This window comes from Balaenoptera ricei, chromosome 19, assembly GCF_028023285.1.
Source record: "Balaenoptera ricei isolate mBalRic1 chromosome 19, mBalRic1.hap2, whole genome shotgun sequence".
Taxonomy (NCBI): Eukaryota; Metazoa; Chordata; class Mammalia; order Artiodactyla; family Balaenopteridae; genus Balaenoptera; species Balaenoptera ricei.
In genome coordinates, this window is record NC_082657.1 from 3,240,348 (window position 1) to 3,300,236 (window position 59,889).

General features: G+C 51.4%; 3 protein-coding genes across 13 annotated transcripts; 2 read left to right on the plus strand and 1 right to left on the minus strand.

The window, feature by feature from the left end:
* The first annotated feature begins 7,326 nt into the window (after positions 1 to 7,326).
* Positions 7,327 to 15,062, plus strand: TMEM150B (transmembrane protein 150B). Its single transcript, XM_059905788.1, has 7 exons — positions 7,327 to 7,380; positions 8,119 to 8,194; positions 8,584 to 8,643; positions 8,739 to 8,806; positions 9,002 to 9,129; positions 11,937 to 12,120; positions 14,627 to 15,062. Exons 2-7 carry the CDS (start codon positions 8,127 to 8,129, stop codon positions 14,824 to 14,826), a joined length of 708 nt encoding a protein of 235 aa, XP_059761771.1. The 5' UTR covers positions 7,327 to 7,380; positions 8,119 to 8,126; the 3' UTR covers positions 14,827 to 15,062.
* Positions 15,063 to 15,294: 232 nt separating this feature from the next.
* Positions 15,295 to 39,146, minus strand: BRSK1 (BR serine/threonine kinase 1). Of its 2 annotated transcripts, XM_059905688.1 has the most exons (19): positions 38,993 to 39,146; positions 37,380 to 37,474; positions 37,206 to 37,291; positions 35,069 to 35,209; positions 32,326 to 32,442; positions 32,210 to 32,243; positions 32,056 to 32,124; positions 30,202 to 30,348; positions 29,597 to 29,628; positions 29,090 to 29,260; positions 28,484 to 28,581; positions 28,111 to 28,270; positions 27,826 to 27,886; positions 27,018 to 27,384; positions 26,502 to 26,550; positions 26,289 to 26,412; positions 25,368 to 25,566; positions 17,099 to 17,188; positions 15,295 to 15,603 (listed from the first exon to the last, which is right to left on the minus strand). In XM_059905688.1, the coding sequence occupies exons 1-19, from the start codon at positions 39,126 to 39,128 to the stop codon at positions 15,446 to 15,448; spliced, it is 2,334 nt and encodes a 777-aa protein (XP_059761671.1). In that variant the 5' UTR covers positions 39,129 to 39,146; the 3' UTR covers positions 15,295 to 15,445. The 2 variants fall into 2 exon arrangements, with proteins under 2 accessions (XP_059761671.1, XP_059761670.1); XM_059905687.1 differs by lacking the exon at positions 38,993 to 39,146 and having other exon boundaries at positions 37,202 to 37,291; positions 37,380 to 37,463.
* Positions 39,147 to 44,092: 4,946 nt separating this feature from the next.
* Positions 44,093 to 58,347, plus strand: HSPBP1 (HSPA (Hsp70) binding protein 1). Of its 10 annotated transcripts, none has more exons than XM_059905759.1 (8): positions 44,093 to 44,186; positions 44,747 to 44,953; positions 47,003 to 47,207; positions 48,929 to 49,153; positions 53,009 to 53,164; positions 53,257 to 53,353; positions 53,803 to 53,914; positions 57,878 to 58,347. In XM_059905759.1, the coding sequence occupies exons 2-8, from the start codon at positions 44,750 to 44,752 to the stop codon at positions 57,950 to 57,952; spliced, it is 1,074 nt and encodes a 357-aa protein (XP_059761742.1). In that variant the 5' UTR covers positions 44,093 to 44,186; positions 44,747 to 44,749; the 3' UTR covers positions 57,953 to 58,347. The 10 variants fall into 10 exon arrangements, with proteins under 10 accessions (XP_059761742.1, XP_059761739.1, XP_059761741.1 ...); XM_059905756.1 differs by having other exon boundaries at positions 44,124 to 44,186; positions 44,656 to 44,953; XM_059905758.1 differs by having other exon boundaries at positions 44,133 to 44,234.
* Positions 58,348 to 59,889: the final 1,542 nt, after the last annotated feature.

Genomic DNA, 59,889 nt, shown 5'->3' on the forward strand with positions numbered 1-59,889 from the left:
CTGCTCTGTTGTTTTATGCCACCAGGTTTGAGGGAATTTGTTATAGCAGCCATAGGAAGCTAATAGATGGTTGATTAAGTGGACTGGATCAATGGGAAAGTGGATGATTGGATTGATGGATGGATGGTAGGATAAACAGGAACAGAGAACTGATAGAACGGATTAAAGAATGAAAGAACATATGGGTGGGTGAATGGATAGTTGAATGGATGGATGGAGCTTTGGAGAGCTTGAAGAATATCTGAAGAAATTATGGTTGGATAGATAGGCAAGTGAGTGGATGAGTGGGTAAATAGCTCATTGGATAAATGCATAAAGGCAAGAACATATGCACAGATGAATGGATGGGTTGGGTGGAAGTTTGGCTGGATATGGGTATTTGAGGAAGAAGCATGGCACACTGGAAAGAACTAGATTTTATTTTCTTATTTTGTTTTTTTTATTGGAGTATAATTGATTTACAATGTTGTGTTAGTTTCAGGTGTACAGCAAAGTGATTCAGTTATATATATATAATTTTTCAGATTATTTTCCCTTTTAGGTTATTACAAAATATTGAGTATAGTTTCCTGTGCTATACAGTAAGGTCCTTGTTTGTTATCGATTTTATAAATAGTAGTGTGTATATGTAACCAAAAGTTTGTTTTCTATTTCTGTGGGCCTATTTCTGTTGTATAAATAAGTTCATTTGTATCATTTTTTTTTAGATTCCACATATAAGTGATATCATATGATATTTGTCTTTCTCTCTCTGGCTTACTTAGTATGATAATCTCTAAGTCCATCCATCCATGTTGCTGCAAATGGCTTTATTTCATTCTTTTTTCTGGCTGAGTAATATTCCATTGTGTATATGTACCACATCTTCTTTATCCACTCATCTGTTGATGAACATCTTGGTTGCTTCCATGACCTGGCTATTGTAAATAGTGCTGCAATGAACATTGGGATGCATGTATCTTTTCAAATTATAATTTTCTCCAGATATATAGCCAGGAGTGGGATTGCAGGATCACATGATAGCTCTATTTTTAGTTTTTTAAGGAACCTCCATAGTGGCTGTACCAATTTACATTCCCACCAACTGTGTAGGAGGAAGAACCAGATTTTAGAACCAGACAAACCTGAGTTCTGACCCCAGCTCCCCAGTGACACTGGAAAGTACGGCAGCCGAAATGGATCTCCCTTCAATAAAGAACTTACCCAACTGTGAGGAGTGCATTTGGCTGACAGCCCCCAGCTGCAGTACCTGCAACTATTATTTTTTTTGGATCGACGTTCTTTTTGGGCAGCCCCCAACCAATGACTTAGCATTGGGGTGGGGGCCGTGCTGGGGCCTGACCACTTCCACCCAATGTGGGACTCATCTAATGGCAATCTTTTTTTTTTTTTTCTTTAAATTGAGATAAAATTCAAGTAACACAAAATTCATCACTTTAACCATTTTAAGGTGTATAATTCAGTGGCATTTGGTACCGTTGCACTCTTGTGCCACCATCACCCCTATCAAGTCCCAAAACGTTTTCGCCATCCAGAAAGTAAGTGATTAAGCAATCACTCCCCACCCGTCTGGCAACCACTAACCTACTTTCTGTTCCTATGGATTTGTCCGCAGTGAATCTCTGCTCTGCATCTGCCTGTTGGGCTGAGCTCTTTGAGTTGCATGGTCTCAAGCTCTTCCTAAATATACCTTCCTTCCCCCCTTTCCTTTTACAGGTGGCAGACCGACTCCCCCGCCTACTCCTCGTCTCCCTCCCCTCTATCTTTCACTGGTGTCACCCCCAATAAACCTCTTGCATTGCTAATGCCACAGCAGCATTTGCCTTCTGGAGGACCCAGGGACGAAGCAAGCCTCTTGCTCTGAGCTCGAGCTCCCTACCCTACAGAGCAGCACAACTTCTCAGGGTTGCAGGAGGCTCTGCAGAAGTTCTTTTTTTTAAAAAAATAAATTTATTTATTTATTTGTATTTTTATCTTATAAATTTATTTATATTTATTTATTTTTGGCTGCTTTGCATCTTCGTTGCTGCTCACGGGCTTTCTCTAGTTGCGGCGAGTGGGGGCTACGCTTCCATGCGGTGCACGGGCTTCTCATTGCGGTGGCTTCTCTTGTGGCCGAGCACGGGTTCTAGGTGCGTGGGCTTCATTAGTTGCAGCACGCGGGCTCAGTAGTTGTGGCTCACAGGCTTAGTTGCTCCGCGGCATGTGGGATCTTCCCGGGCCAGGGCTCGAACCCGTGTCGCCTGCATTGGCAGGCGGATTCTTAACCACTGCACCACCAGGGAAGTCCCGCTCTGCAGAAGTTCTGAACACAACCTGGAGGACCTCACAACGTGAATACCTACCTTTATGCAGCATTCACTATGTGCCAGGCACTGTTTTAAGTCCTTGCATGGACTCACTCCTGAACGCCATGACAGAGGCACCATTATGATCCTTGCTTTTACAGCTGAGAAAACAGAGATCCCTAGAGGCCTTCATCCCCTACCCGGGCAGGTTCCCTTTTCTGGGGAAAACGATTCCCACCACCAAGCAGAAGCAGTTTCCTAAAAGTGAAACTGTAATATCATCTCACCCAGAGGAAGACCACGGCCTCTTCCCCTCAGCCGAGCCAGGATAGCAGCCTGTTTCTGGAAGGATCCAGAAGATTCCAGGCCCCCAGCCTGCAACTGGACAGTGGGAGGAGCCTGATTCCCAAATTGAAAGTAGCCCACCAGGCTGGAGTCGCCCTTCCCCCAGTCCTCTCAGGGATGTCCTGAGGATATCAAACAGCCACCAGAGGGACACCAGTAAGCCTAGCCTTTGTACCAATGCAGGGAGGTGGGTACCAAGGCCCAGAGCAGGGCAGGGGGGAGTCTTGCCTAGGGTCACCTGGGAGTTGGCATCTTTACTTCCTTTTGAAAGAGGAGCAGGAATCAGACAGGCACAAGCACAGCTGGGGCAAGGTGGGGGGCACACTTTCCCTGGCAGGGAGAGCAGCTGGTAGCATCCAGCCCTCCCTCCCCTGGGCTCCTTCAGGGCCCTGTGTGATGTCCACTAGGGCACACATCCCCTGCACACAGGGACCCCCTCGAGGACAGGGGCTGGGTCAGATCAGGCCTGGGAGCCCAGGTACCTCAGGGAAATATTTACTGAACGAAGGAAGGAAGGATTCTGGAGGAAGACGCTGAGACATGGCTGAGACAGTGGTCTCTGAGAAACGAAAGGAGGGCACTGGTGGGGTCGGGGGAGAGGGGTGAGAACTTGCTAGAGCGCCACTCCACCAGCGCAGTTTTCATCTGCTTGTTCACGGCTGTATCTCCAGCGTCTAGAACAGTGCCTGGCACACAGTGGGTCCTCAGTCAATATCTGCTAAGTGGCAAACAAAACAAAACAAAATTCCAGGAACTCTGATTCCCCCTCCTGCCACTGGCAGCTAAACTAAGGAAGCATCCTGCATTGAACTATAGCCACGTGCCAGGCACCCATCAAAGGCAGACCACGCATTCTGTTTTCACTTGATTCTGAGCATGAACCGCCAGATAAAGGCAAAAGGAACAGCAGCTACCTCTTGGAAACACACAGGTGTCAGGGAATTTTCTGGCGGTCCAGTGATTAGGACTCTGTGTTCTCACTGCTGAGGGCCCGGGTTCAATCCTTGGTTGGGGAACTAAGATCCCACAAGCTGCACGGCGCGGCCAAAAAAAAAGAAACGCACACATGTCAGACATGCTCTGAGCGCGTTAGGCGGGTTGGCTCCGCAATTCCACACTGCAGCCCCCTGCTAGTTACTATTATCTCCATTTCACAGATGAGGAAGCAAAGGTTCAGGGAGAGGAAGCCCTTGGGGCAGGTTACACCGCCAGCAAGAGGCAGAGATGGAGACCCAAACCCAGGCAGTCAGACTCCCAAATGGTACGATGTGCCCCATTTTACAGACTGAGGAAACTGAGACACCCCCCCCACCCAAGGGTCCTGTGGGAGCAGAATAACACCGCCGCCCAAGATGTCTATATCTTCATCTCCAGGACGTGTGTTGGTGGTACCTTACATGGTGAAAGGGACTTTGCAGATTAAATTAAGGGTCTTGAGATGGGGAGATTCTCCTGGATTATCTGGGTGAGCCCAACGTAATCACACAGCTCTTACAAATGAAAGAGGGGTCACTATCAGAATCAGAGAAGGGGGTGTGATGACAGAAGCACCTCCCACCGTGCAAAGGGAGGTAGAGGCCATGAGCCAAGGGATGCAGGCACCTCTAGAAGCTGGAAAAGACGAGGAGGAAATGGATTCTCCCATGGAACCTCCAGAAGGACCACACCTTGATTTCAGCCCTGCCCACACCTTGATTTCAGCACATAAGACCCATTTTGGACTTCTAACCGCCAGAAACAGAAGCTAATACATTTGTGTTGTCTTAAGCCACTAAGTTTATAGTACTTTGTTACAGCAGCTGTAGGACACTCTACAGGCACCCAGCTCTTAAATGGCAGAGGTGGGATTCGAACTCAAGTCTTGCCAAGTTGAAAGCTCTGGATCTTCTGGGGTATCACTTAGATGTGTGAAGTTTGGAATTATTCCAGATGCTTTTTCCTCAGGATCGCTGGGCTCTGTGTGTGTGTGTGTGTGTGTGTGTGTTGGGGTGGGGGTGGGGGGGGAGCATGTAGGAGTGAGTCAAGAAGCCAGGAATTTGGGAATTCCCTGGTGGTCCAGTGGTTAGGACTCCGAGCTTCCACCACCAAGGGCCCGGGTTCGATCCCTGGTCGGGGAACTAAGACCCCACAAGCATGTGGTCAAAAAAAGAAAAGAAAAAGAAAGAAAGAAAGAAAACGAAACGAGGAATTCTACTTTCATGAGGATTAGAGAATCTGGTCCATAATTACGGCAACGACACCTTAGGGCTGTCATGAGAATTAGTGAGTTAACCCATGTGGAGCACATAGGGTAGTGCCCGACACGTAAGACGGGGTAACAGTTACTATCATTATATCTTTTTCATGTCTACACACCACCAGTATCAGCTCCTCTCAGTCTTCCCTGCTCAAGAACCTTCCATAGCTCCCCAGTGCCCTCAGGATAACATCCAAGCCCTTTATGGCAGTTGAGAGCTTTGGGTCCCGGCTCATTTCTCCTAGTGGACCCCACAGTCTGTAACCCAGCAGACTGCCTACTAAGGAATGTTGCTCTCCACTTGGCTCTACAAGGATTGAGTCATTAGCCACTGGAGTTACTCACTTTCGACACACCCTGAAGGGTGTTCAAGGCAGGGATCAGGAATGAGGCACTCTGTGCTCTGGGAAAACTGGCAGAGCAGGCCAAATATCTAACAGAGAGTTAGATATTTTCAGGAGAAGATTTTATGAACCCAATTTCTTGCATCTTCTCATACTTAGAAAAGCACTAAAGTCATTAACTAAGGTATCTATTCCTCGTGAGTAGCAGCAACTTTCTACAGAGATGTGTGCTTCACGGCATGTACCCCTTCTCCAAAATCACATAGATGCTGATATCAGAGCAGTTCCTCAGAGCTCTCTGAGAGGCTATCTCGTGGGCCACAGTCCTCAGTATGTCCCCAGATAAAACTGAAACTCACAGCTCTCAGGTCGTGCATTTCTATTTTAGTCGACAAAACAAAGGCACTCAACCCTCAGGTGCCTGGTTTCAGGAACCATCTGGACTCTACTGAGAAGGCCTTGCTGCAGCTTGCATGTATCCTAAGTGTGGCTCATCAGACTTTCCTAAACGTCCCCCACAACCAAACGCACACTGGCCACCATTGCTAGTTAGCCACTTCCTCTTCTGGGGACCCCCATGCGCTGTGCTACCTTCATTGTAACATCTTGTGTTCTCATTATGGATCCGTGTGTGTCTGCCCTCCAGGCTGGGAACCCACTGAAAGCAGAGATCTTACTCTTGATTGATCGCTGGGCCTCCTCCTTCAAGAAATATTCATAGTGTCTGTCTGTCTGTTTCTCTGCTTTTTTTTTTTTTTTAACTCACAAGGAACATGAGAGCTGAAGGTCCTAGTTGCTGGGGCACTGGAAATCCTGCAGCACAGAGGAGGAGAAAAGCAGGTCTCAGACCCTTGAGTCCCCAGATGGCTGGCATTGGTGGAATATTATTTAGCCACGAAAAGGCGGGAAGCACTGCATACTACAACGTGGATGAACCTCAGAAACATCATGCTCAGTGAGAGAAGCCAGACATGAAAAGGCACATATTATATGATTCCATTTATATGAAACGTCCAGAATAGGAAAATCCATATATGGAGAAAGCAGTTTGGTTGTGGCCAGGGGCTGGGGGAGGAGGGAATTGGGAGTGTCTGCTTAATAGGTACGAGGTTTCCTTCTGGGGTGATGAAAAAGCTCTGAAACTTAGATAGAGGTGGTGGTTGCACAACATTGTGAATATGTTAAATGCCCCGGAATTGTATAATTTTAAACGGTTAGGGACTTCCCTGGTGGTCCAGTGGTTAGGACTCGGCGCTCTCAGGGGCCTGGGGTTCGGTCCCTGGTTGGGGAACTAGGATCCCACAAGCCACGTGGCACAGCAAAAAATAAATAAAATAAAATAAAATAATAAAATAAAATGGTTAATCTTATGTTATGTGAATTGTACTTCAATTACAAAAAAAGAGGGGGCTTCCCTGGTGGCGCAGTGGTTAAGAATCCACCTGCCAATGCAGGGGACACGGGTTCGAGCCCTGGTCCAGGAAGATCCCACATGCTGTGGAGCAACTAAGCCCGTGCACCACAACTACTGAGCCTGCGCTCTAGAGCCCGCAAGCCACAACTACTGAGCCCGTGAGCCACAACTACTGAAGCCCACATGTCTAGAGCCTGCGCACCGCAGTGAAGGGTAGCCCCTGCTCGCCACAACTAGAGAAAGCCCGCACACAGCAACGAGGACCCAATGCAGCCAAATAAATAAATAGATAGATAGATAGATAAATAAATTTATAAAAAAAAAAGAGGTGGGGAGCTGAGGGAGGAGGGGCTGGAACTTCCGGGTCTGAGGGAGGAGGGGCTGGGGCCTGGACTCCTGGGTCCTGGGGCAGCAGGAAGGGGGCACGGGACACAAACACCTGAGTACCAAGAGGGGAGGAAGACAGGAAGTTAAGGCTTGTTCTGCCGGAGAGAGAAGAAAATGGTCCGGGTAGAGGAAGCAGTCGCTTTCTGGGAGGGAGGTTTTTCCGATGGAGATGTCATCACTAAGATTGCCCTTCCCACTCAGTCCCGGCCTGTGGGGAACTCCAGCTTGATAGAGAGGAAGGGAGAGGGGAAAGCCAGTGGGGGGAGGAGGCAGGGTCACCAGGGTCCCACGCCCAACTGCCTCAGGACAGAAACTGCACTCAGAGGGGCAGGCACCTGCAGGTCTGGATTCTCCGTCCCCAAGGAGGTAACAGCTGGGAGGATGGACCTCAGGGGCTAGAAACAACTGCATGTGTTCTGGAAGGGACTGGAGGCCTGGACTTCTGGGTCCCCAAGGGAGGAAGGGTGGAGAGAGCTAGAGGCTCAGATTTCTGGGTCTCGAGGAGGCCAAGGGCTGGGAGTTTGAACACTGAAGCTATAAAGTGGGAGGAAGGAAGCTAGGGGCCCCTGGAAGTTAAGGTGCTGCCTGCTCGGTTCTGAGACCGGAAGTGGCAGTTTTGGGGGGCAGGCCCTGAAGAAAGTGGAGGTCATACTCTTGGCCTGACAGTGTCTTTGGCTCTGCTGGAACGCCGACAGGCTCACCCCACAACCCAGCCCTGTTCCCCAAACCTCTCACGCAGCGCCAGTCCCAGGGCGGAGGGAGCCGGAGGGACCCCAGGCAGGCGAGCATCGGGGGGGAGCCCAGCAGCTGGCAGTGCAGGGAGGCGCTGGGAGGGTCTCAGAAGCCGGGTGGGAGCAGGACAGCTAAGAGGAACTAGGGGATCAGGACAAAGGACTACGCAAAAGATAGGGACTGTTTCCCGAGCAGACAGCTGGCCCATTAGACCCGACCTTTGCCCATTGCTTATGCCTGCGAGCCAATGGAGGCCTCAGGGGTGGTGGCCACGATACGACACACCTGTACCCTTAGGGCTGGTTGCTCACCTGAGAGAGACAGAGAGATTAAAGTCGTGACCTCAGTGCCTGCCCCTCTCCTTCCCTGCAGACCCCAGCATGTGGGGATACCTGTCCCTGCTGCCTGCCTTCCTGGCATTCTGGGCTACTGCTGGCATCTGGACCGTGTGAGTGTTAGAGGCAGGATGGACCCCTGGGTCTGAGGCGGGAGGGGCTGGGGGCCCGGACCCCTGGGTCTGAGGGGGTAGGGGCTGGGGACCCGGACCCCTGGGTCTGAGAGGGGAGGGGCTGGGGGCCCGGACCCCTGGGTCTGAGGGGGGAGGGGCTGGGGACCCGGACCCCTGGGTCTGAGGGGGGAGGGGCTGGGGGCCCGGACCCCTGGGTCTGAGGGGGGAGGGGCTGGGGCCCTGGACCCCTGGGACTGAGGGCGGAGGGGCTGGGGGCCCGGACCCCTGGGTCTGAGGGAGGGGGAGCTAGAAGTCCGGTTTCTGCGCGTAACAGAAAGAAAAGTTTCGTTGAACTCCCTCTACTCTCTTTGATGTCTCCCCGACTTCAGTTTTTCGCTTGCTGTGGCCAACAAGGCTGTGAACCTCACGGAAGGCTTCCCCTATATCAGGTAGTTACGGTGCTTGGGGTGGGGGGGGTCCGGAGGGAGGAAAGAAGGGGGTCCTGGTTCTGAGGAGCTTCAGGATGACCGTTTATCTCCCCCAGTCGATGTGGAAATAGCCCCCCTCAGAGCTGCATCTTCAGCCAGGTGCTCAACTTGGGAGCTGCTTTGGGTAAATACTCCCGCGCACACTTCGTTCGCTGCTAGCCCCACCCAGGCAAGAGGGCCCCGGCACCCAGCCTCCTCCTGCCCCACATCCAGGAGTTGGGCACTCACGCCAGGACCCACAGTCTCTTCCACCCCACCCCCCACCCCCTACCCAGGCGTCTGGGGCTCGGGCCTCCCGCCCACTTCCCTCTCCTCCCAGCCGCCTGGACCTGCATTCTCCGTTACCAGCAGCTTCGGGACTGGGGGGTCGGAAAGTGGCCTAACCAGCTGATCCTGTGGACGGGGCTCCTCTGCGCCCTGGGCACCTCCATAGTGGGCAATTTTCAGGTGAGACGGAGCAGGCCAGCCCAGGTTCTTGCCCGCCAGAGTCTGGGACTACAACTCCCAGCATCCCCGGGGCGCAGGCTTCTGGTTTGGGGGGGGCTGGTCCCCGCACGGCCTCCTGGGACTTGTATTTCTCTTGTGGCTCTCGGGCCGTGGAGGGAGGGCGTCTGGTCTCTGGATAGAGGCCGCGTGGGAGGCTCTTTGTAATCATTCCGTTAACCCCTAGGAGTTTGGGGGTAATTCACTGCCATACCCCCATTTAATGATAAAATTTCTCAGTTCACTCCGCCCCCCCGCACCGCGCTGCTTGGCGGGATCCTATTTCCCCGACTAGGGATCGAACCGGGGCCCTGGGGAGTGAAAGCGTGGAGTCCTAATTACTGGACCGCGGGGGAATTCCCCACTTATTCATTTTTTTTAATTAATTAATTAATTTATTTATTTATTTATGGCTGTGTTGGGTCTTCGTTTCTGTGCAAGGGCTTTCTCTAGTTGTGGCAAGCGGGGGCCACTCTTCATCGCGGTGCGCTGGGCCTCTCACTATCGCGGCCTCTTTTGTTGCGGAGCACAGGCTCCAGATGCGCAGGCTCAGTAATTGTGGCTCACGGGCCTAATCGCTCCGCGGCGGCATGTGGGATCTTCCCAGACCAGGGCTCGAACCCGTGTCCCCTGCATTGGCAGGCAGATTCTCAACCACTGCGCCACCAGGGAAGCCCCCCACTTATTCTTTTCTTTTTTTTTTTTTTTAAATTAATTAATTAATTAATTTAGTTTTGGCTTGTTGGGTCCTTGTTTCTGTGCGAGGGCTTTCTCTAGCTGTGGCAAGCGGGGGCCACTCTTCATCGCGGTGCGCGGGCCTCTCACTATCGCGGCCTCTCTTGTTGCGGAGCACAGGCTCCAGACGCGCAGGCTCAGTAACTGTGGCTCACGGGCCCAGTTGCTCCGCGGCATGTGGGATCTTCCCAGACCAGGGCTCGAACCCGTGTCCCCTGCATTAGCAGGCAGATTCTCAACCGCTGCGCCACCAGGGAAGCCCCCCCCCACTTATTCTTAATGTTTGCCACATCGATGGAGTGTTCTCTCTGTAGAAGGCACTAGCTTTTTACGTTGTACAGGGTTATTTTAACCCATCTCCACAAGAACTCCAGGGAGGTCCTTCTTGGTCAAATCCAACGGAGATATTTCTTTATCAGCCGGTTCGTGGTGGTCAGAGATGAACCCAGATTCGTAGACTCTAGAAGCCCACATTCTTAGCCACAAAGCTCAGTAGATATTTGTAGAATAAATAAATGGATGAGTAATAGGAGGAATCTTTGATTTATTTTATCATTTTATTTTTTATCTATTTGTTTTTCAATATGATGTCTCTGATTCCAAACCTCTCCCGCCAAAAGGCCATGAAAGCCGCAGGGTGTTTAGACAAGAGGCTGCCTCCAACTTAACAAAAATTCCCCATGACATTTGCATAACAAATCATTCACTTATCATGTATTCCTGTGTTCATTAACCTTTGTTTTCCTTTAATTATTATATCCCCCGCGCAGAAGCTTTTTTTTTTTTTTTGGCTGCTCCCTGCCTCATGTGGGATCTTAGTTCCCGATCAGGGATCCAACCCGAGCCCCGTGCGGTGGAAGCCCAGAGTCCTCACCAATGGACTGCCAGGGAAGTCCCCAAAAGACTTTTTTAGACATTTTCTCCTAATCATCCTTTCCCTCCATGAAGTTTTTATTTTTTTCCTAATATTTATTTATTTATTTGGTTGCGTGGGGTCTTAGTTGCGGCAGGCAGACTCCTTAGTTGCAGCATGCGGGCTCCTTAGTTGTGGCCTGTGGGTTCCTTAGTCGCGGCTTGCCGGCTCCTTAGCTGTGGCATGCAAACTCTTAGTTGCGGCATGCATGTGGGATCTAGTTCCCTGACCAGGAATCGAAGAACCCAGGCCCTTTGCATTGGGAGCGCAGAGTCTTATCCACTGCGCCACCAGGGAAGTTCCCCCCACCCCACCCCACCCCCGCCATGGAGTTTTTAGTATGAAAACATTTTAATATAATACATACTATATCTGTAAGCCAGAAACCATTGTAATATTTAATATTTTTTCACCCTCCAAGAACCAATTTTTACCCCCTTGGTGGCAACAATCTGCTCTCTTCCACCCAGGTTGAGAATGAAGGACTTATTCCACTAATATTTTACGAGGCTTGGGCTTCCCTGGTGGAGCAGTGGTTAAGAATCCGCCTGCCAATGCAGGGGACACAGGTTCAAGCCCTGGTCCGGGAAGATCCCACATGTAGCGGAGCAACTAAGCCCGTGCGCCACAACCCCTGAGCCTGCGCTCTAGAGCCCGTGAGCCACAATTACTGAGCCCGTGTGCCACAGCTACTGAAGCCCGCATGCCTAGAGCCTGTGCTCCGCAACAAGAGAAGCCACCGCAATGAGAAACCCGCGTGCCACAATGAAGAGTAGCCCCTGCTCACTGCAACTAGAGAAAGCCCGTGCGCAGCAACGAAAACCCAATGCAGCCAAAAATAATAAATAAAATAAATAAATTAAAAGAAAAAATTTTACTAGGCGCTACTATGTGCCAGGCCCTGTTTTAGGGATGGAGGCCCCAGCAGTGAACAGCAGTTTAAATAAATGCCTGGCCTCGTGGAGCTGACAATAGCCAATGCACCTAATCAATCAGCCAATCGCCGGGTATGGCAGTTTTCAAGCACAGTCCGTGGAGTTGGTCCTGGCGCCTCCCTGCATGGCATCGTGGCCCTCGCCCTCCCACAGGTCTGCCCCTCAACTCTGCTCCCTTCCTCTCCCAGGAAAAGAACCAGCGGGCCACGCACCTGACGGGGGCCTTCTTCGCCTTCTTCGTGGGAATATTCTACTTCTGGCTGCAGCTCCTTCTCTTCTGGAGGGTGAAGAGCCTGCCCCAGCCTGGGGCTCCCTGGATCGGGCCACTCCGTCTGGTCCTCTGCAGCATTTGCACCATCCTCACGGTGGCCAGTATCCTTCCTGGGGCCGGGGACCGGTGTTGGGGGCACGTCTTCATTGGGGTGGGTCGGCTGTGTGCTATTGAGGGTGTCCCTTCCTTTCTCAGCCTCGGTCTCCGTGCAGGATTATAGCGGTGTTGTCACCGAGTCCCAGCTCTGGGGTCACGCTGCCTCCACATACTAGCTGGGGGAGCAGGGGGAACTCCTTTGGTTTCTTAACTTCTCAGTGCCTCAGTTTCCTCATCTATCAAGTGTGGTTAGTAATAAGGAATGTGAGGAATGCAGGAGCTGACACATGTGAGGTGCTTAGGTCAGTGCCTTGGCACATAGTGAGTGACCAATACATGTTGGGAGATTGATAAACCGATGACAGCAGTCCGTTTGGGGTACCGCTCTGTGCTGGGTATCGTGCTGGCTAAGACCGGAAACAGGAGGTTCAGATGGCCAAGAACCGTCACGAAGTTCAATGGCAGAGCTGGTGGTAGGCTGGAGGCGGCTGGTACAGGGTCTCCTGAGCTGTCTGTGTGTATCTCTTCCCAGCTCCATGTGCAGTGATGTCATGTTAGTCATAGCTTGAAACGGCCAAGAAACTAACAAATGCTACAAATCAGAGCCAGTTGTTACACATTCACCAGCACGTCTGTGGGTGGAGCCTTGATTCCAGCCCACTTCTGAGTCACCCCAGAACCCACTAGCTCAGCACACCTCCGGGTGAGCCAAACCACTCTCCGAGCCTCAGATTCCCTATCTGTAGAAAGGAGTTGCTTTTATCAGAATAATGATGATTACTGAGAAGCAGAGTGCTCTGAGAGAGAGGAGGGGCTGCATGCTAAGCCTTGGGGACTGCGGCCCCCTGTGGGGATGATGGAAGGGGAGGCCAGAGGTCATTGGCATCCGGAAGAGGCTGGAGGGAACCCAGCTGAGACCCTGGGCCGGCTGCATTCAGAGGATCCCTTTGGAAAATTGGATCCATTTTCCCAGCAAAATGGGGGTGGCGATCTCGTTTCCCAGAGCAGCAAGTTGAATCCAGTGAAATGGATAGAAAGGGCTGGCGCCCGAGCTCAGCCTTCTGCAGCTGCAGAACTGGCATCTGTCCTGTGCGGCCGCAGGCGCAGTTAACGATGAGGTCTAGGCGGCCCCTTTCAAAATCCTGCCTGTGCTGATAATCAGTTTGGCCACAGGGTCCTCATTCTGTGGGGCTCTGATATCCCTTGGATGCGGGAAGTGGGGGACAGGACCATAAAATGGTCAGCTGAGTGTCGTAAGGGCTGGAAGCCTGCAAAGAGAGGTCTGAGACCTGGCATTTGAGCTGGTCTTGCAGAACCAGCTGCTTTTGGCCTGGGTTGGGTGAGGGAGGGAGGGACACCGCGGGTACATGCGGAGGGTGGGAAAACCAGCCCAGGGGAGGAGATGAGGCTGCTGGCAGGGCCAGAGATGAGCATCTCCAGCGCTAAAGTGAGGGACTCCAGGCTTGTGCTTCTGTACAAGTGCAATAGGGAGCCACAGAAAGCTTGTGAGTGGGGGAGTTACAGAGTCAGTTCTGGGGTAAGCACTTCTTTGTTCTAGGATCGGTGGGGCTTGGGGATGGTGTTGGCCTTATTCACTGTCTAAAAATCCTTGAATGAATGAAATCATGCCTAATCTGATCTAGGAGGGGTGAGTAGGAGCTGGGTTGGCTCTGAGAGGAGGAGGAGGAGTGCTTCAGTGAGGGGGGTGGTCCCAGAAAACGAGAGGCATCTCTGCAAGGTTGGAGCTCAGAGTATGTGTTGACCAGTGGTTACAAAAAAGTTTTAAAGAGCTGGGACCCTGGAGCCGGAGGAGGGACAGGGCCAACCAGTTGAGATGCCAGGCTAGAAAGAGATGGGCAAGACAGAGAGGACAAGACTTGGGGTGTCCAGCTGGTCATGGGGATGAGGAGGGAGGGGACGAAGGCAATTCCCAAGGGTCTGCTAGGGAGCAGGAGTGGATGGTGTTGTCACGGAGGTCGGGGTACCCAGAAAGAGGAAGAGCTTTTAGGGAGAAAGGGAGATTCTGCAGGAGGGGCCTGTGGGCCCTGGGTCGGGGGAGAAAGTTGCAAGCACAGCCTGAGGCTGGCGGGTGGGTGGAAGCATCTTTAGGAAGCCCTGCATTTTTGGAGGTAGAAGCAATGGCGGCCAGCTGGCCCTGGCAAGTGGGGAGATGGCAGAGCCTTCACGGGGTCAGGGAAGGCCGACAGGAAGATAAGAGTACCTTGTTCTGGGATACTGGGAATGCAGTGCAAACCGGAGAAACATGCAAGGGAAAACATTTAGAAAACAGCTTGAGACAGAGGCGGGAACTGGAGGGCATCCATCTGAGAGTGTCTGGGAGTTGCCAAGGAGGGTGTCCAGCCAGAGGGGTCATTCCAGCCAGGGCAGGGCGGACATGTCACGAGAGGGTACCCAGAGGCGGATGGTCTCAGCCTGCCCAAGGTCACTCAGCAGCCTAGCCGGGCTGGCGGACCCTCCCCGTGGCGCTGTGCCCTTGACCCTGCGGTACAGTGGTCGTCCTGCACACCTGGTCACTGCGCTCAGCCTCTGCCGCCTGTGAGTGGGTCGTCGCCATGCTGCTGTTCACCCTCTTTGGCCTCTTTGCGGTGGACTTCTCCGGCCTGGACGGCTGCACCCTGTGCCTCCAGCCGGGCCCTGGCAGCCCGAGCCCCCCGCCGGCCTCCCCCATCGCCCTGAAGGTCCAGCTCTGAACGCCTGGTCAGCGTGGCATCTTCACACCTCCTGTCCCTGCCATCTGGTTCCGCCCCTGCAACCAGGGCCACCCAGGAAGCGAGAGGCCAAGGCCAGCCAGCCATCCCTGATCAAGGATATTTATTATTATTAATTTTTTTTTTTTTTTGCCGCTGGCGGAATCAGAGACACGGACGCAGGCAGGATCACGCGAAATCAGAATTCCTTCCGGAGAGCAAATCCGTACAGAAGGTCGTGGGGGAAGGGAGAAGACCAGGGGAGGGGGGCCCAGGAAGGGGGAGTTGGGGACACAAGGACAGATGGCCCTGTCCGTCCGGATCTGCTAAGCCACCCCAACCAGACCCCATCCCTCCCCCACCCCACCCCGCAGAGAGATTGATCAATAAATAAAATAATAAATTAATCAATAAATAAAATAGAAACAGCTCCCCACCCCCGGTCCCCCCAGAACCACCCCCATTGGGCACGGCCCCCTGAGCCCTATCCCTGCAGGGCAAGGCCGGGTTTGTTGTGTCTCCCCCCTCCCTACGTACTCCTTGGGCCCTATTTACAGATTCACAGTTGGGGGGCAGGGAAGGGGGGTGGAGGGGGCGCCCCTCCTTCCCCGGCCCCCTGGGGTCAGGGTAGGGGGGTCCCGTTGGTGGCCAGGAGCTTCTTGTCCTTAGGGGGGCCTCGGCGGGGAGAGCTGGTCAGCTCTGGGTCTGGGCGGCCGGGCGGGGGCTGCAGGCTTCGGGGTGGGGTCCCGGCAGGCCGGGTCTGGGCGCCGTTCTTCTCGTCTGTGGGGGAGGAAGCGATCTGGCTTCAGGAACCCCAGGGGTACCGAGCCCAGGGACGTGCTCCAGCAGGGGAGGTGGCTGCCAGGGGTCACACACGCCAGCAACCAGGCCTGGCTTCCCTAGACCAACGAGGCACGTGTCCCAGGCGCCCCCAAACCTAAGGCTTTGGAAGCCAGGCCACGCCCCAGTGAGACCTGGCCGGCCCAGCTCAGGAGACATCCTCAGAGACTGGTTACAGCACCGTCTGAGTCCCCCGATCATGGCCAAAGGGCCCCATTACTTTCCACTGGTTGTTAATGGGGCCCAGTGGAGCCCACAGCAGATTGTTTGGGGGTCTCGGGCTCTCCCAGCTGGGCCTGCCTGACTGGGGTTATCTTTCTGTGGGGCCTCGCTGCCCCAGACTAGGGGACTGCGGTGGCAGTGCTGGTTTGCCAGTAGCCATGCAGTAGTTTCTGTAGGGCCCAAAATAGTACCTGTAGCAGAGGCCAGCCCCTTAAGAGACACTGATTGCTGGAGGCCTTGTTGCCATAGCAACCAATGGGGCTCCCCCTCTTTGGGGCGGACCCAGAGGTCCCGCATTGCCCCACTCCCCTTATAAGGCATGTGGCTTGGGCCCTGGGTGTCTGTGGGTCCTACATCTTTGAATGCATGCCCTTTTAGGAACTCTGGTTGTCAAGGCCAGCTTTCCTTGGCAACCGGGTCTGGAGAGGTTCAGGGGGCCTTCCTCACTTCTGGTTGCCCTGGGGAACCAGACTAACAGAAGGTAGAGTTCCTCCAGCTCCCTACTACTGAGGCCCTCCCGCCAGGTGCCTTGGTGTTAGCCTGCTTAGCCTGTGTGGGACCTCTGATCTCCAGGACTGTATGATAATAAATTGATGTTGTTTGAAGTACGGACTTTGTTGTTTGTGACCCTGGCCTCGCTGATCCCTGGTTGCTAGGGAATTCTGCTCCCGATGACCGGGGCTGGTGGGTGAAGGGAAGCCCCTTCCCCCCGGAGCACAGACCTCGCCCGCTCCCGGGGGGACGCCCAAGTCCTTGAAAGCCAGGCCCAGTAGGGCCAGAAGACTCTGAGCATCTGCAGAGAGGATGACCAACTTGTTCCGGTTTTAGCACTGAAACTCCTGCATCCCAGGGACCTCTCCATCCTGCGCAAACCAGGAGGGCCGGCCACCCTCCTCCAGAACACAGTTCAGGAGCCTCTGTTAGCGGAAAGCTCCGCTACCTCCGAGACAGAGACGGGTCATCCCCTTAGGGATCCCTGGAGGTCCCCTCCCTGGTGAGGCCTTCTCAGGCTCAGGATGGCCTGGTTCCCTCGGAGCTCAGGCCCCAGCCTCTCTGGGAACCTGCTCCCAGCATTGCAGGTAGGACCTAAGGGCGACAGCAGGTGGGCCCTGCTGCCCCACAGCTGAAGCCTCGCCAGTAACACCCCCCATGCAGCACCTGGCCCCCAGGAAGTCTCCCCTCCGCCCCACGGGTGCCCCAAGGTGCCTCCCACCTGCCAGGGCCTGCACAGAGGGCTGGTCGTGAGTGCTCAGCAGCTGAGCCTGGATGGTCTCTACAACCCGCTTGAACCGACGGCTGGGACCTGGAAGGGGCAGGGAAACAGACTGATGGAACAAAATCCATATTTTACAACAAGAAACTTCAAACACAACAATTTTCTCTGCTGGTTTGGGCCTCCTCCCTCCCCTTTAGCGTGTGCTGTGCACCTGCATTAACCACACCTGCTTAGGAGGTGACCTTCTTAATCTTGTCAGGGGCCACGAAGACCCATGACCCACTACTCGCTTTGTACCTGGATTGTGTACACTGTCAATAACACGTCATTTAATGTGCAGCCCTCGGTTTGACCTCTAATGGCGGAACAGTTCTCAGAGCTTTCTGAGCGGCCATTCCTGGGTTATAATCCTCACTTTGGCTCGAATAAAGTTTTCCACTTTTTTCTTAGATTGACCGATTAACTTTTTCGTTGCCGTGCATGGCGTAGCCGGCAGGATATGAGAGACACCCAGCAGAGGGCACCTGGAGTCTACCGGAACCAGCGCTAAGTACCAGCATGGGCCCATTGCCCCCCCCCACCCCTCCACCCCCCACCTCCCACCCTCTCCACCCCCACCCCCTCCACCCCCCACCCCACCCCCCCACCCCGGCTTCTCGGTACTCCTCAGGTGTTCTGACGAGTTCTCCTGATAGCTGGATCTCGTTGTTTGAGTGATGATCCTGAAAATTTTATTCGAGCTGTTTTCACTTAAGACTTGGAGTCTTAAGGGGCACCGGTGTATTCCCTAGGCAGGACCTGGGGGTCTGGGCAAGAGGCCCAGGGAAACATAGGTGGCTGGGTTTTTGTTAAATTTGGCTTGAATGGAAGACTTCCCTGGTAGTCCAGTGGTTAAGACTCCTTGGCTTCCACTGCAAGGGGGTGTGGGTTCGATCCCTGGTGGGGGAACTAAGATCCCGCATGCCCCCACCCCACCGTGAGGCCAAAAAATAAAAAATAAAATAAAATAAATACATTTGGCTTGAATTGAAAAAATAAAAACAAGTTGCTATACGGTCTGAAAAAAACTTTTGCTAGTGAAATGAGAGACTGAATTATTCAGCTCTTAAGGGAGACCCACCATAACCATTAAGTAAATACTGCTCATGGAGGTATGAGGGGGGATGGGCAACAGAGGCTGATAACCTAGAACTCCGAGCACCTGTGATGGTTTTAGGCTGTTGCAGGGAGAAACCGAGACAGGTAAAAGAGTCGAAGTAACCCGCGGGTAACTCCTTGGGGAGCTAGACTCAGATGCAGTGCACATACAATCCACCACACTGCCCTCAGAAAGTTGTTTAGATCATATTTCATATCTGAATTAGGCTATGACATTAATAATGGGAAATTGTGCCTCAAAGGCCAAACAACTCCTGTGCAGACAGCCACCAATGGGAATACCAGCTGGGCTTATGTATGTTTGCAACTACTTAATTGGAATTAAAGGAAATCTGTCCTGAAATGGCCAAGATAGGTTTCTTTTCTTTTTTTTTTTTTAAAAAAAATTTATTTATTTATTTGGCTGCACTGGCTGTTAGTTGCGACACGTGGGATCTTTTAGTTGTGGCAAGCGGACTCTTAGTTGCGGCATGTGGGATCTAGTTCCCTGACCAGGGATCAAACCCAGGTCCCGTGCATTGGGAGCACAGAGACTTAGTCACTGGACCACCAGGGAAGCCCCCAAGATGGGTTCCTTTAAGCACCCCAAAACTGATTTTTCATGCGCAGTTAAACCCTGCAGTCTCCTGGACCTCTGTCTGCAGGGTCTACTGGAAACAACAGTAGTTAAGAGTTTTTTTCTTTTTTAAAATTAGTTGAGCAGGGGAAAATATTTGTAGTGCTAGCTTCTAGGATCTTTTGAATTGGAAGAACTTCTAAACTGTAAAATTTTAGAGACCTCTCATCTTATTTTCCTATTGTCATTCATATTTAGAATTTTGAAAGTCTTCAAAATTCCAACATAGCCTCACTGAGGGACTTCTCTGGTGGTCCAGTGGTGAGGACTCAGCACTTTCATTGCAGGGGCCCGGGGTTCGATCCCTGGTTATCCCTGGTCGGGGAACTAAGATCCTGCAAGCCGTGTGATGTGGCCAAAAAAAAAGGTCTCATTGAAAGATTTGTTGCAGAAGGCTAATGAAAGATCAATGACATAAAAGGTAACTAAAACATTACTGCTCCTCTCTATCCTCCTTTGAGTACTCATTCTAATAATTCTGTCTGAAGTGCCTGTCCACTCTGACGATGCCCTTAAATGGTTACCTTTAGAAATGGGACCACCTGAGGCTGTAGGTGAGCCTCTTCAGATCAAAGGCCTAACTGACTGGCCACAGTTAAAAAATTTCTTAAAACCCAGGAAGGATGCTCAGAAGTGTTTGTAAATGGATTACCAAGATGGGAGGCCACCGGTGTGACTAAACTGACCACAGCTGAAATTCAGAGCCTGATAGGAATATGGGGGGTGGGGGGAGCCGTCTCACCTAAGCTAAACGAGGGAAAGTAAAACATTCCAACATCGGTGAATGGGTATGTCAGTCCTTTGATCAGTCACTGAGGTGGCCACCCAGTTCTTTAAGGAATTAAGAACCGTCCTTGTTTTACAAATCTAGTCTTTACCGGACCAGAGGTGCGGCTCCAGAAACAATCCAAAACCCACCAATCCTTTTACCATTCCCAAAACCTTCCCTCTTTATCTTAAGAGGCTCGTAAGTATTGGAAACAAAAAAAAATTCTGGCCTTAAGGGAACAAAGTCCTTCTAGGAGAACTTGCCTTTCTCCTCCAATGCCTTTGATATGCAAATATTCTACCTGGTCTCCTCCAGGAACTCTTAATTCCACCATCTTTTAAAAATGCAAATTTCAGGAAAGGTAATTCTTATAAAAAGAACAAAAGGGAGACAGGTAATTTGAATCCAACCTGTTTTGTAACAGATGGGTTTTACATTATTGTAACTGATTCATGGCTGACATTTTGGAATGGAAACTGGGGGGTGTCTGTGTGTTTGTACGTGTCTGTCTGTGTGTTTGTAGGTATCTATATACGTGTGTTGAAAACGTGTTATTGCCAAAATTAGTTTGTAAGTGGAAATTACACTTACAAGGAAAGGAAATTAGGCACTTATATAAATTCTCCGAAATAGAAAAAAAACTAACCCCAATGACTTTCAGGTTTGCGTAAACTGGGAAATATTGGGTATAGCATTAATATCTGGTACTAAAATTTAGCTGAAGCTTGTTGCATTAATTAATACAGACATGTCTTTAGAGTCATCAGCGTTAAGTGTAATATTTTTATTGTACCTAGGTTTACTAGAAATCAAATAAATGAGATATTATTCCTGTTACAAAGTTTGTCAGCAAGAAAAATAACTAGATGTGACGAAACTTTTCAGTAAATAAAATAGATGTAAATGAGATAAGCACTTTTAGGTAAACTCCTTAGGAAAAATTATGTTTTGGGAATGTCTATCTAAAGTAGTCTCTCCAGATTTTGATAACTTGAAACTTCATGGAGTTTTACTAAACTAAGTTAAACTACAGGAATCCATTGAATATCCAGATCCTTTCCAAATAAGATACTGGAACAGTAATTACTGAATATATGCTTCCTTTTACAGAGAAACTAAAGGTAATTAGGACTATTAATAAATATGGTTGATGCCACACTAAAACATGTTCTGTGGAAAAAAAAGACACTTTTTCTAGAAACTATAAACAGTATTTATACGTTTGCTAACCTATGGGATGCTAATGTAAAAGTTCATACTTGCTTACTACTTAGTTTGTGCTAGAAACTAAGTTTTAAGGTTAAGAATTATGCACGTGTAACTAAAGCTACCAAAATAAACATTTCGGTATGCAAGAAAAGTGGAAGGTATATTTTCAGTAAAAGACAGTATGAAGAAAGGAAATACCTTTTGTTAAGGGAAAAGAAACCCCGAGGAAAAAGTTTTGTGCATGTTCAGGGTTGGCTAAGATTAAATTGAATTTAATTAAGTAAATGAATTTTATATTTATTTATTTATTTATGGCCACACCGTGCGGCTTGTGGGATCTTAGTTCCCTGACTACGGATCAAACCCAGGCCCTCGGCAGTGGAAGCAGCGAGTCCTAACCACTGGACTGCCAGGGAATTCCCGTAAATGAATTTTAGTATTAAAGTGTTACAAAACCTGAATTTGGTTTTCTCTCTATTAAGAGGACAAAGTTTTCTGAAAATATTGATCTGCTTTTGAAAACAGATTGTAAAGTTTCTTTAGCTGGTAATCTGTTACAACTTTCAGTATTTGCTTTTGAAATCTTTTTTGTGACTTTGGTTAAGTGAATACAGTGACCTATGTCCTATTTGACCAAGTGTTTTGAAATCTTTTTGATTTTTTTTTTAACTAATTAATTTATTTTTGGCTGCGTTGGGTCTTTGTTGCTGCGCACAGGCTTTCTCTAGTTGCTGCGAGCGGGAGCTACTCTTCCTTGTGGCGCGCGGGCTTCTCATTGTGGTGGCTTCTCTTTGCTGCAGAGCACGGGCTCTAGGCGAGCAGGCTTCAGTAGTTGTGGCACACGGGCTCAGCAGCTGTGGCTTGCGGGCCCTAGAGCGCAGGCTCAGTAGTTGTGGTGCACGGGCTTAGTTGCTCCGCGGCATATGGGATCTTCCTGGACCAGGGCTCGAACCTGTGTCCCCTGCATTGGCAGGCGGATTCTTAACCACTGCGCCACCAGGGAAGTCCTCTTTTTGATATTTTGACAAACTTTCCAAATATCAAATTCTAATCGAAGTTCTTTTGACCCCTAGCTAACTTTGGGATGCTTCAGAGAGGGCTCCTGGAGCATCTCAGAGAGAAATATTAAGTTTAATTTGTATGTTAAATTACATGGGAAGCATTGTCAAATGAGAGGTTATCAAACTTCTTAGGTTGTATCGTATAGACAAATGTCATTAATATATATATTCTAGAAATTATATAGAATTCCTAAAAATCTGGTATGTCCTGATAAAATGTTATCAATCATATTTCTAGTAATTATTTTAAGACGTATGTCACAGCAGTAACAAAGTTCATTTGTCAATCGCATTGGAATCAGGTCTTTAACCTTGACTATTAAAGTCTTTTGTCATTTATAGACAGTTATTGTTGTACTCTGATGCTTTTGCCAAAAAAAAAAGCTTCATTGTCAAGAAGATTCATAGAAAGGACTTTTTGACAAGTACAGGTTTCTGATAACTTTCAGATCATACTGTTGAACTGGGTAAGAAATTAAAGCATACTAATGGAAAACCTGGTGGCTTCATAAAACTGTTATGAAGATTAAGATCAAGAATTAGTCACACAGGACTGAGAGAACTGATGAATATGATTATAATTTTGGGGTTTTGTCTGAAATACTGCTGGTTTTTAATCTGTGTTTTCCAGATATAAGGAAACCCTTCCCCTCAACCTAATTATGACTTGACTTGCAGCAATTTGGCAAATTGTTCCTTTATAAGCAGAATTGAAACATTTACCTTTTCTCTTTACCTGTTGTCTCCATATGTTGGAAACTCTTAGGTTCCCAGCAGCTTTCTCAGGTAGATAAGGAAAGCCACCTCCTGACAGGTACAAGAAGCCCAAAGTATTTTAGGGACCTCAAAAAGAGAGGAATTCATCCAAATACATAGATATTTCAGGTGGAATCTGTGACACATCCTTGACATGGATTTCCTGGCCTCAAGAAGTTTTTTAAAAGTTCAATCTGAGGGACTTCCCTGGTGGTCCGGTGGTAAAGAATCCACCTTACAATGCAGGGGATGCAGGTTCGATCCCTGGTCAGGGAACTAAGATCCCACATGCTGCGGGGCAACTAAGCCCTCGTGCCACAACTACTGAGCTTGTGTGCCTCAACTAGAGAGCCCGTGTGCCACAAACTACAGAACCCACGCACCCTGGAACCCCGGGCACCACAACTAGAGAAGAGAAAACCCACACGCCACAACTAGAGAGAAGCCCGCGCTCTGCAACGAAGAGGCCACGCACCCCAACGAAGGATCCCGCAGGCCTTAACAAAGATCCCGCTTGCTGCAACTAAGACCCGATGCAGCCAAAAATTAAAAAAAAAAAAATAATAATAATAAATCAATCTTTAAAAAAAGTTCAATTTGAGAATGAATATATGTATATGTAAAACTCAATCACTTTGCTGTATACCTGAAACTAACATGACACTGTAAATCAACTATACTCTTAAAAAAAAAATTCAATCTGAGATCCTTTATGAAAAGTTCCAGCACAGCCAATTTAAAACAGCTTATGTTTGGGATTCCCTGGCAGTCCAGTGGTTAGGATGCGAGCTTTCACTGCTGTGGACTCGGGTTCGATCCCTGGTCAGGGAACTAAGATCCCACAAGCTGTGTGGTGAGGCCAGAAAATAAATAAATAAATAGGGGCTTCCCTGGTGGCACAGTGGTTAAGAATCCGCCTGCCAATGCAGGGGACACGGGTTCAAGCCCTGGTCCGAGAAGATCCCACATGCCACAGAGCAACTAAGCCTGTGCGCCACAACTACTGAGCCTGCGTGCCACAACTACTGAGCTGGCGTGCCACAACTACTGAAGCCCGCGTGCCTAGAGCCTATGCTCCACAAGAGAAGCCACTGCAGTGAGAAGCCCACACACCACAACGAAGAGTAGGCCCTGCCCACCGCAACTAGAAAAAGCCCAAGTGCAGCAATGAAGACCCAATGCAGCCAAAAGTAAATAAATAAAATAAATTTAGAAAAATAAATAAATAAATAAAACAGCTTATGTGGTCAATTAACCAGACTTATTTTGCAAACAAATTAGTCTTAATTTGGCTATATTTGGTAGAAATGAGGGTAATTTTAGAAAGAAAAAGATTACATTTCAGTGGATATTAAATTCTAGTTTTGTAAATTGACGCCTGTATTTACTGCCTAATCATGAACATGCACAATGCAAATGCAAGATAAAATTGGCATAAGTCCTAGTGGACAACTTGGAATTGACCTGTAGTTCATGCCAGACATCTTACTAGTACAACCCCCTAAAGGGAAAGAAATAACTTGGCTATTAAAACTCAACATCAAGGAACAGGATGGACTCAGGGCAAGTAAGCAACCACCTTTGCATCGAGAGACCAAATATTTGATCATCTAAGGCTTTCTGAAAGGCTGTTCCCCAGTTATAATCCTCAGTTTGCCTTGAATAAAATTTTCTTTTTTTTTAGATGGACTGATTAATTTTTTCATCAGTAAGACTGACTTCGGGCTGGGGACAGGGAAGGAGCTCCCACCCTGTGGAACCAGTCCCGCCACCCAGCAAAGGACTCTTCTCCCTTGCCTCAAAATCCCCCTATTGGGGCTGGGCATAAATCCATGGTTTGCAAGTGGGACTAAGGAAGATTCGACTTAAAATAATGATGTGCGTTGTTTTCTATTTAAACGGGTTCTAGTTGAGGCCATGAAGACCCAGAAACGTAAGAAAAGTAAATGGGAGGGGAAAAAAATCTTAACATTGAGAAAGTTCTGCATGTTAGTCTTTAAAGAAGAAAAAAAAAGAGCCATAGTTCATTTCGGTGATGTAATTCCCCAGTGCCCCATAGCAGCTTCCTTAAAAACTCTAGGAACAAGCTCATCTCCCAGATGTGCCATGTTAAGATTGGTGCCAAGGACAGCAAACAGAGGTACTCCTCATTATCCAAACTCTTGTTAACAGGACTCAAGGACCAAGCAGAATTGGAAGCAAGGCACTTCTGTGGTTTTCATCTCTTGTGCCAACTCTTGATTGGTTGTGGCTGCCTGCAGTAGAGCTCAGCAGAAAGAAGTGCTGTGATCGATTGGTGATGTCTGCTCTGGGTGTAGGAATGAGTTTTGACAGCAGAACATCACAGTCTTAATCTAGGAAGAGCCCAGTGCTTTGAGGTCAGGAGACCTCGGTTGAGCCCCAGCTCTGTCACGGTCTGCAGTGTGACTCTGGCCAAGTCAATTTACCTCTTTAGGATGCAGTTTTCTTCTCTGTGAAACCTCAAAGGCTGCTGGGAAGCTTCAAGGAAGTAGTGCACATAAAGCACTTGGCATGTTGTGAAGGAGAGGATGTGGGGGGTCTGGGAGAAGACGGGGCTCACAGAGTCAGCACCATCTCCTCCTCCTGCTTGCTGCCCTCCTGGGCTGCTACCCTATCTCAGCTCTTTTGAGCATCCCACACACCAGGCTGGGGGCAGCCGCATCAAGGGAAACTTACCAGAGATGAGAGTAAAGGTGACAGAGTAGATGCCACCACCACCGCTGCCGTCCCGCCGTGGGGAGGGCTCTGGACCCTCAGAGGAGCTGATGTCCACCTGGAAGCGGACGGGCTTCTGGAAGACGGAGGGGCCACCACTGGCCTTGTACTCAGCCCGGAAGCTGGTCTGTGACAGCACACTATGACTCAGGCTGGGGATCTGAGAGAGGTGGGGGACAAAAGGAGGGGGTGATTTCAGCGACCTGACTCCAGGGGATGGATGAGCAGCCCTATGACCAGCTCTGCCCAAGAAACTACCAGTCCCCTCAGCCACCAGGGGGAAAGAATAACAGGAAAGGCATTGGGAGGCCCCACTGTCCGCTGGGATTCGTAGTTTTCTCTGCCTTATAAACAGGGCATCAGAGGAATGATTGAGCAACTGAATCCCGAGGTAATAAGGGTTCTCATATCTGGTGCCAACCCCAGGCTCCAGAACCACATGAAACAAACTTCTTCCTTCCTCCACAAACACTGGCTAAAGTCACATCTGTCTCAGAAACTTTAAGTCCCATGAGACCCTAAAGCAAAAAACCACAGGACCCAGTGTACAGCCCTAGAGTCCACTGGAAAATGTAGTTCCTTTTGCCAATCTCAGACCTGGTGGTAGGGAAATGGCTAGGAAACTCACTAGTCCTCGGTGGATGCTAATATGTGAGAAATTGTAATTCAGGATCCTGTTTCACCAATTCCAAGCCCCAGGGCGCAATAAACCTCTCCTGCCTCCATGCCCCCACAACGACCAAGCCCAACTCGGGCTGGAAAACTACAAATCTCATGAGCCCCAGGTGGAACTCAGGCCAGTGCTAAGGTGGTGAACCCCAGAGGCTGCTGAGATTTGTAGTTCTGTGGCGGCGAGGTTGCATGGGGACCCAGGCCCCTCACCGACAGGAAGGCATGGACAATGTCCGCTTTGATGCTGCTGAGAGGTTTATCCTTTAGCACGAGGAATATTTGTTCTTCTTTGTCCAAGGAGATGAAGTTCCCGAACCAGGAGCGTTTTGCCAGCCTGAGTGGGAGGGGATAGTTGGAGGTGGGTCAGGAGGGGGCTAAGGGAATGAAATCCACCCCCCTGCCCCTCTTCCCTGTCAGACTCACTCTGGAGAGGACTCTGGCGTCAAACTGGACATCTCCTCGGCAGTGGGGACTGGGGAGGGGAGAGCATGGTCAACACATGTCCATCATCCTGGTGTCCAGCACACAGGCCAGCAGTGGCCTCCAACCAGAGGTTCCAGCCCCCAGAGTCTATTCACTTCCCAGCAGCTAAACCCCAAATGGCACACGGCATGATGTTCCTTCTAGGGATGGGCCCCTGGTTAGGCCACGCCTCCCGAGGTGAGGCTTGCTAGCTATGAGCCAATGGGAAGGTGAGCCAGAGCACTGAAGGGGCGTGTCTTTCAGATGAGCTCCTCCTCCAGAGTTGGAGGCCCCGCCTCTTCTCTCCCCAACACCTGAATCTCTGCTCACAACAGCATCTTCACCTAGGATGTGTGAGTCCAGGCCCCCAGCCTCTTCCTTCCCGGGGACCCAGATGTCAGACCCCAGCCCCCACCACCACATTAGGACTCAGGAGTCCGCATCCCCAGTCCCTTCACCCCCAAAGGACCTCCATACCCTGCATCTTGCGCCGGTGAAAGCGTGGGGAGCCCAGGAAGCTGTTGCGGATGGAGTTGAGACGACTCCTCCAGGCGGCTCCCCCGACGCCACCGCCGGGGCTGGGGGGCGGCGTTGTCCCTGGGGTCCCAGTGGGGCTGGCCCGGGGCGTGTGCAGGGGCGAGTGCAAGGGGGTCCCCCCGGAGGAGCGTGGGGAGCCTGGGGGGCCGGGCAGGGGTGTGGAGCGGGCACTGGGGGGAGGGGGCTGCTCCCCGGCGCCCCCACCCCTGGGGCCCCGAGAAGGCAGCGTCTGCGTTTTGGAAGTCGGTGAGCCCCCACCCCGGGCCTCATCTCCAGCGGGCTCCGGTGAGAAGGAAAAGACCGGACTCTGCGGAGTGGTGGAGTCGGGTGAGAGGGTGGAGGAGGCTCTAGGCCCACTAGCACAGACTCACAGAGGTGCACCCCAAAGCATGCTGGAACTTGTAGTCCAATTACTTCCCCCAACCCCCATTGTTGCGGGGGAGGGCCGGGACTTTTTCTATCATGCTGACTGTAAACTCAGCAGTGACTAGTACCCAGGAGGCGCTCAACTAGCTTTTGTTAACTGAATAAATGGAACCCTTCAGACACACTGAAAACGCTATCCTGTTAAGGTGGGAAATGGCCAATGGACTAAAATACTAATGAGGCCTTGGGTCTTTGGCCCTTTAGGGGCAAGGAGGCATCGTCCCAAGACTTCATGGGAGTTGTAATTTCTGCTGTTCCATCTTTGCTCCACAGTGTCTTCACCCCCTTACCCCTTCTTAATCCATCTGGGACCTGGCCTTACCCTTGGGCTGCTCAGAGGGCTGGATGACAGACCAGTGGAGGCTCCACTGACACTACGGGATCTGTTTTCAGGACAGATTAAGAAAAAAGAAATCAGGTGGGAGGGTTTCAGAAGGCTCAGATGTCCTCTCCCTTCCACACTCCTTTGAGATGAGGAAACAGGCCCAGAGAGGGGAGGAGACTTGTCCCAATCACACAGCACCTTTGAGGTGGGTATGGGGTTAGAGCCCTGAACTCCCTCCCCACCCAGGGCTGTGGATCCCACGGGAGGGGCAGGGGCTCCCACCTCTGGCTGTGCTGGGCCATCTCCAGGGCCCGTCGGGTGGGCACCGGGGAGCCACCACCCCCCGCATCCGTGATGCTCAGGACTTCCATGGACTTCCGCTCTGGCCGCCGCTTCCCGTGACGGCTCAGCATGGGGGAATCCACACGCTTCCGGGGTGGGTCTGAGGGCCGAGAGTTTCAACCCAGTCAAAAGATACACTGGTCCAGCTGTACATGGCACTCGTACAGATGGGGAAACTGAGGCTCAGAGTGGAGAGGGGTTTTGACAAAGGTCACAGAGCAAGTCAGGGAGTCTAAACGCAGAAGCTCAAGGCCTGCAGCCCTTTCTTCCCTCAGGAATCTGGGGTCTGGACTCCGAGCCTTGCCCTTCTCACCAACATCATTCCGAGGAGGTAGGTCCTGGTCCTCACAGCTGGGATACCGCTCCTTCCGATCCAAAAGCAGATAATATATCATCTTTTCTTGGTTCTCCCTATGGGGGGGGGCGGGTAGGAGAGCACTGGGGTCAAAGGTCAGGTCCCAGAGATGGTCTCATCCCCTCCCTGTGTCTGTGGCTCGGCTCAGTCCACTCAGTTTCTCTGTCTACGGTTCCATTCTCCTAGGTATCAATAAGGTTGGTCCCTTTGTCTCAGTGTACATCTCAGCCTCATTTTACTCAACGTTAATAATAATTATGCTAACACCTGAGCACTTACTATATGTAAGCACTATGTGAGGCACTAAGTTGGCCTCAGCATCTATTAATACTTTTCAGCATCGTTTCTTTTTCCCACTGGTCCTACCACTCCCTCCTGGTTCCCCCTAGAACAGCTCCTCGCGGGAGCTTTGAGCCACGCCCTTTCTAGTGGCCTGGACCTCCCCATCAGGGGAGTCTGCGAGTGCGCAAGGCCCCGGCGCGCCCCCTGCCGGCTGTCGGGAGAGCTGCAGCAGCTCACCCCATGTGGCCAGGGTGTTATGTGTTAGAGTGGGGGGGGTCTTACTCCTCGCTGCGCAGCTCGCGATGCAGCCGCTCGCGGTCCCTGAAGCAGCCCAGTGAAGCCATGCTCTCCAGGACATCAGGGTCCAGCTCTCCGTTTGATGGCAGGCTCCGCATGGCCACTCGGCGGCCTGGGGTTGGCTCCAGGCACGGGTCCGGCTCGTGTTTCCCGCCCCTGGGGAGGAGAAGAATTGTAGCGCATGGGGCATCTCCTTCAGCGGAGACTCAGGGGTCCCGGGTCCCAGCCTGCTCCTTTCTTGGGAACCCAGGAGTCCGGGCCCCGGCCTCTCCCCCCTCACACCCAGGAGTCCAGGCCCAGGAGTTCGGCCCCAACCTCTTCTCTACCTCTGTCTTCCTCCCCTAGGACCCAGAAGTTCGAGCCCCTAGCCCCTCCTTATTCAAGACCCTCGGCATTCCGCCCCCTAGCCGGCTCTCCTGCTTTGGGAACCCACGATATTTGGGGTCCTCTCCCTCCGCCAGGGACCCAGGTGTCCAGTTCCCCCATACTCACAGGTACCAGGGATGTTTCTGAATTTGCTCCAGCTGTGAGGGGCGTGGGTCGTAGAGAAGCAGAAGTGAGATCGTTTGAACACAGTAGGCACGCAGTGAAAGTAGACTGGGTGATGTTGGGGGTCCCTAACGTGCCTCCTTCCCTCCCCCAACCAAGGGCACTACGACAGCACGACAGCTCATGTCTCCCCCTAGTGGCGGCTGTGCGGCGCATTCTGACTACTCCGGACTGGCCGGGCTACAGGTCCCGCATGCGCAGTGGCAACCTGCCCACCCCCCGCTCCGCTCCGCCTCGGAAGGGCCGGTAAGCGCATGCGCACTCCCGGGGGGGGTGGGGGTGGGGGGGGTGGTGTGTGTGTGTGTGTGTGTGTGTGTGTGTGTGTGTGTGTGTGTGTGTGTGTGTGTGTGTGTGTGTGTGTGTGTGTGTGTGTGTGTGTGTGTGTGTGTGTGTGTGTGTGTGTGTGTGTGTGTGTGTGTCTGTCGGGGCAGGTGGGCAGGACCCCAGGGCCAGGGCTCAGCCAGCGATGCCCCTCCCAGCCTCATGACTCCCCTAGCGATTCTGTCCCCACCACCCACTGTCCCTCCATCCTCGCGCCCCCAACTCACGCTGAGCCTTTTCTCCGGCTCCACTTCGATCATCCCCCTCAGGAGGCTCTGGCAGTCTGGAGGAATGAAGTGGGGCATGTGGAAGACGCCTCGTTTCACCTTCTCCAGCAGCTGGCGGAGGTTGTCATCGTCGAAGGGCAGAGCCCCCTGTGTGAGAAATAAAGACCCCTCACACACAGAGCTTACGATATTCCAGGCGAGTGCCTAAGCGCCTCACACGCATTGACACATTTAGTCCTCACCGCAAGCCCCAAGAGGTAGGGAGCTATTACTATCTCCACTTTGCAGGTGGGGAAGCTGACGCACGGAGCCATCCAGCAATTTGCCCAAGACCATCTAGCTCTGAGTGGCAGAGCAGGGATTTGACAACGGGCAGTCTGGCTCCAGCGCCTAAGAGGCTGGGGCCGCAGCTTGGAGGCTGTCCTTTAAAAACATGCTTCTGGGCTTCCCTGGTGGCGCAGTGGTTGAGAATCTGCCTGCCAATGCAGGGGACACAGGTTCAAGCCCCGGTCTGGGAAGATCCTAAATGCCGCGGAGCAACTAGGCCCGTGAGCCACAACTGCTGAGCCTGCGCGACTGGAGCCTGTGCTCCGCTACAAGAGAGGCCGCGATAGTGAGAGGCCCGCGCACCGCGATGAAGAGTGGCCCCCACTTGTCGCAACTGGAGAAAGCCCTCGCACAGAAACGAAGACCCAACACAGCCAAAAATAAATAAATAAATAAATAAATAAACATGCTTCTCCCAGGGAGTTCCCTGGTGGTCCAGTGGTTAGAATTCTAGGCTTCCACTGCCATGGCCCAGGTTCAATCCCTGGTCTGGGAACTAAGATCCCACAAGTTGTGGCAAAATAAATAAGTAAATTTAAAAAAATGAAAACATGCTTCTCCCTAGTTTCAGGAGGGGTAATCTTCATTCATTTTTAAAAAGTGAGCATCCATTACAGGTCAAGGATCTAGGAGTGAACAAAGCAAGCCCTTGCCCTCCTACAGTTCACACCCAAGAGTGGGAGAGGCTGGTGAGGGAGCTATATAGTGATGGAGTGATTGAGGTGACACTGGAGCACAGACTGGGCTGAGCGAGGCCTATGGGAATCTGGGAGTGTAGCAAGTTGAGTGGTGTGCCCCCAAAATTCATGTCTACCAGAACCTCAGAATATGACCCTGTTTACAAATAGGGTCTCTGCAGATATAATTCATTGAGGATCTGGAGGTGAAATCGTCCAGGGATTAGGGTGGACGATTAAATCCAAATGCCTTGAAGAGGAGGGGAAATCACAGAGAGATATCCCTCAAGGAGTTACACACACAATGACAACTCTGTTAGCTGCCAGGAAGGAGATAGCCTACCACAAGGAAATCTGACCACATTGGGGGAGTGAAGGGGGCCAGGTAGGCTTCCTGGAAGGGCAACAATTGAGCTGAGAGCTAAAAGCAGTCTAGTATTAACTAGGTGAGCAACAGGGCTGGCAGGGATGGAAGAGCAGGTGCAAAGGCCCTGTGGTAGGAGCCAGGCTGATATTCCCCAGTCTGGTTCTATTAATCATTACAGTACTGTAATCAGGATCAGTTAGTAAACAGCCACTTTCCCAAGTGCTCCAAGTCCTCCTGGCTGCCCCATCCCTTTCCGGGGGACCCGCCTGGGCTATCTCACAGTTCTGTGACTGAACGGTTAGCTCCAGGCACAGAGAGGGGTGCCCCCAGGATTTTGCTCTGTTGGTGAATACCCCCACCTTCCTGGTACCAGTTAAATATTTGGGAAACAACCCCTGAGGTGAGGATGGAAGTAAATGTTCTGTGCTTCCACCAGGCAGGACTGTTCTAGAAACGGGGCAGGAGAGGTGAGGAGTGCCTTACCACAAGCAGGGCGAAGAGGATGACTCCACAGCTCCACATGTCCGCCCGGCGGCCATCGTACTTTTCCCCCTGGAAGGGAGAAGGACCAGCCATCACGTTCATCTCTCCCAGGTTCCCTCCGCTCCTCTCTCCCCTCCACCTGCCCCTCACTCACCTTAATCACCTCTGGACATGCATAGTGAGGGGACCTGAGAGAGAGAGAGGTGGTATGAGCTTCTGGCTGGCTTCTGACCCCCTCCCTGGGGCGTAGGAGGCCGGGCCCCCACTCACCCACAGCTGGTCTCCAGGAGGCTGTCCCCCACCTGCAGGGACGCCATGCCGAAGTCCGCGATGCGGATGTTGTTTTTCTCGTCCAGAAGCAGGTTCTCAGGCTTTAGGTCTCTGTGGCTGAGACAGGACAGTGGGACTCAGGCCTCTGCCCTCTTCCCAGAAGCCAAGGCCCCATTCAATATTCTCAGGGGGGGACATATCTGGAAACTTCTAATTAGGGACGTTTTCAAGCATGCCCCAAAGTTGGAACAAGAATATAGGAAGCCCCGTGTACCCACCCACTAGCTTCACCCATTATCAATTCGGGGCAAATCTTCTCTTATCTCTATCCCTACATATGCTCTCCTTCCCCCACTGGACGATTTTGTAGGAGACCCCACACAGCGTATCATTTTATCCACAAATATTTGAATATGTGTGAAGTGAGATATTTTGAGGTAAGCAGGCAGATGATACTGAGCTGGTTCTTAAAACATTCAAATATTTCAATGCTGAATAATAAAAAAAAATACTGCCACCCCAAGCCCATCACTGGTTCTCCGCCCCCCCAGAGACAAACTCCTCAGGATGTAAGGGTTAATGTCTGGGGGAGGTGGGGCAGAAGATTCTACAGTTTCTCTTGGAAGTGGTCCTTAACTGGGTCATACTTGTTAAATCTGTTGACTATCGCCCCCTGGAGGCCAGTGTTTTTAATGTCAGAGTCTAGACACTTAAGGTGTTGACAAGTTAAATGGGCTGCCTTTTCATCACCAAGCTTTACTCCCAGGTCTCAGCCCCTCCACCCTGATCCAAATCCCAGAGAGCGAGGTACGCAAACAGATGAGGCTGAAAGATGAACTGGAGGCATCTATTTTGCACCAGAATTAATCATTAAAATGCTGCATATTGAATATCTTGTTCTGAGAGCTGAAAGCAATTCAATGAGGAAAGGAAGATCTTTTCATATAGACGTTTATATGCAAAAAAAAAATAACCCTCAACCTTTACCCCACGCCATATACAAAAATTAATTCAAAATGGATCTCAGGCCTAAATGCAAGAGCTAAAACTATACAACTTCTAGAAGAAAACACAGGAGGAAACCTTTGTGACCTTGAGCTGGGCAAATATTTCTTTTTTTTTTGGCCACACCGTGCAACATGCGGGATCTTAGTTCCCCGGCAGGGACTGAACCCGTGCCCCCAGCAGTGGAAGTGTGGAGGCTTAATCACTGGACCGCCAGGGAAGTCCGTGGGCAAATATTTCTTAAATGGGAAAGCAAAAGCATGAATTGTAAAAGGAAAACAATCAACAAACTGGAATTCATCAAAATGTAACACTTTTGCTTTTCACAGGATATTGTTGTAAAAAATGTAAAAGCATGTCACAGACTGGGAGAAATTACTTGAAAAATATACATTTGATAAAAGATTTGTTCTTAGAATAAGTAACTCTTAGGAGTTATTCCTAGAATTATCCCTTGTTCTGGAATAAAGAACTCTTACAACTCAGTAACAGAAAGACAAATAACTCAATTAAAAATGGGCAAAGGATCTGAACAGATGTTTCTCTGAGGAAGATATACAAATGGCCGATAAGCACATGAAAAGATGTTCTACATCATTAGCTATCACTGAAATGCACATCAAAACCACAGTGAGATACCACTTCACACCCACTAGGATAGGTATAATCAAAAAGTCAGATAATAACAAGTGGCAAGAGATTGGAACCCTCAGAGACTGCTGGCAGGGATGTTGAATGATACAGCTGCTTTGGAAAATGGCCTGGCACTTCTTTAAAAGGCTAAACATAGAGTTCTCATAATCCCCTGGTGGTCCAGTGGTTAGGACTCTGTGGTCTCACTGCTGAGGGTCCGGGTTCAATCTCAGGTTGGGGAACTAAAATCCCACAAGCCACACGGTGTGGTCAAAAAATAAAAAAATAAAATAAAGAGTTCCCATATGACCCAACAATTCTAATCCTAGATATATATCCAAGAGAATTGAAAACACAGGCACACGCCAAAACTTGTATGGAATGTTCATATGTTCATATTATTCATAATAGCCAGAAAGAAGAAACAACCAAAATGTCCATCAACTGGTGAACGGATAAATAAAACATGACATATCCATACAATGGAATATTACTCAGTTGTGAAAAGGAATAAGTTCTTGATACATACTACAACATTTTGAAAACATTTTGCTAAGTGAAAGAAGCCAGCCACAAAAAGACTACATATAGTATGATTCCATTGATAGGAAATGTCCAGAATAGGTAAATCCGCAGAGACAGAAAGTAGATTAGTGGTTACCCAGGGCTGGGGGTGGGGCAAGGTGACTGCTTAGTGGGTAGTGATTTTTGGGGTGATGAAAATGTTCTAAAATTAGGTAGTAGTGACGCACAACATTGTGAACATATTAAAACCTACTGAACTGTACGCTTTCAAGCGGTGAATTTTATGATGTGTGAGGGTTTTTTTGTTTTGTTTTTTGGCCGTGCCGTGGGGCCTGTGGGATCTTAGTTCCCCAACCAGGGATCGAACCCATGCCCCCTGCAGTGGAAGCACAGAGTCCTAACCACTGGACCGCCAGGGAATTCCTTATGATGTGAGAGTTATATCTCAATTTTGAAAAAGGGATAAAAGATTTATTTGGGGGCTGCAGGACTCTGGCTTCCAGGCAGCCTGCTATGTGCTCCCAAGGGCCTGCCTTCTGGGCAGTACTCATTCTGGCCTCCCCTCAACCTGCCCCCTCACCAGATGGAGTAGCTATGGCAGAAGTCCAGCGCCGACACGATCTGGCGGAAGAACTTCCGGGCCTCCTTGGGGGTCAGTCTCCCCTTCTTTACCAGGTAGTCGAACAGTTCACCTCCAGACACGTGCTCCAGAACCAGGTACCTGGGGGACATGGAGGAGGCAGAGGGCTGGAAGGGGCATGTGGAGGACCAAAGAGCCTGGTCTCTCTCTTCCAAAAGCACAAGACCTCAATCCCATTGGCCCCTGGAGGCAGAGAATCCCAATTCTCATGAGCCCCTGGGAGGAGGAGGCTCCAATTCCCATTAGCCTCTGGGAAACAGAAACTCAATTCCCATTAGCCCTGGTCAGCATGTCAGTTTCAGGGGTCAACACTTTGACTAGTTGTCCTCAGGAGATAAGGCAATTCCATTAGCACCTGGAGGTCAGAGATCCCAATTCTCATAGGCCCCTAGGAAATAAAGCCCTGTATTTCCATCAGCCTCTGGGAAGCCAAAGTTCTCATTCTTATTAGTTTCTGGGATGCAGATAATGGAATTTTAATCTATTTTTGGATAATGATATTTGCACTGTGTACCAAATGAACAGTCAACATCTGTGAGCTATAGCCTACAACTCCCATCAACCCCTGGGAGGTAAAGACTCCAATTCCCATCAGTCCTTGAGAGAAAGAGACACTAATTCCCATCAGCCTCTGGGAAGCCAAAATTCAATTCCCATCAGCCCTGGGCAGCACAGACTCCCATGTCAACTTCAGGAGTATTAATACTTTGACTCCTAGTTGTTTCAGGAGATAAGGCAACTCCATCAGCACTTGGAGGAGACCCCCAATTCTCACAGGACTTTGGGAAATGAAGACCCCCACCCCCACCCCTACCTACTCCCATTACCCCCTGGGAAGCCAAGCCTCTTATTCCCATAAGCCTCTGGGATGAAGAAACTTGAATTCTCATTAACTCTTGGCCAAAACGATTGCCTTGTGCACCAATCTAAGTCAACTTCTGTGAAGTAAAAGACTACAACTCCCTTCAGCTCCTGAGAGGTTAAAAACTCCCAACTCCCATAAGCCTCTGGGACATAGAGACTTCTAATTCCCATCAGCCACCTGGATTCTAAACACTCCAAATCCCATCAGGCTCTGGGAGGCTAAACCTCTAATTCCCATCAGCGCCTGGAAAACAAAAGCTCAATTTCTATGAGCTCTTGGAAAACTTGAGGTTCCTCTGTGAAGCACAAACTCCCATGGACCCTCCCTCCCCACAAGGATGGTGGAGTGAGAGTGATAGCTCCACCAATCAGGGACAATGGCCCCTCCCTGCCGCCACACCTGGGGAAGCCTGAGGACTACAATTCCCATGAGTACCTGGGGCTGGCCAGCTTCCTTCCTAGGGAAATCCAACCTAGCATCTGATGGGTGCTGGAGTTGGTTCATCCTGGGGACTGCCTGGTGGGGGCAGGGGGTTGTCCCCTCTCTCGCTGCCCAGTCCAGCTGTCCCTTGGGTCACCAGAGTCCAGACAAAGGTCTATTGTCTGGAGTCTGGACAGCTGGACCCCACCCCCATCCTAAGGGGAGTAATCAACTTTGAGATGCAGACTTAGAACTCCTAAGGAGACCATTGTTGGGGTGTCCAGTCATAGCACCCAGAGTTATGCTGGGGGACGAAGGGAGCCTCCAGTGCTCCAGAGAGGGGGTTTGGGAAGAGGCCTGGGGCTTTGCTAGGCCCCATTGCCCTAGCAAATAGGAAAGGGATCTGCCCTTAGCAAGTTGGGTCTGGCTGAGGGCATCAGGATGATCCAGTTTCGAGTGTTCCCTGCAGTGCAGTAGGGCGAGGGACTGGGGCTGGAGAGGAAGGGGGAGGATCAGCCTCTGTCCCCAACTCGGGATGGCTCAGGCTTAGCTGTCCTGTTGCTGGGGCACAATCGGCTTGTAGCGTCAGGCCAGCTCAGTGTGGGAACAAGGAGTGTTATGAGTGTGTGTGGGGGGGTTGTCCTTGTGCAGTAAGGAAGGAACTGGGCCTTCAGTGGCCCAGCCAGGAGAGCTCAAGTTTCCCCAGGCCCCTCCATGCCTTGTTTCTGGAAATGTCTCACCCTAGGAACTTGGGGAGGGCACATGGGGGGCTGGGTGTCTATAAATACCTACAAATATTTCTTGTTCTCGTAGACGTCGTGGAGCTTGAGGACATGTGGGTGCTCAATGAGCTTCAGGATGGCAATCTCCCGCTCCACCTGGGGGAAAAGGAATGGAGGTCAGCGTTGCCTCCCTCCCTGCCCCCAGCCCCAAAGGGTCCCCTCTTCCCCCAGCACACAGACACACCTTCATCAGCACTGACTCGGACAGCTTCTCCCGGTTCACAATCTTGATGGCAACCTTCTGGCCCGTGATGCAGTGGACCCCGAGTTTAACCAGACCTGGGGGATTGGGATTGAAAATGTGGGCTGTGCTCCCAGGGCATTCTCCCCGCCTCTGGCTCCTAAGCCTCCCTTGCCACCCCATTTCCTCTTTCTTCCCCTGCTGGCTGTTCAACGGTGGCCTGAATCACTCTCACCTGAACGCCTGCGGCTGACAGCAGCCATTCCCACCAAACGCAATTCTCTTCCCGCTCCCTGTTGCCCAATTCTGTTCCTTCTGATTGTCCATCCACCTACCTGCCTCCCCCTCCCTCCACAGCTACCCTCGATTTAAGTTCCTCTCTCCACATATTCTTGCCTCACTGAGTCTCCGTAGTTTTGTCTCCTCCAATCTGCCTCCTGCAAACAAACCTCTCTCTCTCCCAACCCATCACTTCCTTGAATTCTTTGCCCTTTAATCTTCTGGAGACACCATGTCTCCCAAGGAATATAATTTTATGATTGCCCCCTTCCCAGACCATCCTCCTCCACCTCCTCTCAAACCCTGACCTCTCAATCCCCTTCTTTGATCTTCTTTTAATAGCAGCTGTAGCTGGAAGCATGCACACCCCAAGGGTATCCCCACTCCCCAAGGGTAAGCCCCAAAGCCACAGACTCAGGTGTACAGGCCCCCAGCCTCCTCCTCCCTTAGACCCAAGAGTCCAAGCCCCCAGCCCCTCTTCCCTCAGACCCCCAAGTCCAGGCCCATGGCCCCTTCCTCCCCCATAACTCAGGAATTCAGGTCAGCAACACCTTCACACTTTTTTTGCACTAGGATATGGAGTCTGATCCTCTCCCAGCCCTGACCCTCAGCTTCATAGAGATCCTGGACCCAATCCTGAACCTTGTACCCAGAACACAGGTGTTCAGCTCCTGTCTTACACCCACCCACCTGGCAGGAAAGAGGTTACAGAGGCTTAACAACAGTGAAAGATGACCCCCCCCCCCAATCCACAGCCACTCCTGAGGGATTTGCCACTTGCATCCACCTTTCCACCTCTCCATTCCTGGTCCCCACATTGAGCCAGCATGCTGGAGAAGGGGCAGAATGCTGTAGACCTCATCGCCCCAGCTTCAGTCCCCCTGTAACCCCAACAGAGGCCCTCCTAGGCCAGAGGACAGTGCAGAGAGAAGCAGCTTCCTGAGGCGCACCCCCATCCCAGCACCTCACCCTGGCCTGCGGCTGTACTGCACCAAGGACCTCAGCTCCCGGCCCAGACCCTGGCTGCAGGCCGAGGTCCCTTTCCCACTGTGGCCTCGGACCCCCCAACCTCTGCCCCCAAAGGGTGGGAGCCTCTGGGCCCCAGCACCTCCTCCCAGGAGTCCAGGCCCCCAGCTTCCTTCTCCCCAGGACCCCAGAGTCTGAGCCCTCACCCCCCTCCATCCTAGGGACCCGGCAGTCTGGACCCCAAGTCCCTTCTCTGTGAGGGACTCAGGGGTCTGAGCGGCCAGCCCTTGCCCTTTGAATACCCATGAGTCCCGCCCTCTGTCCCCTATCTCCCCTCGCCCCCGCGCCAGGTGTCCCCTCCCCTGACTCACCTGTCTGTCCTTTGCCCAGCGTCTTCTCCAGCCGATAGGGGCCCACATATTGGGCATGCTGGGGTGGGTGTGGGTGTGGGTGCGGGAGGTGGTAGGCAGGGGAGCCCCCGCCCCCCTCCTTGCCCCCGGACGACATGATGCCCTTGGTCCCGGCCCGACCGGCCCCCCGGCCGCCCCCCCTGCGGCCGGTCGCCCCGTCCCTCCGGTGGGGGCCGGCGACCGCTCCGTCCCGGCCCCCCCGGCTGCCCCCCACCTCTCCGGGGGTCCCCAGGGGGCTGGGCTGGGCCCCCCCCCCAGTCGGCGGGCCGCGGAGCTGGGGGAGGGGGGGCTGGCCCGGGGGGGTCAGGCCCCGGGAGTCAGCATGGCCCGGGGGGGCTGCGCGGCCCCCCCTCCCCAGCCCGTCCCTGGCCGGCCCCCCCCTTCCTGCGCCTCCCCCCGCCGGGGGGGTCTGAGGTGCGGGCCGGCGGATGCTGCAGGCCGAGGTCCCCCCCGCCCCCCCACGCGCCCTCTCTCCTCCGCCTCCTCCTCCTCTCCGCCTCCCCCCGCCACCTCGTCCTTTCTCTCCCGCACGCTGACATCACCATCCGGGGACTCCGGGCCCTTCCCCAAAGTTAACCCTTTCGGAGGGGGGAGGGAGGAGCGGGGGCAGGGGGCGGGCCTGGGATCTGGAGGGATGGAGAGGAGGCGGGAGGATGCTGGGATGCAGGAGAGACGATGGAGGGACAGAGATGCGGAGCAAACAGGCAGGGGCTGAGGTGGAGCTACACAAAGGGAGATGGAGTCTGACAGGAGTCAGGGGAAGAGACAGATGGCAAGGGAGATGGAGGCCGCCAGAAACAGGGATGGGGCAAGAGAGGGAGATGGGGGAACACGCAGGCAGCCAGAGACAGGCAGAGACAGGAGAGATGGGGGGTGGTCGGAGAGACAGGGAGATGGAGAAAAGGAGAGAAGGTGATGGGGAGAGACAGAGATGCAGAAAACCAGAGATAGAAATGGAGAGAGACCGAGATGAAGGGAAAGAGAGTTGGAGAGACAGGGAGTAGGGGGTGGGGGATAGAGGCAGAGAGATATGGAGAGACAGATGCGAAGAGAGATGAACAGAGAAAACAGAGCCAGAGATGGGGAGAGACCCAGAGTAATGGAGGGGAGACCACTGAGAGACAGCAGCGGAGACACAGAGAGATGGGGGAGAGAAATTAACAAAAATAGAGGGATGGGGGCAGAGAGGGGCAAGATGTAAAGGTAAGGCACAGGGGAAGATGGCAGGGGAGGATGGAGGGTCAGAGAGCAGGAGAAAAGTGGGAGAGAGAGATGGAAAGGGACCGGGGGGAGGAACAAAACGGAGAGACAGGTGGAGGGAGAACTGGAGAGAGACAGAGAGATGTAGAAAGAGAGACTGACAAAGAGAAATAGAGGTGGGGACCACAAAAGATGGGGGAGAGAACTGGAGAGAGACAGAGAGATGTAGAAAGAGAGACTGACAAAGAGTGATAGAGGTGGAGACCACAAAAGATGGGGGATACATACAGGTGAAGGGCTAGATGCTGGGGGGAGATGGGACAGATTGGAGGGGCAGAGAAAAGGGGAGACAGAAGCAGAGAGAGGGAAAGCATTTGGGGAATTGCTGATCCAAGGCTCATCTCTGTTCCCCCAGACCCACAAGCTGCCCACCCAGGCCTCCGTTCCCCACTAGCATCAGGACCCTGTATCCACCCACAGCCCAGGGTGCCGGTTTTTAGATCATCTTGGATCCATACCTCCATTTAGGATCCATGATCCTACGGAGAAACTTCCAGAACCCCTTGAGGTCCCTGTGTGTGTGTGTGTGTGTGTGTTTTATTTTTTATTTATTATTTATTTATTATTATTATTTTTTTTATTTTTGGCTGTGTTGGGTCTTCGTTTCTGTGTGAGGGCTTTCTCCAGTTGCGGCGAGTGGGGGCCACTCTTCATCGCGGTGCGCGGGCCTCTCACTATCGCGGCTTCTCCTGTTGCGGAGCAGAGACTCCAGACGCTCAGGCTCAGTAATTGTGGCTCACGGGCCCAGTTGCTCCGCGGCATGTGGGATCTTCCCAGACCAGGGCCCGAACCCGTGTCCCCTGCATTGGCAGGCAGATTCTCAACCACTGCGCCACCAGGGAAGCCCCCCTGTGTGTTTTTTTAGGCCCCTGTCTATTCTCTGTGCCCACCATTGGATCCCGTAGATCTTCATGTGGGCTCCAATATAATCATATGTCCCACTATAGCTCATCCATGTGCACAGCTAGATTTCCACGTGATCCGGGATTCCCCTGTATCAGACACCCAAAGGTGTTAGGCACCCATTTAATTTCCAAATCACCTATAGAGTGTACCCATGAACCTTAAGTCTCCTAGTCAACCACTTTCATTCGATGAATCTATACTTAGTGCCAAATCTAAGCCAGATACTGTTCCCAGTGTTGAGGGTACAGCAGGGAACCAAATCAACAAAGATCCCTGTCCTATGGAGCTCTCACTGCAGTGGATGAGGCCAGAGATAAACAAGATAAACAATCAAAATATATGGTATGTTGGGAAGTCCCTGGTGGTCCAGCGGTTAGGACTCCGTGCTTCCACTGCAGGGGGCACGGGTTCGATCCCTGTTAGGGGAACTAGGATCCCACAAGCCTCGCGGCCAAAAAACAAAACAAAGAAAACAAAACAAAAAAGCACAAAATATATGGTACGTTACAGAGTCGTGATCAGTGATAAAGAGGAAACTAAAGGAGGGAATGGGGACAGGAAATGTTTATTGAGTAATTTTCTACATGATTTTTTAAAAAAATATTTATTTATTTATTTATTTAGGCTGTGCTGGGTCTTAGTTGCGGCACGTGGGATCTTTGTTGCGGCATGCGGACTCTTAGTTGCAGCATGCATGCAGAATCTTGTTTCCTGACAAGGGACTGAACCTGGGCCCCCTGCATTGGGACCATGGAGTCTTACCCACCAGACCACCAGGGAAGTCCCTTTATATGATTTTCACTAGCGTGCCAAGAAAGGCCTCCTCAGTGAAGGGACACTGAAGAAAAATGAGGGTCAGAGCCATGTAGATAAAGTGCCAGGAGCCTTCCAGGCAGAGGAAACAGCAGTGCAAAGGTCCTGTGGCAGGAGTGTGCCCGGTGTGTTACGGGAAGATTGAAGGAGCCAGCGTAGCTGGAGGGGAACAGTGAGAGGAAATGAGGTGAGGAAGCAGATCAAATAGGGCCTTAGATGCAGGGTGACCAGGGAATTCCCTGGTGGTCCAGTGGTTAGAACTCGGCACTTTCACTGCTGGGGCCTGGGTTCGATCCCTGGTCAGGGAACTAAGATCCTGTAAGCCGCGTGGCCACAAAAAAAAAAAGAAAAAAGAAGCAGGGTGACCACATGTCCTGGTTTTTGTCTGTTATTCTGTAATTATTAATAGGGTCCGTTTTCACTCTCAAGTGTCTTGCTGTGGATGGGAAATTATATGATCATCCTTCTTACAGGTCACTGTAAAAGCTATGTCTTTTAGAGGGTACCTGGGGAATTTTCATCTAGGCTACCATTATATTAAACATATGTTCATATATGTAATGTCATATACAATTACATATTATATGGCATTATGTATAATAATATTTGTAAATAGTATTATAGCTAGATGGACTTGTACATATGTGTACATAAGTATATTAGGCTGAACAACGGGCCCCCAAAGATGTCCACATCCTAATTCTCAGAACCTGTGAATATGTCACTTACATGGCAAAATGGACTTTGCAGATGTGATTGAACTGAAAATCTTAGATGGGGAGGTTGTCCTGGTTATTTGGGTGGGACCTAAATGTAATCACAAGAGTTCTTATGAGGGAGGGGCATGAGGATCAGAGTCAGAGGAGGAGATGGGATAAGGAAAGAAACAGTAGCCAAAATGATGCAGCCACAATACAAAGAAAGTGGGCAGCCTCTAGATGCTGGAAAAGGCCAGGAAACAGATTCTCCCCTGGAGCCTCCAGAAGAAACACAACCGTGGTGACACCTTGAGTTTAACTATTTTAACTCAGTGAGACCCATTCCGGGCTTCTGAACTGTAAGGTTATAAATCTGTGTTGTTTTAAGTTTTTGGTAATTTGTTAACAGCAGCGACAGGAAATGGATACAATTGGATACCCAGGGGCCCAGACGCCTGTCTGATAGCTATCCTCCTCAGTGCTACACACATACACACACACACACACACACACACACACACGGCTTATATGTTTGGTCTTCCCATCTCTGTCCAAAAGATCACCGGGCACATCCCAGACCGAGCAGTGTGCTCAATATATCTGCGACTTGTGGGCTCCACCAAAGTTGAGTACAACCTTTTCCTGGAGTGGGAGGGCCTCTTATGGAAGCCTAGAACTAGGATTTCTCTAAGCCCAGCCCAAAGCAAACACCTCCAAAGACCAGGCACATTCCCAGACCTGAGCCCCAAATCTGGTGCAGGGAGGCCTCGAGCCGCCTAAACCACCTTGCCCGGCTTCAAGAATCACCTCCTTTGCACCTGGCAGGACTCAGGGAAGAAGATTCCACGAGGGAGACGCTGGAGGATAAGAGAGGTCCGCACAGGTGCTGCAGGTGGGGGTAACAGGCAGCCTCCTATGACGAAAGGGGAAATTGAGGCCAAGAAGGGGGTGGGACAGGCCAAACTCTGCCTGGGTCAGGTATTAGTGGTGAGAACCCAGGGCTCCAGTAAAAGACGGAATCGGGGCCCAGGTGCAGGGGAAAACACCCCGAGGGTGCGGGGACCCTCGCTACAGGCAACCACGGGGTGGGGCGGGGCCAGGAAGAGGGCGGGGCTTACCGGGGAGCGGCGGTACACGGGCACGGGGGCGGGGTTTAGCTGGGAGAGGGCGAAAGGCCTAGAACAGGGGCGGAGCCTTAAGTGGCGGCGAGGGGCAGAGTTTAGAACTGGGACAGGCTGCGTGGGTGTGGACGGGGTCTAGCCAAGGCGGAGCCAGACCGGGGGCGGGGCCTACACTAGGGCAGGGTGGAGCTTGCAATGAGGAGGAGGGGCTCATTAGGGGCGGGATCCGGGCAGGGCGCGGGGCTTACGCAAGAGCGTGAGCGCGAGGGGCGTGGCCTAGGTGAGGGGCCGGGCCGAGGGAAGTGTCCCGCCAGGTGGGAAGGACTTAAGAACCGGGAGAACTAGCCTCACGCCCAGGTACGGCCCTTAGTTGGGTGGCTGCGCCGGGAACTTCCGGGCGAGACCGTGAGTATTTCCGGTAAATATGGCGGCGCCCAGCATAGTCAGGTGCGGGCGGGTTTGTCTTTAGTAGCGGCGGCGACACGAGGCCCGGGAAGGTGAGGTCCGCCCCGCTCAGGCTCCCCTCTTCGGAGAGGAGGGAGGAGACTTGTTGCTAAGAAGACCACAGGGAGGGCTTGTTGCTCTGAAGGCTGGGCAGTGGGGTTGCTAAGAGACGGGAAGGACGGCAGTGGAAATGGAGGAGGGGGTTGCTAGGGACAGTGGGTGGGACCTGTTGCTAGGGAGGAAGGAGGGACTTGTGACTTTGGGGAAGGGTCCTGTTGGTATGAGGGAAGAAAAGAGGGCTGTGGTTAAAGGGGGTGTGGGCAGAGTGGTTTGGGGTCATGGGGGGCCGCGGAGCTCCTCTAAAACGCCACCTTATCAGCAGACCCCCCAGGAATCGACCTGCCAGGACGCCAGAGCTACCTCAGCGGGGACCATCCCCTACCCCAACACATTCTTCCCTTCTTTGAAAACAGCCCATGGCGAACCAAGGCTCCGGGAGCAGTCGCCTTCCCCTGGCGCTGCCCCCAGCCTCCCAGGGTTGCTCGTCAGGGGGCAGCGGCTCCTCCGCGGGCGGCTCCAGCAATCCCCCGCCACCGCGAAACCTCCAAGGCCTGCTGCAGATGGCCATCACGGCGGGCTCTGAAGAGCCAGACCCCCCTCCAGAACCCATGAGTGAGGAGGTAAAGGGTGGGGACCCAAGGAGCTGGGGTGAGGGACGAGGGGACAGATATCTGGGGAGGGGCGGGAGTCCCGCTGTGAAGGCATAGTAGACTGTATTTGTGCTCGATAGGGTTATTGCAGACTGGAGGTCAGATCCCTGGATCCCCGCACTGTGCTGGGAGGCAGAGAGTCTTATGCTAAAAAGAAAAAGCAAGGGCTCTCCAGAGCCAGACAGACATGGATTCAGCATCATACAGCTGTGTGACCTTGGGTATATCACTTCATGTTTCTGAGCGTCGGGTTCTTTAGTAGCAAGTTGATGTTGATGATAAGAATAACAGTGGTACTTCACAGGGTAGTTCTGAGGTTCCAGTTGAAGTAGGGCTCAACACAGCACCTGGCACATAGGTCGTGCTCCTGAAGGCAGCAGGATATTCTGATTAAGAACACAGGCTCTGTGGACAGACCGCTTAGGTTTGACTTAAGGCTTTGTGGATGGCTGACTATGTGACCTTGGGCAAGTCGCACTTTTCCGTGCCTCCATTTTGTCATCTGTGAAGTGGGAATAACAGTAATCCTTAACCATGGAAGGTTGTTTCGGAGATTAATAGCAATATTTGTTATACATGATGTTTAGTTGGCGATGACAAGTACAGTATACAAAATATGGTGCTAATTCAGTTACATCCATGATGTCATTGAACCTCTAGGACCATGAGGTAGGCAACAGGCACAGAAAGATTAACATCTTGCCCAAATTTATCCAGGACAGTGACCACGGAGCCTGGCCAAAAAAACAAAACACCAGCGGCCAGTTTTCAGCGCTTATCTTATTTGACCTACTAGCAGCATTTGATTACTACCCCCTCCCCTTGAGTTCTTTCTTCATTTGGCACCTGGAACAACATGGTTTTCTGCTTTTCATCCCGCTCGCTGGCTCTTCTTCCCCGTCTCCTCTGTTGGTTCGTCCTCATTCCCCAGCCTCTTAACCATGGAGCACACCAGGACTCTCTCTTCTACCCTCACTTCCTGTGTGATCTCATGTTGACGTTTTCCTCTGATGATTCTCAAATTTATATCTCTAGGCCAGTGGTGCTCTCCTGGGGGGGCAGTTTTAACCACGTTTGGCAATGGGTGGAAACATTTCTTGTTGTCGCAAATTGGTGGGGTTGGGGGGGTGGGAGGTGGGGGCAGTGCTACTGGCGTCTGGTGGGTGGAAGCCAGGGATGTTGCTCTACATCCTACGGTGCACAGGACGACCCCCACCGCAGGACAATCCAGCTCAAAGTGTCAGCAGAGTCGAGGTTGAGAAATCCTCGAGGTTGAGATCAAGGCTGGACCTCCTCCCTGAACTTCAGGCAGCGTACTCAACATTTGGCCTCGGGTGTGTCATGGATCCCTCAAACTTAACAAGTTCAGAAATGAGCTCTAATCTCTACTCCTCTCACTCCGCAGCTGCTTCTCTTGCAGTCTTCCCCACCTCCTTCTAGTTGTTCAGGACAAAAACCTAGGTGTCCCTGACCCCTCGTTTTCTCTCACGCCACACAGCCAGTCTCTCCATAGATCTAGCGCCTAGAAAAGAGTCTGTCAGTAGAGAAGGTGCCCGGTAGGTGTGTGTTGATTGAAGGACACTCAGCTCTCAGATGTTGGCTGTTATTATTATTATTTTTTTTATTTTTATTTTTTATTTTAATTTATTTATTTATTTTATTTTTGGCTGTGTTGGGTCTTCGTTTCTGTGCGAGGGCTTTCTCTAGTTGTGGCAAGCGGGGGCCACTCTTCATCGCAGTGCGCGGGCCTCTCACTGTCGCGGCCTCTCTTGTTGCGGAGCACAGGCTCCAGACGCGCAGGCTCAGTAGTTGTGGCTCACGGGCCCAGTTGCTCCGCGGCATGTGGGATCTTCCCAGACCAGGGCTCGAACCCGTGTCCCCTGCATTGGCAGGCGGATTCTCAACCACTGCACCACCAGGGAAGCCCTGGCTGTTATTACTAATGACTGTTATTCCTGAGTTGATTATTGATGAGGTTTGCTTCTTTCCCCCGCCCTCCCGCTCCGCCTCACCCCCCAGAGGCGCCAGTGGCTGCAGGAGGCCATGTCGGCTGCCTTCCGGGGCCAGCGGGAAGAGGTGGAGCAGATGAAGAACTGCCTCCGAGTGCTGTCCCAGCCCACGCCCCCCTCAGCTGGTGAGGCTGAACTGGCTGCTGACCAGCAAGAGCGCGAGGGGGCCCTGGAGCTGCTGGCCGACCTGTGCGAGAACATGGACAACGCTGCAGGTACCGCCGGGCCCGCTCCAGCCTGCCCCCAGCCTCCAGGGCCCTGTCCCTCTGCCTTCCGGTCTCCCTTCTGTCTCTTGCCTCCTCCTCCTCAGCCCTGGGTCCTGCTGCAGCCCAGCCCTTGTCCTTTGTCTCAGGGACCACACAGCCAGCCTCCTCCCAGCCTCCCAGCCTCACCCCTCCAGTCTGGCTCCGACTCAGGCCCCAGGTGAGACTGCCCTGTCCCTCCCTGCTTGGTCCGCTTGCCATCAGGAGCAGCGATGGCGCCAGGTTCAGTCCACCACCTCCCTGATGCTCTGAGACTGACCATTTCACCCTAGTCTGCTGGGAGTCCATTGCCACTCCCTAGAGTAAGAGACAGGAGGTGGTCCTGGATGCGGTAGTCAGAGAAGGCCTGCCCGAGGAGTGACATTTGATCAGAGACCTGAAGTGAGGGCGTGAGTCATGGGATTGGCTCTGGAAAAAGCATTCCAGGCAGAGGAAATGACCAGGGCAAAGGCCCTGAGGTGGGAACTTGCCTGGCCTGTGTGGGAACAGCAGTGAAGCCAGCAGAGTGAGTGAGGGGCGAGGGCTAGGAAGTGACACTGGGCATACAGGGGCTCACGGGCCAAGGCTGGCGCTGTGGGTTTTATTTTAAATGCCGAGAAGCCAATAGAAGGATGAGTGGTCACTTCCACTTGGAGGGGTGTGGTGTGGTCGTTGATGGTGTGGATTTGTCTGTTCCGGACATTTTAGGTACATGGAATAGTAGAATATGTCACCTTTTGTGACTGGCTTCCTTCACTGAAGGTGATGTTTTCAAGGTTCTTCCATGTCGTAGCTGTATCAGAACTTTCTTACTTTTTGTGGCTGACCGAGACGCCAGTGTGTGGATGGGCTACATGTTGCTTATTCGTTCATCAGTTGACGGGCATTTGGGTCACTTCCCCCTTTGGTTATAGTAAATAACGCTGCTGTAAACACTGGTGTACAAGCATGTGTTCAAGTTTCTGCTTTCGATGCTTTTAGATATATATGTAAGAGTTGTCACAGGGTGACTCTGTATTTAACTTTTTGAAGACCCGCCAAGCTCACCAATACAGGAAACAGGTGGTAGGCTATAGTTTGCGGACTTCTAGTGTGTTGTGTTCTTCTCCCACAGGGGATGTTCTGATTGTCACAAAGACTGGGGGTCAGAGCTGGAATTTAGTGGTCTGGAGCCTGGGACCCTGACCCTCCAATGCTGACATTGTTGAGACACACTGGCCTTGGACAGACCCCCAGTTGGGTGCTTAGAGAGAGCCAGCCCTTGGAGGCAGGCTCCCCTCAGCCTCACCTGGTGTATTTGTCCAGTTGGGCTGCCGTAACAAAGCACCACAGACTGGGGACTTAAACAACAGAAATCTCTTCTCTCACAGTTCTGGAGGCTGGAAGTCCAAGGGTTGATTTCGTCTGAGGCCCCTCTCCTTGGCTTGTGTATGGGGGCCTTCTTCCTCTGTCCTCATGTGGTCTTCCCTCTGTGCATGTCTGTGTCCTAATCTCCTCTTTTTTATAAGGCCCCCAGTCATATTGGATTAGGGCCCCATCCCATGACACCGTTTCACTTCAATCACCTCTTTAAAGCCCTGTCTCCAGATAGAGACATATTTTGAGGCCCTGGGGGTTCAGGCTTCAATGTAAATCCGGGGGGACACAGCTCAGCCCATCACCCCTGGCCCGTCTGCTCCCCTCTCTCCACACAGACTTCTGCCAGCTGTCCGGCATGCACCTGCTGGTGGGCCGCTACCTGGAGGCGGGGCCCGCGGGGCTGCGGTGGCGGGCGGCGCAGCTCATCGGCACGTGCAGCCAGAACGTGGCAGCCATCCAGGAGCAGGTGCTGGGCCTTGGCGCACTGCGCAAGCTGCTGCGCCTGCTGGACCGGGACCCCCGCGACGCCGTGCGCGTCAAGGCCCTCTTCGCCATCTCCTGTGAGTGTCCCGGGGGCTGCCGGGGAGGGGCTCGGGTCCCTAGGGCCGGTGCCAGCTTCCGGATCTGCTTCGGGGCAGAGGGAGAGGGGCCTCGTGTGTTCGTTTATCCCCAGTACCTGCCGGGGCTCTGCTGGGTGCTGGGAACAGAGAGCGGTGAGCTTGCCACGCCCGCCGCTGGTCAGAGAGCCAGAGCCTCACAACACGGGACGAGGCCCAGCTTGAGTGCTCTTAGGCCCCTCAGGGCTCTCAGTCTTGGCACTGTTGACATTTGGGGCCCCGATCACTCCTTGTCATGGGGGGGTCCTCTCGGGGGGGTCCTCTCGGGGGCTGCTTGAGCGTCATCACAACTCAAGCCGGGCAGCCGGCTTCTCCCAGAAAATGCAATCCAGGACGCCAGGCAGCAGCTACAGGAGCTATCAATTCAACGCCCTTTATCTTTTTTTTTTTTTCCTCTTTTTTGGTACCTCTTAAAACCCACCCCTGTCTTGTCCCTCCCCGCTTCCCTCTCCTCACTGGTAACCACTAGTTTGTTCTCCACATCTGTGAGTCTGCTTCTTTTTTGTTATATTCAATAGTTTGTTTTATTTTATTTTATTTTTTAAAAAGTATTTTATTTATTTATTTATTTATTTGGTTGTACCGGGTCTTAGTTGTAGCAGGCGAACTCTTAGTTGCAGCATGTGTGTGGGATCTACTTCGCTGACCGGGGATCGAACCCAGGCCCCCTGCATGGGGAGCGCAGAGTCTTAACCACTGCGCCACCAGGGAAGTTCCTCAATAGTTTGTTTTATTTTTTAGATTCCACATATAAGTGATAACATACCATATTTGTCTTTCTCTGTCTGACTTATTTCACTGAGCATAATACCTCCAAATCCATCCATGTTGTTGCAAATGACAAAATTTCATTTTTTTCTTATGGCTGAGGCCTTTTATTTTTATTTATTTATTTTAAAAATTTATTTATTTTATTTATTTTTATTTTTGGCTGCATTGGGTCTTCGTTGCTGCGCGCGGGCTTTCTCTAGTTGTGGCGAGCGGGGGCTGCTCTTCCATGCGGTGCACAGGCTTCTCATTGCGGTGGCTTCTCTTGTGGCAGAGCACGGGCTCTAGGTGCTCAGGCTTCAGTAGTTGTGGCTCGCGGGCTCTAGAGCGCAGGCTCAGTAGTTGTGGCACACAGGCTTAGTTGCTCCACGGCATGTGGGATCTTCCCGGACCAGGGCTCAAACCCGTGTCCTCTGCATTGGCAGGCGGATTCTTAACCACTGCGCCAACAGGGAAGCCCGAGGCCTTTTATATTTTTTAAAACTGATGTAAAATTCACATAACTATTTTAGAGTGTACAATTCAGTGGCATCTGTCTTCTTTTTTAGGGGGGTGGGCACAGCTGCAGGGTATGCCATCATGTGGCCGCTACCATTTGGAAAGTGCTTAGGACAGGCCAGCCCTGGTGCTACGAGCCCTTTGCTTGGTCGGTCTCCTGACTGCTCCTGCCGCCCGCTGCATAGAGGCTCACAGAGGTTCACCCTCCGGCCCGAGACCAGGAGAAGGCCAGGTGGAGGAGTGTGTGAGAGCTGCGGAGGAGGTGGGTGGGGGAGCCCCCGGGGAGATGCATCTCCAGGCCACTGGCACCTGGTGGGCTCAGGCCAGGGTTGCTGCCCCCACGACACAGAATGACCTGTACCCACGTGTCAGCTCTGCCCAGTGGCGAGGCCCTGGAGCGAAGGGAAGTGGTTGCCCCTGGACACGTCGTGAAGGCAGAGCCAGTGGGCTGTGCCTGCCGAGCGGACGTGGAGGGTCGTCATGTCTTCCCCTCACCATCCGCCTGTCCTTTTTTTTATTTTTTAAATTGAGTAATGTTTTGTTTAACCCCATATATCCAAATTATTATCATTATGTGGAGTATTAATGAGATATTTTACATCTTTTTTTTTTCACTCTACGTCTGTGAAACCCGGTGTACCTCCTACATGTAAAGCACGTCTCACCTCAGGCTGTATTTTCAGCGGTCAGTGTGGAGTGTGGTTCTAGTGAGGGGACGAAGTTGTGCTTAATGGGAACATGCTGTACCGCTGCTTCACTTTTTTACCCTAAACTGAAATAAAATAAACTCAAATGAGATTAACAACTCAGGTCCTCAGTGGCACTTGCCACATGTCAGGGATTTACTGGCCACGGGTTTCTGGGGGCTCCCATCTATCCTGGCCTAGACCCTGCCCAAGTGGGCGCCTCCTTGGTGTTGCACCCCTCAGGCTGGTTCTGTCATACTCGGAGGCCTTCCACGGTGCCTGTCACCCTCACGAAGTAGTCTGGCTCTCTGGGTCTTAGTTGCCTCATCAGTAAAATGGGATTCCTAGAGCACTCACCTACTAGGGTGGTTTTGAGGATTAAAAAGAGATAATGTTCCCATCAATGGATGGATGGATTAAAAAAACGTGGCTTATTCATACAATGGGATACTATTCAACCATTAAAAGGAATGAAATATTGATTCATGCTGTAACCTGGACGAGCCTAGAAAACATGCTGAGTGAAAGAAGCCAACCACAGAAGACCACATAGTGTTTGATTCCATTTATATGAAATGTCCGGAAGAGACAAATTCATAGATATGGAAAGCGGATTAGTGGTTGCCAGTTGGGGGAGGGACCGCTAACAGGTATGGGGCTTCTTTTGGGAGTGATGAAAATATTCTGGAGTTAGATAGTTATGGTAAGCCAACCTTGTGAATATACTAAAAACCACTGAATTGTATACTTTAAAAAGGTAAATTGTACAGACTGTGGAATTATATCGCAATTAAAAATAATTTTTTTTTAAAGTACTCTGCTCTTTTTTTAAAAAAATAAATTTATTTATTTATTTATTTTTGGCTGCCTTGGGTCTTCGTTGCTGCGCGCGAGCTTTCTCTAGTTGCGGCGAGCGGGGGCTACTCTTCGTTGCGGTGTGTGGGCTTCTCGTTGAGGTGGTTTCTCTTGTTGTGGAGCACAGGCTCTAGGCGTGTGGGCTTCAGTAGTTGTGGCACACGGGCTCAGTAGTTGTGGCTCGCGGGCTGTAGAGCACAGGCTCAGTAGTTGTGGCACATGGGCTTAGTTGCTCCGCGGCATGTGGGATCTTCCTGGACCAGGGCTTGAACCCGTGTCCCCTGCATTGGCAGGTGGATTCTTAACCACTGCACCACCAGGGAAGTCTCTAAATTAAAAATACTTAAAGGTAATGCTTGCGAAGCATGGGCCCATAGAAATCGATGATGATGAGGATGGTGATGATAAGGATGGTGATGATACTGATGACGATATTGGTGGTAATGATGGTGATGAAGGTGATGGTCTTGATGGTGATGATTGTGGTGTTTATGGTGGTGATGGTAGTGGTGATGATGGTGGGTGATGATGATCATGGTGATGGTGGTGGGTGATGATGGTGGTGATGGTGATGATACTGATGACGATATTGGTGATGATGATGGTGATGAAAGTGATGGTCTTGATGGTGATAATTGTGGTGTTTATGGTGGTGATGGTAGTGGTAATGATGGTAATGATGATACTGGTGATGATGGTGGTGATGGTAATGATGATGGTGGGTGATGATGGTAGTGGTGATAATGGTGATGATGCTGATGGTGATTACTGGGGATGGTGATGGTCACGGTGATGATGGTGATGATGATGAGTGTGGTGTTTATGGTGGTGATGGTAGTGGTGATGATGGTAATGATGATGATATTGGTGGTGATGATGGTGGGTGGTGACAGTAATGATGGTGGTGATGATGGTGATGGTGAGATAATGGTGACGATAATGGTGGCAGTGGTGACTGTCACCTCAAGGCCCCGCCTTCCCCCCTCCCCAGGCCTGGTCCGGGAGCAGGAGGCTGGGCTGCTGCAGTTCCTCCGCCTGGACGGCTTCTCTGTGTTGATGCGGGCCATGCAGCAGCAGGTGCAAAAGCTCAAGGTCAAGTCGGCGTTCCTGCTGCAGAACCTGCTGGTGGGCCACCCTGAACACAAAGGTGGGGTGGCCAGGGCAGGGAGCTGGGATGGTTCCTGGCGGGGAGTGCACGGGGGAAGGGACTGCCCCTCTGACCCCGTGGCCCTTCCCCAGGGACCCTGTGCTCCATGGGCATGGTCCAGCAGCTGGTGGCCCTCGTCCGGACAGAACACAGCCCCTTCCATGAGCACGTGCTTGGAGCCCTGTGCAGGTGCGCTGGGGCCCAAAAGGACTGGCCCTCCATGGGGGCTAAAGGGTTTAGGGTCAGAGAGGAGTGGGAACCACAGCGCTGGCCCTCCCTGAGCCTCAGTTTCCTCACCTTTGGGGGCTGCCGCAGCGGCCTGGGGAGGAGGGGGAGAGTCTTTCTTACACTCATACTCCCCCATCCCCCACACAAAGTACAAGCAGATTGGAGTCTTAAAACACGACGGAACGGAGAAGCTGGACAGGCAGGCAGCAGCTCTCACGTGTGGAGGCGGCTCCAGGCCAGGCACCGTGCTGAGTGCACAAAGTCCCTGGGGCGGGGCGGGGACAGGAGTGAAGTCCACGGTGCAGGTGGGGAAACTGAGGCCCAGTGTGGGGGAGCGGCTTGCCCAGGCTCCCGTGGTTCGGGGTGCTGTGCAGAGCCAGGTCCCAAGGACTGCTCTCCTGTGCCCGCAGCTTGGTGACGGACTTCCCCCAGGGTGTGCGGGAGTGCCGGGAGCCCGAGCTGGGCCTGGAGGAGCTTCTGCGGCACCGGTGCCAGCTGCTGCAGCAGCACGAGGAGTACCAGGTACTGCTGACGGGGGTGGGGGGTGGGGGCGGGGGCGCTGGCCCGGGGGACCCGCCCGTGTTTTGCGGGAGGGGCCAGCCTGGTGCCTGCCTTCTGCGTCTCTGTGGTCTCTTCTCTTCGCCCACGCTTTTGTTTACATCCTCTTTGCAATTCGTGTGTTTCTCTAGTCATCATTCAGCAAACATTTATTGCCCCCCCTCCCATGTGCCTCGTGCTGTGTTAGCACTGGGGGGATTGCAAGGAGAACCAGAAGCTCGGGGTTTTGAGAGTTAAAGAGTTAACGAATTCATTTAATTTTTTTTTTTTTTTTTTGGCCATGACTCACAGCTTGCGGGATCTTAGTTCCCCAAGCAGGGATGGAACCTGTAACCCCTGCAGTGGAAGCTTGGAGTCCTAACCGCTGGACCGCCAGGGAATTCCCCCAAACTCATCTAATTATTATCCAAATTATTTAATATTGTTGTTTATATCATATCATTCAAATATTTAAGTATTTGTTAGATTGATAAATAAGTAAATGATAAATAGCAACAAATTAAATATTTGATTAAATAGGTAACTAATATGTGATAAATAATTCATTAGCTATTTAATTAGATAAAGGGTAACAAGTGATAAATAACAATAAATAATTCACTAAATAGTTAAATAGATAAGTAACAAGTGATAACAAATAACTCATTAGATACTAATTATATAGATATTGAGTAACAAGTGATAAATAACAACTCAGATATTTAAATAGATAAGTAACAAATAAGTGATAAAGAGCAACTAATTACATATTCAGTAGTTATTTAATTATTTAAAGGATTAAGTGATTTAGTTAACTTTACTTAAGTAATTTATCCAGCCATTATAGTACCGCCCAGACGCTGGTGCTTCAGCAGAGCTGGACACAGCAAACGTGCCAGCTTCTTGGGACTTCCATTCTGCTGAGATCATTCCTCTGTGGACACCATCAGGTGTTTACAGAAGGGTGCTGGGCACTGGGTGTGAGGAGCGGGGGTGACTGGGAGAGGCACAGTGCCCGCCCCCAGGTGCTCGCCCCCTTACCTTGTCACGGGAACCCGTGGAGATTTGTGCCCGTGGGGGGCAGGGGAAGGCCTGGCCCTCGTCCGGCCTGTGGTTTTAGCCGTCCTTGCTTGATGTATCCATGTGTTTGTTCCCTGAGCCTCTGGTGTGCCAGATCCTGGTACCAGACCATGAGACCAACCTGGTGAGGGAAGCCTCGTGTGAACCGGCCAACATGCCATTTTTTTTATTTTCAAAACAAATTTTAACAGCTTTATTGAGGTATAATTTACCTATATTGAAAGTGTGCAATGTGAGAAGTTTTACATATGTATACAGCTGTGGAAACCTTCATTTTTCCATCAGGGGCAGGTCACCCATGTGCCAGGTCCCAACCTGAGCACTGGAGATTTGGTGAGGAGCAAAGGGATACAGCCTTGGTTCTCATGGGGCTCATAGGGTAACAGATAAAAATGTAGACAAACATACACACAAATATATATTTACAGATACATACATATCTATCTATCTATACACACACATGTGTAATATGTATCTGTATATAATTTAACATATACTGTTGTGTATAATATGACATGAGAAAGTTAGAACTACAGTGAGGAAAAATTAAACCAGTGAGGGGTTAGAGAATGGTGGGCTGTGATATTTTAGGTAAGGTGGTGCATTTGTTTCCTAGAGCTGCTGTAACAGAGTACCACACACTGGCTGGCTTAACACAGAAATGTATTCTCTCACAGTTCTGGGGAACAGAAGTCTGAAGTCAAGGTGTCAGCAAGACCATGCTCCCTCTGAAGGTTCTAGGGAAGAATCTTTCCTTGTCTCTTCCAGCTTCTAGTAGTTGCTGGCAGTCCTTGACGTTCCTTGGCTTATGGATACATCTGTCACTCTGATTTCTGCCTCTGTTTTCACATGGCCTTCTTTCTCCCCTATGTGTCTGTCTTAGAACTCTTTCCAGATATGTAAATAGAGGTGTGCTTTAATTTCAGTGTAATTCAATATTATAATTGCATAGTATTCTCTAAAGTGACTACATCATGATTTAGCCAGTCCTCTTTTGTAGGTATTTTTGTGGGCCCTGTGTAGAGTTAAATTAATTGGTGCTTTTTGAATAGGCCCCATAGTCATGTGGTTCAGAATTCAAGATGCATGAGAGGATAAACAGTGAAAAGTCTCCCTCCTACCCCATTCCTATCTACCCAGTTCTTCCTGTGGCCTTCCTAAGATCGTCTGTGCACATACAAGGAAATGTACATATCAATTCTCTTCCTCTTCCTCTCTTCATTTTGTATAAATTCAGCCTATTCTGACCACTATTCTGCTCTTGCCGTATTCCCTTTCATAACATCTCCACGAGTGTGTTTCCTGTTGGTGCCTATGGCTCTATCCTCTTGGAGTTTGTTTCCACTCTTTCACTACTATCAACTCTGTTAAAAGAATAACCTTTTACACATGTAACTTCAGGAGTATGTCTATAGAACAATTTCTAGAAAGGGGAAGGCTGGGTTAAGGTAGGTTAAAGATGAAGTTACAGGGTTTAAGCGCCATGTCCTTAGCTGTTGCCAAGTTGTTCTCCATAGAAGTTGAACCAGTCGACACTGCAGCCATGAGGGTGCTCAACTTTCCCACATGCTGGCCGGGATAGGGTGCATCAAGCCATTTGACCTTTCTTCAAGCTTTTTCCTCAAGCCATTTGACCTTTCTTCAAGCTTATTGGTGAAAAGCAGTATTCCAGTCCAATTTATGTTTGCATTTTTCCCGTGAGCGAAGTTGGGCATCTTTTTCCTTTTTCTGTGAACTACTCATTCATATCCTTCGCCCATTTATCTAATGAGTGGTGGTTTTGCAACTGATTCATTAAAGCTCTATTTTTTTTAAAAATTTATTTATTTATTTATTTATTTTTGGCTGCGTTGGGTCTTTGTTGCTGCCTGCGGGCTTTTTCTCTAGTTGGAGCCAGCGGGGGCTACTCTCTGTTGCGGTGCGCGGGCTCCTCATTGCGGTGGCTTCTCTTGTTGCAGAGCACCGGCTCTAGGCGCGCGGGCTTCAGTAGTTGTGGCTCACGGGCTCTAGAGCGCAGTCTCAGTAGTTGTGGCGCACGGGCTTAGTTGCTCCGCGGCATGTGGGATGTTCCCGGACCAGGGCTCGAACCCGTGTCCCCTGCATTGGCAGGCGGATTCTTTTTTAATTTTTATTTTTATTTATTTATTTATTTATTTATTTATCTATGGCTGTGTTGGGTCTTCATTTCTGTGCGAGGGCTTTCTCTAGTTGCGGCAAGTGGGGGCCACTCTTCATCGCGGTGCGTGGGCCTCTCATTATCGCGGCCTGTCTTGTTGCGGAGCACAGGCTCCAGACGCGCAGGTTCAGCAATTGTGGCTCACGGGCCCAGCCGCTCCGCGGCATGCGGGATCCTCCCAGACCAGGGCCCGAACCCGTGTCCCCTGCACTGGCAGGCAGACTCCCAACCACCGCACCACCATGGAAGCCCGGCAGGCGGATTCTTAACCACCGCGTCACCAGGGAAGCCCCCATTAAAGCTCTTGAAGTATAAAGCATGTTAGCCGTTTGTGATGAGTTGCAAATATTTTTCACCCCAAATTGTTGTTTTTCTTTCACTTTTGTTTCTGCATCTTTTTGCTATGCAGATACCTTTTATGTTTATGTGGTCCAATCTATCAGTGCTTCTTTCTTGGTCTCTGGAGTTTGTATCCATGGAAGGGGTTTTAAGTAGGGATTAATCGAGGTTGGTCATTTCTGGGAGTTAGGAAAAGCTGGAGGGGGCTGATGTGAGGACAGACCAGTGGGGTGAGACAGGAAGCTTCTGGGGTGGTGGGTGGGAGGGAAGAGGAGCCGTTTCTGCGGGCAAAGCTGGTGAAGGCAGGGGGTGGCCTCTGCACTCAGGGCTCCCAATCTCACACCCCAATCCAGGAGGAGCTGGAGTTCTGCGAAAAGTTGCTACAGACCTGTTTCTCCACCCCGACGGACGACATCATGGATCGGTGAAACCCGGTGGCTTCTCTTCCTCTCTTTGTGGGAACCCCAGGCCTCCTGACTCCCCCTCACCCACGAGGCCCTCTCCCAAAGGAGAGCAGGGCCTTGTTGGTGCCAGGGCGTGTCAGCCCGTCTCTTCTCAGCCCTCAGGAGGGGCGCTGAAAAAGGCACTGGCTCCTTGGACCCCACCTCTCGCGCACTCTCACTCCATTCCCCCTTCTCGTGTCCACACTGGTCTTCCAGTAAAGGTGTTTCTCCTCCACCACCTCCTTCACTGCCACCTTTGTCACCTCCCCTGGAGAGTGCCTTGGTTGGGGAGGAGGGGCACGATCTTAGGGGACGTGGGGAGCCATGGAGGGAACAGCAGCGGGCGGAACCTGGGAATAATAAAAGTGTTGCTATCTAAAGTCCAGAGCCATTGTCTTCTTTCATCCTCCTGGCCTCTCTGGAGAAGGAATGTGTGGGATACTCCTCCTCTTTGGCCCCCACCGTCTCTGTAACTACTCCTCTGTTTGAGGAATCTCTACGTTAGACACCCGCGCTGCTGAGCCTAAGGGGGAAGCCAAGTTTTTTCCCGGCAGGACGTGCGTCGGGGGGTGGGGGTGGAGGGCGGGCATCACGTGGCTTCAGCTCCGCCAATCAGAGCTCACCGTGCGCCCGCTCTTGAGCCGCGGCCGGAGAAGGCGGGAGCACGTGCTGGAGGTCCCGCTGTACTGCCCGTGCCAGGGCTAGTGGTCACTCTGGGTGCCTGGGGCAGGCCGTGGTTGGGCATGGGCTTTGTCCCAACAGGAAAGCGCTAAGCCTTTTCTCCAGCCTTCTCCGAGACTGGGGGGCGAGCGGGGACAGAGGGAAACTGCCTCGCCTCCTTTAATAAATTCCTTTTCAGTTTAGTCAAAGGAGCTTTCCTTTACAACCAAGAGTCCTGACCGGTGGTATATTTGAGACGAGGAAGCTGAGCCCAGGGTGGTTGATCCGTGGCCAAGTTCATAGCCAAAATTTAGACCTGGGCCAATTCCAAAGCTGTGCCCCTCCTCCCTGTATCCTGGTTTCCTAGACCCATTTAATGCCAGACTAATTCCTCTCCTGTGGAATTTACTTGTACGGGAGGGAATGGTTATTTTTTCACTCCCCTTCCCAAGTTCAGGATAAATCGAAAGGTAGCTACAGGATCCGAGAATTGGAAATAACATATAACCTGTATCACTTTTAGAGCAGATTCGAGAAAGCGGCATTGGTCTTGTTGCCACTTCACCCAGCGTTGGATGTGGTTGTCTGTCTGGTCATAGGCAGTACTGGGCAAGTGCAGTCCTTCCCCTCGGGTGCAGGCAGCAGGTCAGAACACTGGGCAAGCTGGCTCCAAGAGGAGGGAAGCTGGAGTGCTGAGCCTGATGCCTCTCCAATCCGGTGAATCATCCCTCAGCCTCTGGAAGGGGTGGAGAGGCCAGGAAAGGTATAGCAATAGAAGTTTCTCCATGTGGAAATGTGAGCAATGGGGAATGAGTGTTCCCACCAAACACTTTAAGAAGCTCCTTCCAATTCTAATACAAAGAACAGCATTGTCGACCTGTGAGTTCTGACAAGGTGGAGACCCAACTTCAGTCCTAAGCCCCTGCAGCTTCCCAGGTTCTTGGAGATGGACTTTGTCAGCTTCTCAGGTTCCATTTGGTGATTGAATATGGCCAACCCCCTGCCCCTCAGTTCCTAAGCTTATGCGTTAAAACAGTGTGGCAACTATGCAATCGTATTGGGGAAAAAGCAAGCAAAATGCTGTGCAAACGACAAAAGAAGCTGATGTAGAAGATGATTCAAGGAACAGAAGGAAATGCCTCACAAATGCTTCAAGCTGTATAACAGTAGTAACCTGTGTACATTTTTAAACAAGACCTCAAAGATGAGAAGGTAAGCTCGGCAAACCTAAGGAAACAAATTGAGGACTGTGGTAATTAATA

Excerpts from the sequence above, each read along its gene's own strand:
- TMEM150B (XM_059905788.1), top strand. The coding sequence starts at position 8,127 with ATGTGGGGATACCTGTCCCTGCTGCCTGCCTTCCTGGCATTCTGGGCT. Across the intron at positions 8,195-8,583 it reads ACTGCTGGCATCTGGACCGT|TTTTTCGCTTGCTGTGGCCA; the intron begins GTGAGTGTTAGA and ends CCCCGACTTCAG. Across the intron at positions 12,121-14,626 it reads CACCATCCTCACGGTGGCCA|TGGTCGTCCTGCACACCTGG; the intron begins GTATCCTTCCTG and ends CCTGCGGTACAG.
- HSPBP1 (XM_059905759.1), top strand. The coding sequence starts at position 44,750 with ATGGCGAACCAAGGCTCCGGGAGCAGTCGCCTTCCCCTGGCGCTGCCC. Across the intron at positions 53,354-53,802 it reads GTGCTTGGAGCCCTGTGCAG|CTTGGTGACGGACTTCCCCC; the intron begins GTGCGCTGGGGC and ends CTGTGCCCGCAG. Across the intron at positions 53,915-57,877 it reads AGCAGCACGAGGAGTACCAG|GAGGAGCTGGAGTTCTGCGA; the intron begins GTACTGCTGACG and ends ACCCCAATCCAG.
- BRSK1 (XM_059905688.1), bottom strand. The coding sequence starts at position 39,128 with ATGTCGTCCGGGGGCAAGGAGGGGGGCGGGGGCTCCCCTGCCTACCAC. Across the intron at positions 29,629-30,201 it reads AGCCGGAGAAAAGGCTCAGC|CTGGAGCAAATTCAGAAACA; the intron begins GTGAGTTGGGGG and ends CGCCCCTCACAG. Across the intron at positions 26,551-27,017 it reads TCACCGGCGCAAGATGCAGG|TCCCCACTGCCGAGGAGATG; the intron begins GTATGGAGGTCC and ends TCCCCTCCCCAG.